The sequence below is a fragment of the Buteo buteo genome, chromosome 17 (genome assembly GCF_964188355.1).
Source record: "Buteo buteo chromosome 17, bButBut1.hap1.1, whole genome shotgun sequence".
Classification (NCBI taxonomy): domain Eukaryota; kingdom Metazoa; phylum Chordata; class Aves; order Accipitriformes; family Accipitridae; genus Buteo; species Buteo buteo.
In genome coordinates, this window is record NC_134187.1 from 5,272,988 (window position 1) to 5,333,935 (window position 60,948).

The 60,948-nt window shown below is 39.5% G+C and overlaps 2 protein-coding genes and 1 long non-coding RNA gene across 7 annotated transcripts; 2 read left to right on the plus strand and 1 right to left on the minus strand.

Moving 5' to 3' along the window:
• The first annotated feature begins 4,342 nt into the window (after positions 1–4,342).
• Positions 4,343–10,554, plus strand: LOC142040758 (cysteine-rich venom protein piscivorin-like). Its single transcript, XM_075048963.1, has 8 exons — positions 4,343–4,402; positions 4,775–4,825; positions 5,708–5,827; positions 6,312–6,399; positions 7,498–7,643; positions 8,395–8,489; positions 9,154–9,242; positions 10,198–10,554. Exons 1-8 carry the CDS (start codon positions 4,343–4,345, stop codon positions 10,209–10,211), a joined length of 663 nt encoding a protein of 220 aa, XP_074905064.1. The 3' UTR covers positions 10,212–10,554.
• Positions 10,555–24,179: 13,625 nt separating this feature from the next.
• Positions 24,180–53,417, minus strand: LOC142040759 (uncharacterized). 5 transcript variants are annotated; one of them, XR_012653296.1, is made up of 4 exons: positions 53,055–53,417; positions 35,762–35,851; positions 28,507–28,670; positions 24,180–28,375 (listed from the first exon to the last, which is right to left on the minus strand). It is a non-coding gene; the product is annotated as an uncharacterized LOC142040759 (long non-coding RNA). The 5 variants fall into 5 exon arrangements; XR_012653298.1 differs by having other exon boundaries at positions 24,180–26,750; positions 28,032–28,670; XR_012653295.1 differs by having other exon boundaries at positions 24,180–26,427; positions 26,585–28,670.
• On the plus strand, positions 35,982–51,082 carry LOC142040757 (cysteine-rich venom protein DIS2-like). Its single transcript, XM_075048962.1, has 8 exons — positions 35,982–36,056; positions 45,511–45,572; positions 47,328–47,459; positions 48,092–48,182; positions 48,672–48,817; positions 49,387–49,481; positions 50,204–50,292; positions 50,955–51,082. Exons 1-8 carry the CDS (start codon positions 36,053–36,055, stop codon positions 51,080–51,082), a joined length of 747 nt encoding a protein of 248 aa, XP_074905063.1. The 5' UTR covers positions 35,982–36,052.
• Positions 53,418–60,948: the final 7,531 nt, after the last annotated feature.

The window sequence follows — 60,948 nt, forward strand, 5'->3', positions numbered from 1 at the left end:
CTTTGCTAGGCTTACTCCAGTTTGTTAATGTCTTTCCTGTACTGGGGACTCGAAAACTGGACACAGTAGCCCAGGCACAGTTTCAGAAGTTCTGAAAAAGTGAGTATAATCACTATTCTCAGTACTTGCGCTATGTAGTGGCTAATGCAGTGCAGTACATGGTTAGCTCTCAGTGTTGCAAGGGAGTGCTGTTGACTGATATGCAACTTGTTGTCTACTCTTAAGGGGTTTTTTTGTTAGAGCTGCTCCCTAGACAATTGCTTTCTCCCAGATCTTTTCTGTCAAATCAATTCTTCAGCTTTTTGAAATTCATCTGAACGGCAGCCTTATTATCCAGCATATTGACTGCTCCCTGCAATTTGGTGTCAACCCCAAACTTGCTGACAGTGTGTTCCTTTCCATATAATTATAAACCAACAAATCGCACCACTACTGTTTTGTCTGGTAGAGCCAATATACTAGTTTCCCAGGTCATGAAAAGCAGAAGATTGTTCTGAAGGCATACTTCACAAGGGACTAGGGTAGGAGTTGAGTGACTATGAGGAAAGAAGACCTGCATTTAAATACAAAAATAACAACATTTTATATAAAAGCAGACAATGACAGCTGCTCTGGTCAGCAATTACTTGACACTTAATGTGGACAGAAGCAGTCGATGTGCACACAAATACCCTTCTGATCTGGCAGTATTTCCACCCATTCTCATTTTACCCTAGGTACCCAGAAACGCTGAAAAAATACATGCTTTAATGCTAGTGCACACAATAATCTTTTAATCTTTACCCAATACTGGGTAAAAGTTTCAATTACAGAAGTATCCTTTTCTCCTCCTTTGACTTTTACACTATAGGATTGATGTAAAGAAGCCGTAGCATGAACAGGAACTTGGCCCAAGACTTTTTTTACCCCCACGGAAAAATCAATAAGCAAGAATCCATCTTGGTTACAACAATGTCAATCTGGAGACACCTCAGTAGCCAGCTGAGTTTATTTGTGTTGCTGGAGATTAAGATCAAGTCTTACTACAACTGGATGCGTCAATCATTAGCAGAGAGCCTCTGTACCTGGCGTTCACATTGACTAAAGATTTCACATATAAGGAGCAATACATGCAAAACTCATTTCAGGGTACTTCATCTCTTCCAGTACAAGAAGTAAGAGGAAATAAAAATGGAACACAAGCAAACAACCTCCTCCTTGGAAGAATGTGCACTTGACAGGTATGCTGTTTTATCTGGTCACTATTTGAATTTTATAATACCTGTGACGTTGAGTCACCTTGTCCTATCAGGAAATAGAAGAGCTATAAATCACCCTCCAGTGAAGAACCCCGGACACTTCCACAACCACCTGAAGAAGGACAGAAGAAACTTCTGATCTTTCTGGAAACAAAAGGTAGGCTTTACAGTGATTTGTTTGCTTCAAGTATTGCAATTTGTTTCATGTGTTAAAATGCAACCTATTTTAGAAGACTTCTTGAACAATTTAGGACAGTCACAGAAAGAGGATTTTATTCAGTGAAAAATAAGGATTACATAGGCAACAGTGTAACACAAGCTGAAAAAAAAAAGGGAGAGAAAATTGATGAACAATCAAAAACAGATGAAAAGCTGCCTGTATGCAAGAAAGCAGTACCTTGGCAGATTATATGTACATAGAGAAAGAGACAGAGACAGACCGAACATATTGAATAGGATATATATTCACTTCAGTATATTCATTGCTATATGTAGCTATCGCCACTTATCTTCAGAGTAGGGAAATTACCACCTTGTACAACTTAACGCGCTTATGCAAAGTGGCTTCTAAGTAGGACTTTGTGCAACAATGCTGTACAGGTGAAATGACAGCTTATATTATTGCATTTCAGGTCTTTTTCAAGGATAATAAAAACAATGGGGATGTTCTTTTGTAATAGATACTCAATTGTACGAATAATTTAGGATACACCTTTTTTTTTTTAGGAGGAGAGATGGGAAAAACATATTCACACAAGTTTGCTAAACTCATACAAACTAGGGATGCTAAAGCACCATCTTTCAGTGGCAGATCCCTGTACACAGATGGAGTTGCAGGAAAGTCAGTAAGACTTGGCACATGTCCTGATTTATGTTTGATTGAGGGGGAACAGGGGAGGGGGACAGAGAGACTGATTTTAGGACCAGTGCCTAGAAATTAATGCAGAGCAATTAAATTTACATCTCATAAACCATAAGCATTTGGTTGAAATCGGTGGGATTGCCAAAAGTATGTTAATATCTTGGAGCAGGAAACCCACGGGGTCTTAAAAAGCATTCCAATGGCATTTTGAAACTTGTATCATGTATTAAATTACCAATTACATTTAATTGTAAGTTAATTCATAGAAAATATTACAGTGAATGAATACTTTGCCCATGTCTTTAAGTTAGCTTCTGCAGTTTGGTTTGCAAAATAGAAAGTTTCACAATTTCAGTGAAGCGTTATTTTTCCTTTGAAACAGAGAATTTGTTTTTACATGTTTTAGGTGCAAAAAGGGTTGTTTTCTATTTGCATATCATCACATTTTGCACTCAAAAGACATATTTTTACTTGTAACTTGAGTACAGCTAAAAATAACCCCCACCTCTATTTATTTTCTAGTTAGAAATTAAGTGAAGAGAATAATTGTTCATGTTATTGGGAGTATAATCTTTTATTGCTAAACACCTAGGTCATATACACTGCAAAGCTTTGTAATGGCTCTGAGAAATAAGTGGTAGAAAAGTTAGTAAGAAAAAACTGTGATCCTAAAGCACTTCAAGGAAGCATAGGTGATGTTAAACATTAAACATAAATGACATATGGCAATAACAAGAACAGGAAATTGATGACTTATACTGCTAATTACCAGTATGTTTTTGCCCCGGATCAACTAGGTCTTTCCTCAACTACAAGTGCTTGGAATAAGCCACCCTATTTTGAAGGCTGTGAGAGTTTAATTGTACAGATGTGGCCAGTCTGTTCAGTTTTTTGGCCTCTGAGCTACAGCTGCCCATAGTCACAGTCCACCTCAACAGGATTTGCTCTTTAGCAGAACTGGAGCAGCATCCCTGCCTACAGACTGGGAACTGTGGGTTGCCTCCAGTGCAACGTAAGCAAGCTGGTGAGGAAAATGGGCCTTGCTGTACCATTTGGAAAAGGGTAGTTTTTCTTACCCACATGTTCTCAACAAGCCACAGCACCTCGTGTTTTATATAAACTGGTTGCCTCGAGGTAAAGGAGCTTTGCTGAATATGAAAAGATCAGCAAACCCTATTGGCCTTTCCCCAAGAATAAATTAAAAGTAAAACCAGCAGCCCCTCAAAACCAAATAAGAAGTGAAGCTAATAATATATCTCTGCAGTAACATGCCCATAAATTCCCTTGGAGTGGGAGGCTGGGAAAAACGCCAAAATAAGTAAATTCCATTCTAGTCACCTGCTTGCCTGCCCAAGGTAGCTAAGCAGAAACAAGCTGAATATAAGTCCTATGACTGATTGCAGTGAGAAACCTGAACTTTGAAGTGACCTACATTACCTCCCGGATCACTGTAGCGGGGTGGTATGGTGCTTTGAGTCCCCTAAACGAGCGGAGTCTTGGAGTCCAGGGTTTGGTGGTTGCTTCTTCGGTTAGAGAAGGCTCTCCTTTCTGTTGCCATTCCACACTAACTGTAATATAATCAAGAGTTGTCTTCAAAAAAAATAAAAACAAAAAAGCTTTCTGAAACAAGTCTTTCCCAGAAAGCCAGTGCTGGTCCATTTCTGGTCCAGCCAGTTCTGCCTCAGGTTGTGTGCAAGGCTTCGCTGTGCTGGTCGCCCAAAAATAAGGGTTTTGAATCCTGACTCAGACACCTAAGTGTAGAGGTCTGCACTTGGGCTGAGTGCCTAATTCCCCTTTCAACCAGTGCGGTCCAGACAAAGCAGGCAATGGGAAGTAGGGGAAGTTTCAGACTAACACGGACACAGAAACAAGCTAACAGCAGCATCCCACCCCAGCTGCTCCACACTGTGGCAAGGAGCAGAAGGCTTCCTACAGCAAGGGAAGTACAAATGTCCTCCTGTACTGTGAATTCAGGTGAAGGTATTCGGCCAGGATTACAGCAGAAAGTATGAGATGTACAAAGCAGTTGATTCATAGAAATTTGGAAACGCAGAGGGGGAATGAATTTTATTTTTTAACTTTTAAATATGGGAGGAGGAGGGACAGAGGAAAGAAAGCAAACATTACTTTGCTATTTGAGAAAAAGCCAGGAAATACACAGGCAAAAGATGAATTAGGTATTCAGAGAAATGAAAGCTCTGCAAAAAAAATAAATTAAATCCTCATTCTCCTCTTTTCAGAGATGATTCTGCCAGTGGTGTTCCTGTGTCTCACAGCTGTGCTGCCTCCATCCACTGGAGAGGTAGGATCCACACTTTCTACTCGGAAAATCTGGATGGGACCCAAGGCACTTGTGGTCTGACTGAATATGGCTTTTCCTATGCTCACCGATCATGTGCAGAAAGAGTCTGATTAGATATTTAGGATCTGGAAATCATTTATCCTTGAAGTCTGTTTAATTTCAAAGCAGTGGACTGGTTCCACACTTGCACACTAAGCCATCTATAGACTCAGTGTTACTTGTGATTTGGGTCAGAGAGAACTATATATTTCAGAAGCTCCCGTATGCAGGTCCAGTAATCTGGATCTCTCAAAGATCCAGCCCTCTTCCTCTTAATTCCTTACGGTTTTACAGGCAGCAGTTACCTAACTCTCTCCCTTTCTTGTCCTACAGGTCCTGAGCTATGTGTCTCTCCCTTTGCTCAGAGTACCATCCTCTCAACAAGTATCACTGATTTCCCTCAAACAGCTAAACCAACTAACATACTCAATGCACACTTAGAGTGGTTCCTCCCAAGCCATACTTAGTCTGAACTTTGAAGTTTGCTACTTCTGCTTCAGAAACACTAATGTGACTGAAGGCTTGACTACATTTCCCCTTAATTCTTCAATTTCTGCTCTCCATGCTGCAGTCTAGAAGACTAGTGAGAATGGTTGTAAAGAGGGAACTGAGTTCTTCACATGGTTATATTTTAATTAGAAAACACAGGAAAAGTTTGAGAAGTGCTATCAGTTATAGCAGGAGTGGAAGAAAATCTATGGCATGAAAAACAGAGGCACAATTTTTTGTTCAGTGGCATGTCCTGATGAAGTACCACAAGAGGACTGTGACGATCCTGTGATTAAACAGGTTCCTTCAATAAAAAAACATGGATAGGCATGTTTAAAATATTAGAGAAGGGGAACATATCATAAGCACATTCATGTCTTCAGCTGATTTTTAGATCCTGTTTCCTCAAACCTCATGAAGGAAATTATAATAATAGTAAAATAAGTCTTATTCAGTTGCCTAAATTTAAGAGTCTACCGGCACATGAGGCATTTCAGGATATCTCAGCCATCCACAGAGGGCTGGCAGATATGACGCAGGAACCGGTGTAATTACTGCTAAGCTCTACACTGTGGAACCACTGAAAGTGTTACTCCACATCGAAGCACCCCTAGAGATACTTAGGAGACAAAGCTTATCACAGTACCTCCTCCATCGCAAGGATCATCTTCTCCATGGCTGATATTAGTATTTTCATATTTTAATATTTCCTAGACAGGATACAGGATCTAGTTACATTCAAGTGAAAAAGAAATATAACATGTTCTTTCAATTTAGGAACCTGAAGGTTTCGATGCTCTGTCAACTAGCAAAGCAAGTCAGCAAAAGCTGATTGTTGACAGACATAATACCCTCAGGAGAGGAGTGAAACCAACTGCCAGCAACATGTTGAAGATGGTAAGTTGTGTGATGTAAATCTATTTTTAAAGAGTAATGGACTCTATGAGAGATACAGGACTGTATGGAAAGTCACATTATTTTATTTACCCACAAATTCACTCTCCAGACCATTCCTAAGGATTGAGCATGGCCAACACCAAGAGAAACATAAAGCTGGGTGGGTGGAAAAAAAGTCTGGAAAATGTTGTGGTGTATGAACACTAATGTCTCTTAATTTTGGAGGAAAAAAAAAAAAGGAAAAGCAGGAGCCATGGCATTGTTCATTTCTTTCTGATGTATTCTTCATCAGTCTTCACAGTTTCTATTCTCCTGGGTGCACAGTAACTTTATTCCTACTCCCCTTACCCCCCAAAAAAGGGGAAGAAAAGGATTTTGTATATGATTTTCTCTGATTTGAAGTGTAATTTCCAAATGTTGTTCCTTCATGAGGGGTTATGAATTGTACGTGTCTGAATGACTAATATTTTCTTCTTTCATTAAGGAATGGTGTCCTCCAGCTGCAAAGAATGCCCAAGCATGGGCCAATCAATGTACTCTGAGTCACAGTCCTGGTAACATGCGGAGAACCAGTAAGTGACAGATGAGTGCTAACTGAATAATGTCATACATGTTAACATGTTATTGATGTCAACAGCTTGGGTTTTTTTTGTTTGGTTGGGTTTTTAATGCCATTCATATTCAATGTGATTTTGTTGGTGCATGGGACAAAGGCAAAATTCTAGATATAAATCTGTCCAGTAAGTGAGAAAAGTTCAATCCTATTCTCATCCCAATTGCATCAGTTTTACATAGGTATATCCTACTTTCTTCAGTAAATGAAAAAAAATCATAATGAGAAAGCATATTATCCCAAAATACCCATCAGAAAGAAGAGAATCTAGACCAGTTAACTAGAAATCACCTTGCATGTGGTGGATGAAACTGGGAAGGAAGGGGTAAAGGATGAAGGTCTAAAACTGGCTGGTAGTGCTAAGCATACTTTCCCAGACAAGCCTCTGGCAACTTGCAACTTATATCTTGGAGGCTCATATAAACACTTCAGTCATTGGATATTGAAGTTACAGCTATACTAGGTCTACAATAGCCATGATCAGTGCCCAGCGTGATGTTGACTGACTTCTGTCAATACTGTATGTAAGTTGTGAACTATCCTTCAGTCCCCACACTTTTTGCCTAAAAACCTAATCCTCTGGTTCTTGCTAAAGTGAATCCCAGATGACAACTAATGTTTATGCAGTAGGGTTGGACCTGAATAAAAAGAGTGGATGAAGACAGTGTAGACACCTTCTTGTGTACCAGAAGTAAGCTTTGAATTGTCGGGATTTTCCCAAGATTACTGAGCTGTGACCTGAATAATGACTAGGTTGCTAACTTTCAAATAGCAAAATTACAGTCATGAATCTGTGGTGCAGATATACACGTGTATCTACAGACATGCAGAAGGTCTGTCAACAACCAAACTACCAGCCAAACAGGCTGGCCACGCTGCAAACTGGTCAAGTGACAACCTCAGTATTGACAAAGGGTGATGTCACTGAACTGGAAAAAAAACTAACACTGCTTTCCCATCTGGGATGAGAACTTCCATGGAAATCATATCACCTTTATGCTGTCTTTTTCTCACACTTGTATCTTTTATGAATTTCTCAATACTTTTCTGTTTTCAGCTGTACAATGTGGTGAAAATCTCTTCATGGCATCTGCCCCTTTCCCATGGTCAGATGTTATTGATGCCTGGTACAATGAGAAGGAAGATTTCAAATATGGAACTGGAGCAAAAACACAAGGTGCTGTGATTGGCCATTACACTCAGGTAGATGCAACTCTTTTATATCTTAGGCTGAATAAATAAATATCTGTATGTTAGCTAAGCAGCTTTTATCCTCTCATTATCTTTAAAGGGAATAAGTACAATGGAGACATGAGAGTTATTCTGACAAAACAAGATGAAAACTTTCAAAGTAAGAGAATGAAAATTAAAATAATAGGCTAAGTGTCTTTATGGAGTAAAGATACTGGTATTTCAAAACTTCAGGAAGAAAGAAAGGGAAGAAACTCATTTGTTTATTTAACATCTGAAAATTGCTCAGACACTGGAAGAATAAGGTTATTAAAGTACCAGGAAGGAAATATAAATAGGTTTGTTACAGTCTACAGAGCTCCATTGACTCAGAGAGTTTCCAGTTGGACAAGGGCTTATGACAACCTCTGTTCACCTGCACGAAACACAGGATATAAAATTTTACATCATGATTCCTACATCTTCTTCAACAGTTTTAATTTAATGAAAACAAGTATAATTAAGACAGTTTAACTCAAATGTTTTATGTATATATATGTGTGATAAATTATTATCATTATATCCTAAATGTTCTTTGGTTCAGGGGTGAAAGCAGGGGAAAAAATGGTTTTTTTTCAGCAAGGTGGGGACTTATATTTTACTATAAAGGGTAAATAAAGTGACTTAACTCGGTTGCAAATGTTTCTGTAAAGCATATTGTACTTAAATGATTTTCAAATGTATATTTTTCATTCTCCCATGATTTTTGTTCTCATACCTACAGATGGTTTGGTACAATTCTTATCAAATTGGATGCGCTGTCGCTTTCTGTCCCAACAGTAAATACGAATACTTTTATGTCTGCCAGTACTGCCCCATGTACGTATTGATTCTGATTCTGGAATTTCTTATTACGTTATCAAAATTGGTCAGGAGATAGTGAAATTTCTAATAGGGCACATCGCCCATAGCTGAGGAACAGGTTTGAAGAGTATATTAGGAATATGAAAAGACAGAAACATACTCATCAAAAGAATTGTCAAACAAACAAAAGCATAAAACACATAAAAAGTGACACTGATTTTCAGATTAAATTTCATTTGCCTAAAACTCCTAGTTTTCATAATAGTAAATCATAAATAAATATTTTCCACATTCTACTTGAAATCTTGGTTCAGAAAGATATATTAACGTGTACAGTACAGTGAAGACTATAATTAATACCAAAAACTTTAGTGGGAATTTTAAGGCAGAGTCACTGATTCGCTCAACTTTGGGCAGCAGCGGGTCCAACCCGGAGGTAGCTGGCACTAGCTCTGGCTGAAATAGGGACAGCTTCTGGTAAAGCCACCCCTGCAAATTCCACCCCACGCCCCCTACCCTACTGAAACCTTTCCAGATAAACCCAACACATGCATAAAAATTGTTTAACATATAACCAAACACTGTAAATTAATATATGTATGCATCTGTGTAATTAAGTTTTATTCTCAGATATGTTATAGTGACTTTATAGCTTGTGTTGGTAATGTTGATGTTTCAGGGGGAATCTACTAAGTTCAATTCCGACACCCTACAAAGAAGGAGAGCCCTGTGGTGATTGCCCTAATGCTTGTGACAACGGATTATGCAGTAAGCTTTAAGCATTTTAATTGTGACTTGGGTAAAGTTGATGCTTTAAAAAAATACAATTAATTTATGGAAATGGAAGGGGGTTGAAATTATTTGTTCAAATACCAGGCCAAAAGCACTATTACAGAGCCACGCTTCACCATGCTAGGTTCTTTACCTAGGTGGGACAACTTGTGGAGTGAAACAAAAGGAGTCTATGATAAGGATGGGAAAATGTTGGACAGTCAGTCTACCTTGGGATGCAGATACCCTCCACTTTATGGATCAAGGTATTCAGATGGCCTAGATATCTTCATTAAAGATGACAATGTCTGGGTCTCCATAGGGAAACTCTCATGAATACCTCCTAGCTTAAGAAGATGCATTGACTGCAAGTGAGATCAAAGATATGTTTACACCAGTGGTAGCACAGAAATCTGAGTTCCAGATTTCCAGCTGCAGTTTATATGCTTTTCCATAACCAGGAGAGGCAATTCTTATCCTTGAATCTAGGAAATGTCAGGTAATGAGGGGACTTCTTTATCTTTTTTCTTCTTCCTCCTTTGAACAATGGTGTCTGATCCAGTAGCAGTAGCAACACACTTGATAAGAGCAAGCAGCAAATCTGAGTTTTGAGAATTCTAACAGAAAATAAAAACATATGGGCCAAGTCTCATAATGCAAGACTTAATTTCAATCTTCTGTTATGGAATTAACCTAGTTCTCATCATGGGCTGTAGTATAAAGGAAGAAAGCTTCAAAACACCTTGCAAGTTCAGTGAGAAATCTTGAAAGAGCTAAGAATTTTGTATGTGTGGTCAAAGGTTTTGGATGCTGCTGTGGAGTAAATGGCAAGAAAGAGGAAAAAATTACAGAGAAAAGAAATATTGATGACATATTATTCTGAAAGGCAACGCTGCATGTTTTCATTTCCCATTTATGGTTAATTTTGTTTTTCAATTCATTTTTTCCCAAGCCTTAAAAGTTTGAATATGTTTATTCCAACTACCTTGGCAAAGTCTCCTGGATGTACCCATAGCTTCGTCAAGTTCACTGCTCTGCTTCCTGCAAAAGTGAAATAAAATAACAGGCTCAACTTTTCCCTCCTGGACATCCATCTCCTTAGTGACTTCTTTCACAAAACCAGATTCCATCCTGCCTCTCCACATTTGCAGAAGGACTAACTTCAGTCCAGTGACACACAAGAAAAATCTGTAGGAGGATGTATATATTCTATTCATATAATGGTTTAGAATATAGTGGAGATCTTAATTGAAATTTGGCATTTCAGTACCAGATATATTTAATGATTAGCTTCTCACATCTTTTTTTTTTTCCCCAAAAATGTTTAAAGCATTGTTTAAAGTTCTGTGGTTCTATATGTTTCATATGTTCTCAGCATAGATGAATAGTCCTTGGTCATGCAACTAGTCTTAACTCGATCAACCTTTTAAACTACTGTACTGTTAACAAGACCAGAAGATAAACAGGATTGCTTGAAATATGTAGTTCTCAAAAGGAATTAGGAGAGCAGAGCAGTTTCCACTAGAACTGTTCCTGTTTAGAATCTTTGTCTTTTGCTCACATACATTCTACTGTAAAACACTCAGTCATAATAAAAAAAAAAGTGGAGTTCATTTAATTAATGATCCTGTTTATAGTATAAGATTACACTTACCATAAATACAGGTAACTAAATCTGCCTTCTAATGAAGAAGAACTGTCTGAGAAAAGGGCTTAATTCACAATAATAGATAGCGAAGGGGGAAGGTCCCTGCATTTGGAAACTTTGCTTTTAATAATAAGCAGAGGTGTTTTTCAAAATTATTTGTTTTAATATCTGCTTTTGCTGCATCAATCATTAAATTACTCATTCTTCTTTGACCAATTCATTGTAATTTTCATTCTTTCTTATTACCATGAGATGCAGTTCACTAAACTTCCACGAATTTTGTGACTTTATTAGCATTAGGCCTTGAAGGGAGCTTGATTCCCTGATTTGGGAAGCAGGTGTTCTTCTGTGCAGTCAACAGAGTGGGACTAAACATTATTTTAGTCTGACCTTACAATGGTTTCACATTCCAGTCCTCTTTTAGTAAGGAAGCTGCTGTCATGATTAAGATTCCACGTCCCAGAGTCTTTGGCAGGGAATAATTTCAACACACATTTCTGACTCATTCATTTCGGTGACATTTCTCTTAGTATGAAAGACAAGCATTAAGTTAAAAGCATGGTTTCACAATTCAAAGTGCTTATTGTTTGGGTTGTTTTTTTTCTCGTGCTTCTCCACAACTTTTTCACTCCGTGTTATACTGCGCTCTCATTTGGGTACATATGTAGTAGTAAATTAAGCAATGCCAGGACACAGGTGTGAGTGCTGGAACATGACTTACTGCACTCTTAAATAATTAGCACAGGTTCAAGTAAGAATGATGGTAATGCAATAACTAATCCAGTGTTGTTATCATTAAGGAAATGGGTAGACCTGTTACCCCAGTCCTAAAAAAGTCCATTTACTATGAATAATGGGTCTAGAAATCTATTCCCTTCCATCATAACCCATACTATAAGAACTGATTTCTCAGTCACTCACAAGAAGAAAGAAGTAGTGTAACAAGTTAAAAATCAGCCCTCATACATTTCACCTGTCAGGACCCAGGGAACTAAAGGTCAATAAGCCTAATTTAGATATCCAGGAAGGAAATTGAGCAAATTGTTTACCTGTCATTTTATAATCAGTAGAGTATAAAATACCACCATGGAGTCATCATGAACTGCTCTTGCCAAACCAAACTTTCTTCAGTGTGTAACTCAGATGAGTGGAGGTTGTTTTGGCTTTGGTAGCACATTTGACAAAGCCACAAAAGACATTTGCGGTTCAGATGAAACGTAATAAGACATGGCACATACATGCTGTTGAACACACACCTCCGTGATGCTCCTGTGCAGGGGGCAGAGACGGAGACCTCTAGCAATGCGGTTAGGTGTCTGCACAGACGGACAGTACCCGCACCCACAGCTAATTGCACAGTTCTCGCATGTGATGTCTATGACCTTCCCCAGCCACAAGTCACAATCATGGTTGAAGACAACTTTTGCCAATGTACAGATGCTTTTCTTGGGTAAAAGAGGGTCAGATCCACATTCTCATTTGCCACAAGCACTTTTAGGACATTTTCTTGGATAAAAACATGTTCTAGCTTCCCAGATTACTTCCAATGAACATTAAGAGGCAATTCTGTTCTAAGAAATGTGCCAAAATTTTAATCCATTACAGTTCAGTGTAAAATGAATAACTGGTACTTAGGAGAGACAAGATCTGGAGAGGTAATAACAATCAATAGATTGATGATGGTTTGAACAACCCATGAAGCAGGAAACCTAAGATGTCCTGTGCTGTGCTACAGAGACATTAATCAGTTCCTCTTTGCTTCAAGGAATCTTATATTCTTTTCTCTCCAAAGGGACATACCTTTGATGGGTGGAGCACAGAATGACTTCCTCACCTATCCCAAATAGCATTTAACTTAGTGCTTACAGTACCTGCTTCATAAATGTTGGCTGTACTGCAGATTGGCATTGTATCAAGCCTCCTATCCCCTGACACATTCTCTCACTACAAAGAAAACTGGTAAAAGTAGACCTCCACCAACACTTTTTCTTCATTTAAGCATATTTTGGAAGGACGGTGGCTGTGACCACTGCTTTATGTGAGGTTCGGCTACTGGTATTTCTAGGGCATGAAAAAGGTTTAGTGACTGACTTTGGTACCAAATGGTCATGTTGCAACCAGGCAGTGCTGGTAAAAGACTTAAAAGCCATTATAATATGTAGAACCATAGAATGGTTTGGGTTGGAAGGGACCTTAAAGATCATCTAGTTCCGACCCCCCCTGCCATGGGCAGGGACACCTTCCACTAGACCAGGTTGCCCAAAGCCCCATCCAACCTGGCCTTGAACACTGCCAGGGATGGGGCAGCCACAACTTCTCTCGGCAACCTGTTCCAGTCTCTCACCACCCTCATAGTAAAGAATTTCTTCCTTACATCTACTCTAAATCTACCCCCTTTCAGTTTGAAGCCATTACCCCTTGTCTGCTGCAACAGGTCCATGTCCTTCTCATGTTGGGGGTCCCAGAGCTGAACACAGAACTCCAGGTGGGGTCTCACAAGAGTGGAGCAGAGAGGGAGAATCACCTCCCTCGACCTGTTGGCCACCCTTCTTTTGATGCAGCCCAGGATACGGTTGGCTTTCTGGGCTGCATATACCTCATAATGTATTGCAAGGCAGTGTGCCTTGTCCCTGATAGCTCTCTCCCTGTGGTCCCCACATCAGACCATGCATTCCTTCTAGCGCACCCTGGTCCTGGGTTATTTCTCCTTTCAATGTGAAACCCTTGAAACCCTTCCTACCTTTACCAAGGATCCAGAGTGGACAAGTTGCTGCCATGGGTGGGCCCATGGAAAGGCGTCATTTCCCATTTCTCCTTCTCACCTACTTCTGCCAGAGCTCCCTGCAGATAGCTGGCTGCTCTAGGACAGTGCCTGAATTATGTCCCACATCATGGGCCCTTGGTTCACTGTGGAAAAGTACACAGTTGAGAAGAGAAGAGAAGAGAAGAGAAGAGAAGAGAAGAGAAGAGAAGAGAAGAGAATAAATTCAGTTGGAAGGGACCTACCTAGTCCAACTGCCTGACCACAAATTTGTTTAGAACTAGTTCCTCTCTAAACTGCAAGAATTCTCTCACATATGCAATGATGTAACAGGAATAGTGAAACTTGATATGCACAGTTCAGCTAAGGCAGTATCCTGTCTCTCGCCATTACAAAAATGTCCTTTAATGGCAGGTAGAAAAATCCTGTGGTAGGCAGAACTGAGTTTGCTCTTTCCCCAGATTTGATATCCAACAGTCATGACATCCTTTTAGTGCTGAAACAGAAAGGAATGTCATTTTGAAAATATATCATCATTAGTTATGAAACTTCTGGATACTGCTAGAACCTATGCAGCCTTCTGAAAGCTGTAAGACGGGTGTATTTTACACCTCTCTCATGCTGTAAGCCTTGATTCACTTATTTTTCAGAATTTGAAGAAATGTTCTTGAAACCTGCAAAGCAAAAACACGCAGTACACTTTTAAATATGTGCCTAGAGCCTTGATTGATTTGACACTTTAAAGTGTTACAACAATGTTTCAATAGTGAGGATGGAAAAATGGTGAAGTCTTGTTATATGTGGTGGCTTGAAAAATCCCTCCTGAAACTGTGGATTGCCTCTCACTTAGAGTCTTTCCTGGCTGCACAATGCAACACCTTTTTCCCAAAATTCAAGAAAAAGATATTGCGCGTGCTTTAAAGTAACATTTGCTGTCTGTGAAAGGGAGTTGAAAGAAACAGTGTATGTCCATCTGAACAATATGACTGCAAGAAGCATTTCTAATTTTTAAATAACACCCTCATCACAGAGCTAACTTCCCTTAAACCAGCGAATGTTTTGCATTTGTTGGCATCGAAGAGGGAGATCTATTTTTTTAATTAGCCTGACAGCTTTCAGCAAAGCTCTGCCTGGCCTGTATCATAGAGGCAAAAATATACTTACTGCAAGAGACATCATCATTAGACAGTACAGTTTACAAATATTAATGTTTTAAAATATACTAATTATGAAATACTTACATTAATAATGAAATTTAACATCCTGTGTGTAATATCCTTTTTAATGTATCTATCAACTTTTTTTTTTCCTTTTTCACACTAAACATAAGTTATCAACATTTGATGAAGCCAAGAAATGTAGGCTCTGCAATCACTACCAACATCCTGCTTTGAAAGCACACATGAATGCATTGATCAAAATATGGAAAATTCCATAGTATTCAAATACAGTCTTGAAGAAAGTCCTAAGCATTGAAGGGAAGGACAGCCTGACTTTTTGAAATGTATGTCACAAGTAGCTGAAATTGCATGGTAGATAAAACTTTCCATTCCTTAGCTAAACCTAATTGGATGATGACTAAAAAGACAGAGGCTACAGTGAGCGTACAGAGATTGGGAGTATAGTACCATAATGAAGTTGCACTTACACTTTTCACACTTCTGATTTTGATGCATATGTTAGCCAAATACATTGATTTTTAGTATAATTTTTTCCTGCATTTTTGCAGGAGCATGTACATTTGGCTTTTAATCTTCTCTCACATAATTCTGTAAACCCAGAGAGAAATTAATTGGAATTCTAAGTTTACACAAGACCAAGAAATATTTGGGGATTTTTTCCCATCCAGTTAATTCCTGCCAGTGCTGGTTCATCCTTCCATACTGTTTGCCTAACTTTTAACCTATCGTATGTAACACTGGTTTTGTCAAACAGATTTCCTCTGAGGCTGAGTCATCATCCGCTACATCCTATGCTATATCTAGTACCAGACAGTCCACAGTCTGCGTTAGCCAAGTTTTTATTCTGTTCTGCAAGAATAAAGACATCATAAAAAATACAATGGACATTAAAAAGGCCTTAAAAAAATTGGGACTCTTACTTCAAATATTAATCATCTGAGCAGAAAGGTGCCTTTTCTTCTTTTATGAAGATAATCCTCATTAATTTTCTCTGTAACAGTTAGCCACAGAAAAGCTTTTTAGATAAGTTATACAACAAAGTAATGAACATTATTCTCACTCTTTCTATGCCATTTTCAGATGGATTTCCTGACTTTACATGTGTGTCCACCTGCTCCGCTGCATCAGCTTGCTGGACAGGTAAAAAAGACAAGACAAACTTTAAAGAAAACAGAAATAACCTACAGATAGTTTTACATATTTGTAGATTATCATGATTTTGCAGCTATAAAAGAAAACAACAAGTATATACTCAGGAAATTCATGTTCACATCCTGTGAGGGACAGAGATCATCTGTGCCCTCAGTTGGCCCAAGAGATGCTCCAGAACCTGATGTTTTATACCCTGAAATCCAGCCGTGGCACCCACAATCCCCCATTTGGCACCCAGGCTACCCGCACAGTGCCTTACGCAAGAGGTAAGTGTCTCCAAATTAGATGCAAATTGCAACAAAAGGCTGAGCAAGGAGTGGCCTGGTTCAATTTAATAGGAAACAAGGTTTTAATCCTCCCACTCCCTCTGTGCTGTGGCATGCATAAGGGTTACACATTTTCCTTGGCATGGCAGAGCTATCGGAGGCAGTTAGGACCACACATTTGGATTTAAGCAGCTGTATTTCTCCCAGAGCTGCCTATAGGGATCCTTTAATCTGGGTCTCAGCCTGTCCACAAACCAGCACTCGCTGTAATATGTTCAGAATAAACCTCTTTTTCAGCTTTAAGTGGCAGGGACTGTCCATTGCTGTAAGTATATTTATTACTCTGCCTATATGCTTTGTCCATAGTTTGCTAAGTTTATCATTTAGTATCAGTGCTGTATCAAACAATTTCTGACAAATTTTCCATAATTTTTGCTGTTAATCCTGTTCTGGCTGTTTTGCAGGGAGTTGTTTTACAGGGAGCTGGTCTACAACAAAAAATAACTTATCAAACTCAGTTATTTTTAGTCTGGGTAAGCTCCTCAGCAAAATTCACCATAAGGTCCAACATCAAGTCCTTTTGTTACAACTGGGGCTGTAAAAAGGTGGAAATGAGCTTTGTGGGAGGAGAAATGTTAAACTATGCTATTACTTCATGCATACCTCATGGGTGGGATTTCAGACATAATCTGTTAAAGTGCAGAGAGTGAGTTTGTAGGGGTGGAATTGAGGGATGGGGAAGCAGCAAAAAATTACTAGAACAAATCGTCTGTCTCATGGAAGTGAAGTTACCTGGGGTGGCTTACACAGGTTCCCACCATCGGAAGAGGACCATCATCCCCGATGCCACCACTACATTTCCTCCTTGCTAAGTTGATTCCATTTTGTAACCTGGCAGAAAACTATCCAAAGTCTGGCGGGTACTGAGACATGCAGACACAGAAAGGAATAGAATCTCCCCCAGCAACAGCGGGAAATTATTAGATGGCTCCAAATCAGCTGCAACCCAGGAGTGTATTAGGAAGAGGTGGCTGAGCTCCTTTTTCTATCCTTTTATCCGTTTCCCCACTTCAGCCACCAGCACAGTCCCCCTCACCAGCAGTGAGTCGACGTACTTGCAGTACTTATCAAGTAGATGTGCTGTAAAGGGAAAGAATTAAAAGGGAAGGATAAGGAAGGCAGGGCTGGGGGTGAGAAGTGGTCCAACAGGCTCACGTCCACTGCAAGAGCTGCTTTGGGTGGAGATCCCCCCAGCTGGGTGGGAGGTGACCTTGGAGCTCATGGCAGCTTTCTGCATGAGCAGAAACAACACCTTGTCCCAGCACTTTCTTTGAAAATGCTGAGGTCTTCAAGTCTGAACATCTAACTGCGAAGAAAGAGGAAACTCACCTGACTGATGTAACCAAAACACCTGATGACATATCCCCAGTACGAGGAAGAGAAGAGAGTGCCTCAACAGCTGAGCTCTGTCCACCTGGGGCTGGGCTATGGTACAGACCAGACGTCATCACTGGGTAGGAAGATTTTCCTATCTATTCCTCTGTGACCTTTCTGGCTGTTAGACATGCGGAGCACAGTGGGGCTTTGTCACTCAAACCTTGATCAGTAAAGATCACTCAGCAAAAACACAATCTTTTACTGCACATCAAACAACTTTTTCCTTATCCTTCATATACCACCTCTCACCTAAGCAAAGAGGAAGCCGTTTAGCACCTAAATTTTCTGGAAATGTAATTTAGCTCTCCCTGCAGCCATAAAGAGGGATTAAAAACCTCCCACAGGACAATGGGATTACTGGGGATGTCAGTGCCTCTGTCTCCAACATGGAAGATGCACAAAATGTGATGGCAGCATGAGTCCTTCAGCTTCCCCAGGGCTGGGGCATCTTCGCTGACAGCTCTGCAGGGTCTAGCTCATCTGCTGTTAATTCAGCCCGTAATGCAGCTCACAGAGAGGGACACATCCAGCATTTCTTCTTTCTTTAAGGAATGCAGTCCTGCTGCTGCAAGAAATCCCCAGCACAGTACGAATCAGTGCATTTAATGTCACAGTCCTCAGCAGTAAAGGAAAATGAATGAAAGAGTTGGGATGGCCCATCTATATGTAGTCACAGTGCAGCATTGAAATAATTCACTGGCTTTTCCAGGACTGCTTGTGCTCCTCCATTTACATCCACCTTTGTTCCACACTTAATTCTGGGGACTCTTACCAACACCCACACCCCTATGCACGAGACTCTTTCTTCCACCTGAAATCAGGCTCAGTTCAGAGAGGAAATTTTCTTCTTTGAATAAATGCTATTTATTACCTGCAGAGTGGTTAAATGTTTCACATAAGGATGTGAAAATTAGGTGCTTAATCCCATTCTGCCTCAGTCAACTGTTCTAATAAATTTTGCAATTAATTTATCTCTGTATCTTGTATGTAGAATATATATTCTTTGTTTGGTTGTGTTGTTTCCTCCACCTAGTTAAGGCATAATGATTCTCTGGACGGGAGTTTGTGCAGCACCCTTTGGGTCAAGCTCTAAACTAGATTACCATTGCCTCAATGCACCCTTTCCTATGAGGTTCAGTAGATCTGGCCTTCATTTTCTGTTTGTCTCATACTCTAAATACCAGTTTCATCATCTACAGCAAATCAGACCCTTTAAAAAGAAGTTTAAAGCAATCTGATGGAAAACGAATATCTTCTAAAGACTTAAATGTAAATAAATATAAATGCTTAGATGTGTCAATTCGGGAAGCTGGTTGAAAATACTTCATGGAAATGATCTCATTCCCTAGTCAGTCTTTGCTCTTTGACAGCCATTTCTCATGACATTTAATACTCACGAATAAAAGTACTTCTGGGTATGAATCAAGACCTGAGTAAATAAAGGTAAGGGAAACCTATTGCAACAGACTTGAGACATTAAGTATTCTGTAATAATTGCCCATGGACATGCTCTTATCCTGTAACAAACACAAGGTAACGAAACCCATGATGAAAAAGAGACATACTACCTCCTATTTTTCACTGTGTGTGTGGAGAAAGAGCAGACACTTGAGGAGTCATAGTGGGTAGCTATTCATCGCCAGCTCTAGCTTATGATGGGGTGATTGGACTTAGATGCCTGCACACTCAGGATCTAGACTTTTTTGTGTTATTTTGGGGGGACTTTGTCCTTTTGACTTTTATATAGCTATGGCTTGTGGTGAAGACCTTTTCATGTCAGCCATGGTTCATTCTGGCTGGTGACCATTATTCCCACTGATGAGACCTTCTATGACTTCTTACAAGGCCGAAACTCACCAGCCATAGTTCATAAACCTACAGGTTTACTTTAAAATCATGACTTTGAAAAAGTAATAAACTCAAGGATTTTTTTTCTCTCTGTCTAGTCTGGTCTTTGTCAAGGTCTTTCAGGATTTCATCAGAACTGCACAGGCTAGAAGCAAAATAAAAGTTATGGTGCCTTCTTAACCAAGGGACTACGTGGGCTGCAGATCAGGAAAAGATACTAAGTGCCTCTTAGCCATGTATTAAAGAGCACAAAGGTGTAAGTGCAAGAGCTACAAAAGAGTAATCCCCCACTCTCTGCTATTGAAATCAGGTAGACATGCACTTTGAAATGTTTCATTTTTAATAGAAGGGGAAAAGCTTCAGAGAGGCTTTTGTCCAAAAAAATGTATGAAATATAGGCTTTTTTGTTAGCCCCTTCCCAGGAGGCTGACTTTGGGAAACATTTCTTGTGAGACTGACTGGCAGAGATTTGAACCCCTTGCCTGGCTTAGACTGGTGAGGTGTATGGTGTGACCAAATGTCCTACCCTTCTGACTTGGAAAATTACAGAAAAGGGATCGTACATGAAGAAAATTGCATCTTACTCACTTCCACTTCATTAAATCAGTCTAATTCCCTTTTGAAATCAGCTAGGATGAGGACATGCAGCAGAATGGACTTGCAGTGACTGGCAATCTGTAATATTAAGTATGGCTTGAAAGCCAGTTAATCTATCACGTTTTCTTTCAAATTTTCCATTCTTTATAGTCCAGCAAACCCTTGCAAATGTGCAGACAAGTATTAAAAATGTCCTGATTTAAAGAGGAGGTGAGCTTATTACAGCAATTTAGTGTAGCATCATTATCAGTCTTCTTATGCACCACTGAAATAAAATAAACAGAGCCATATTCTCATGATGGTACACCAACGAAAACACTGTTTGTGTCCTTGTACCATGATCTTTAACTGAACTAGTCACCCATCCAGCTTTAGGAGTGGGACACAGACCACCAGGCAAGGTGTGGGGAATCCCATGCTCTCACCTGCAGTGACACCGTGGCTCGTTTACTGCTGCTCTCTCTGCTTTCCCTTTGCCTCACAGTGTTCCCTTTCCATGACATGTTCTCTGGGCAGAAGATATCTTCACGGCGTATCCATGCTGTTGTTAATCTAATAACTGAACTCCATGTAGCTCTGAGTGGGTTTTTGGAACTGATTTTAACCTGGCCATAGGTCAGGTAACACTAGCAGCCTTCATGGCTCCACGGAGTGCAGCTGCCCTGCTACTTACCCACTGACCTGCGCAGATTTTGTAGCCTGTGCAAGAGCTCTAGTTTGTCCCCAGGATCAGGCACAGCCTGAGGGCGAAGGAGAGACTGACTGTTTGGTCACACAACAGGCTCACGCAGTTACAGTTACAGGACGGTGCTAACAATTTCCCTAATCCACCCCTTCTTTTCCCTCCTCACCATATCCACATCTGGTTGCCGTAAGAAGTAATCAAGCTAGTTTTAGCTGTCTTCAACAAAAGTGTCCTGGTGCTTGATTAACCCTTGCTAAGATAAACCAGAACACTAACCCAGCAGAAAATTATTCCTTTCATTAGTTTTCTTTTAGAGAGGATCACTCCTCTAATCACAGCATCAAAGCCAATACTAAACAGGACCTAAAGCAATTGAAGATGTTTGACTTGCCTGCATCCTGTACCTGTCCTGAGCTGCTAGCATTAAACACCCACATTCGCACAAAGACAGAAAACTTCCTGAGGCATGGGGAACGGCTAAACAAGAATTTGTTTCTAGTTTAAATGTGCCTTAAGATCTGCAGCTGCAACACTCTGACAAAACAGAAAACAGGTCAAAAGCAGCACTCGTTAGATGAAACCCCTCTACAGTGTTACTGCTAAGATTTTAGTGCCGGGGGAATACATTGCAGAGTCTGTCATGTATTTATCTCTCAGCTTATCAGAGGATTGTGTCAAAGAAAATGATAAGTAAAAGATAAGTTAGTTTGAGACTGACAAGACCATGTTGTCTAGGTTGCTTGAACAGTAACACAGCAACACGTTAACCAGCATCGTTAGCAAAATCGCGAATAGGAATTGCATGCCTGATGGCACTTGTAAGGAGCACAAGGAGCCACCATCTAATGAGTGCCACGGATCTTTGGTTAGTGCCATGTACTGCCAGCTACATCTGTGAAACAAGGTGAAGATAAAAGATAAGGGATAATAAAGTAGGATGTCATTAATCAGCTTCTACAAAAGTAGCATATCAGTAGATAGCATTTAATAATACATCGCCCCAAGCAGCTCGATGTCTGAGCCTAATCTCATCTTCTGCATAAAGCACCTCCCTTGAGCCCAAGCTGCCTTTGTTCACTTTATGAACTGCAGCATCGGACCCGCTTTGCCGTTAGTGGGTGGTAGCAGGAGGCTTATCCTGCCAGGAGGGGATACACAATATTTAGCTTACCTTTGTGCTGCATTTAACGAACTGACAACAAACAACAAGGCCATTCAGGTTAACCCATCACCTAATGAGCCATAACTGCCAGCCGGTCCACTCATTACCAGTTAATAAGAATCAAGATTGCACAAGTTAGGCGCTGAAGACACCTGTTAGCCAAGAGGTACCACGCAGCTCTTGGGTCAACCAAAGCAAATGAGCTTACCCATTAAAACATCAGGAATATCAGTACAGGGGTGGGATCCATCTTGAATTATTTTACCCAACTACAGCCAGTTTAGTCATAGTGACAGTCTTTAATGGGGAGAAGGGAGAGAAATCGGTAATTTTGTGGAACAAATCATAGGAAACTCAATTTTTTTCTCAGAGGCGTTATGTGATGCTTGGGATTGGCAAAGATCTACACATAGGGTTGGTGGGTACTCTACAGGTTCTACAGAAAAATGAGGGGATAGTTTAAGACTGCTAAAAGAAATTGCTATGGGTCTTTGTGTTTGCAATCAGTGATGTTGTTTGCCATTATATTGGTTTTGGCTGGAATAGAGTTAGTTTTCTTCATGGTAGCTCGTATGGTACTATGTTTTGGATTTGTGACCAAAACAGTGTTGATAACACACTGGTGTTTTAGCTGTAGACCCCTAGCTTCTACAGCTGGGTGAGATGAATCCCACTCCAGCAGTCTAAATCATATTCTTGCAAGGACAGGCCTTCATTATCACCTGCAAACTCAAGAGATTTGTGTGGAGGCTGGCTATAGTGCGGCTAACTTTAATGACACCAGGCTTGGCTGGGGTCGGGCTGGGAAGTGGACGATCTGCAGAGCATAAAGATTCTGGCTGAAAAGCAAGAGACTGAATAGTGGAGATACTGGCAGGCAGTTAAACACTGAGGTTTTCTGCAGTGGGTCAAAAGAAGAAGTTTAAGAAGCATATTTAAGCAAATGGTCACAAAACACTCCAGAGAAGTGAAGTGACTGGTCCCATTAGATGAACTAGCTAGAGATTCCCCATATTTGAATCCCAAAAGCAGAGAGGTCATCTGTCTCATCCTGAAGTGCAACATCACAGGTTCATAGGAGACCCCATATTCCTGATCTCCCTTTGATTACATTACGGATGATGATTTTGGCCCAGAACAGACAGTGGCTGACACATTAGCTGGAGCGCAGGAGATAGCAAGGTGGACATGTGTCACCACAGAAAAATGCAGTCAAAGAAGTCACCTTATTACAAAGTACTTCTGTAATTAAAGCTGCCCAGCTTTTCTCTGGGATTTTCTCTGCTTCTGACAAGACCGGCAGGTCACAGCCATGTGACATCTGTAGGTCCAATGAAAACCAGTGATTTTGTAAGCACCTCTTGAAGAGCTATAACCAGCTGGGAAAAAACTGTGACAGAAAAAAACATGCCAAAGGTGTGAACAGGAAAAACACAACTGAGAAAAGGATTGTAAAATAAAATGCATGCTTACACCTGTGTTAGCTCAGCCTGGCTCTCCCTTGTTGTCTCAGCTGGGTTCAGGTTAACATAGATGCCTCCTTGGCGTAGACCTGTGTGACGGTCTGATTTCAGATTGATCCTTCTCACTGGCTTTAGAGGAAGCAAAAAGTATGTACCTGGTCAGTTTAAGAGTTTCTGTGAGAATCTGTCACTTTTGACATGGTGCCAGAACGTATAAACTGTTTGGTGTGTCGTACTTCCAATGTCTGCTGGCTCTGTTCATATATATTTTGGTCAAATTACCAGAAGAGTTTATTTCCTCCTTAAAGTGCATTTGCCAACTATTTCAGTAACTAAGGAATGAGACTAACTTTCATAAATCCTTAGGAGGTAATTTAGCCTTGACAGAGCCTGTTAAGAAATGTGGTTTAGTCTTGTATGGCTAGATAAAACAAACTTCTCATTTTCTTTGGCATTTTTCTTCAAAAAGCTTTGACTTCCTCATGTGGATGCCCTAAAAACTATGCTTTCTCTTCTGTCATCAAAACCCAAACTACCTAGATTTTCTTCATCCAAATATATTACCTTAACTACCGTAACATGGTTCTCAAAACAAGTAAAAAAGCTAAAAAGGCTCAAAAAGCTCTATAATATATAACTCCTGATAGGGACAGAGTCCAGCTAAACTAACAGATTCTTTGGTCTCCACATATTTGACTGCAGATATTTGGTTTTTATTGTATATTGATATAAATTCTCGACCATCAAAGCTGCAAAAACAACTCTCAAAGTGGTTTAATTTTTATAACAATGTGTATTTCCACAAACTAAGATAAAATCACTGGATGGGTATGGAATATTCCATAGAAAATGCCGAAATCTGGTACCAACCTCGGTGACACAGGTGACCTCATTCCTCCCTAGGAGGAAGACACAGATCCCTTCGATCCCAAGTTAAACCGGGCCATATCCTGACCACATCAGACACCGTGTGTATGAACTGATGATTTATTTTAACGTGCGTAAGCCTGACACATCTGGCACGCTGAAGACTTGCTGTGCGCGACGGGTTGGCAGTGGATGGTGCCAGATGATGCAGAGGGTTGACAGATGTGCGACGAGGTGAATCCGATCCTGCATTTTTCTGCTCGCTGTGTGGCAGCTAGAATTGTACCGTAGACGCCAAGCTATGCGAACCCGCCCAGCGCTGGGCAGAACCTTGCCTTCATTAAAAATATAACAGTGCCCTCTCGTGGGAAACTGAACATGTGAAGCTGAAGTTTCAGTGTCATTGAAAATTACCTTTTTCCTCAACTGCAAATACGTACAATTTGTTGCTGGTAAGCCAAAAGAAACTGCGGGGCCCAGATAAGTTCTTAGTTACATCACTGGATATTTTCACCTAACTGTTGCCCCTGGTTAGGCAACCTGGAGATTTTTTTTTTATTCTTAAAAAAAGTTGGTTTAGATTTCATCTTCTTTCCTACTTTGATAAAAGCATTGGGACACAGCTTGTCTTGGTGTATTAGGGACTGATGTTTCATCTCCTGAAACTTAAAAATACTATCTGCTTAACAGTTACCAAGCGTAATACATTTTATGTTGAATATATAATTGTGGTGGGGTTGTAGTGTATAGAGCTCTGTTTTAGATGACTAAACTTTCTCTATAGGTATGGGAGAGTTAGGCACTGCCAAAAGGACGTCCTTTATTGTCAATATGCCACAAAAACTACTCTTGCAGGTAGGGAGAGCTCTTCTGCTGCTCTCCATGTTTTTTGGACTTTGGTGAACATCCTGTGCAAGTAAGTCTATAATCATAAAGGAGGTCTAGGCCTAAATATACAGTTTTTAGACCTCCATGTCAGAGTAGAAGGATCTCCCCTGTTGGTGACAGGGAAACGTCTGTGTCTGTTTAATGGTTGTAAATTCCTCACACTGATGGGAGAGCACAGTAAGAACAGAAAAACAACCTCCGCTCACCCCAACACTAGACTACTGGCAGCTTAGCTTTGTGATAGAGAAATGGTTTCCACCTAGCAGAATCGCTCTGTGTTAAAATTATTTATTTAAAGCTAACAGTCACACATGCAGAGTTTGAGTCTCCAAGATGCTCAGTCTTTTGGTTTGAATATAAAAACTCCTGTGCTCAAACTTACATGTATACTTACAAGTATTTGTCTGGGCCCAACGCTATCAACTATTTCCTCTGCCAGAGTTGTACTCAGAAACTTGTTCAGATATGCTGAAGAATTTTGCACAGTTATGGTCCTTCCCTCAGTCATCATTACCACAGCAGAGCAAAGTACTCAAATACGTGGTATCATAGAGTACAACATAGTTAATGAATATACTGCTAGTTCATTCTGGGGTGATTCCAGAAAAGAAATAACACCCCTGTTTGAATACCTCATAAGTATATGCAACAGGGCTTCATGCATCCTAAGATAAATTTATATATACATATATGTGTGTATATATATGTATATATAAAATTTATGTTAGGATGTTTGGAAAAATGCAGCACAAAGTAGAGTCAATCAGGAACTCCATTCCAATTTGTCAAGTTTATGAAAATAGAGTTATTTTTGTGCTAATTTCTACTGAAAAGGAAAGGGGAGGGGGTTTGTCCATGCAAAATCACAATGACTGGTTTAAAAAGCAAGAAGTTTGTAAAATCTGATTTTCATGTTCATTAAGGGCTAGGTACCTGCCTTTCTGTAGCTGCTAATGACACCTGCAGCACTATTTTAACAATAGCTCACCTTGTCTTACTGTCATATGGAATTTTCTTCTTAAAACACATTGCATTATCTTTTTGAAAAATTTTGTGGTTTTGAAAGGTATTAGGCCAACTCATGGAAGGAAAATCCGTCAAAGGTATTAAATACAAATACACCATCTCTAATTCAAGGAATCCGGCAGAGGTTGGGAGGCAGTCTGGAAAACATCGTATCTTTATCCTGCCCTCCAATTCTTCCTAGGAGTTTGCTTTTGGCCTTTCCTGCAGAAAAAAAGTGTGGTTAGGCTGACTTTTGGTGTGACCCACCGGTGCCATTTTCATATTCTTATTCATGTATCTATTTGAGCTTGGACTCAGTAGGACTGTGCTACAACACTGCAAGACCAGCTGAAAGAGCTACATGCAAAAGTAATGTCACCTTTGCCTTGTAGAACAAAATTATCCTTTGCCTTTAGCCTCAGGACTCTGAAGACTTCCTCGCAGATTGACAAAGCTCAAGACCAGTTTGAGGTTATGGCAGAGCTTTCCCTGTGGCCGGGATGCTGAGGGAGACAATCGGTTTGGGGAAATTTCAGACCCTTCACCTTCAAAGAGCAGGACAGGAAAGCAGATGCCATTTAATCCTAACTCTCAGAGAGGGTCTATATGTTTTATCATATAATAAATAGCTTTCACATTATAAATAGCAGACAAGTATAAGCAACAAATGCAGGCAGCACATATTAAATGCGGCTTTTATAATATTTATGCAGAATAATATAACAAGAAATCAGAGAGAAGAAAATTCAGAAGGAACAAATGAGTCAAGGTTTTTCATGAGAAATACAACCCAGCTACAAACCTATCACTGTATAGAATAAGAGAACTGTGTATCATCGACAAACAACATGTAGTACTAAAGATATCCAAACAACTTCTACAGAGGAAGAAAATTTTTAACTAGTGATAAAACAATAAAACAAGTATTTTGTGATAGGACTCTTTTTACTGGCACTGAGCCTGTCTTCAGGCAGAGATTTCCATTCCCTTGTACACAACAAATTTTTAAAATTTGGTTTCTGAAGGAACATAATTTTAAATGTCTTTTCTTTCCTATTTATTTCAGGTTACACGGATAATGAATGAGAAAGAAAATATCATACATTTCATCATACTGTAATGCATGAATGACTGGAACTGCATTGTTTTTTATTTAATACCGTGTTTAGTACCGTGTTTAAAGTTTAATTTGATGTTATTTTACTATTTACTCTGAGACCAGTCTCTTGGGAGAGGGTAGGGAGTGCAGTTGGCTCCCAGACCCAATTCAGCAGAGAATAAATTCAACAGAGGCAAAGCCAATTTAGGCAAACAGTTGTCTGGAATGCTTTAAGTCTGTGGATTCTGCAACTGGGCTTTTCAAAGTTCTTCCAACTCTATTTTTCATTTAAGCAAGTACCTTCAAATTGAAGTGTAAGTTACTTTTCATTGCTTACCATTTGTTTATAAGCCTTAAAAGAAAAATGAAAAGCATCTTCTATAAGGAAAAAACACCAGGCAGGGTACTTTAAATTAAAATTACAATTCTCCGGGGGCTCCTAGAGATACTGTCATCACCCCATGAAAAATTAAAGCAGCACAAGACAAGACTGTAATTTCAGTTGCACTGACATGAAACCGTCCTATAGTGATACAGTTGTCCCTACTGGGAGCATGTGAGTATTAATATAATAAATCTGTGTCAGTATAAATCCTTTCTGTCTGCATGTCAATGTATGTAGATTTGAAACTGCAATCAGATATCACACCCTGAGCAAATCTACTGAACTCATATAAAAACTTGCAGGATTGGGCTTGCAATACAGTCGTATCCCCAGATTAGCCACCTTAATTAGCGCAACTTGCTGTGTGTGCAGAGTGTCCGTAGCCATCCCGCTCTGCCCGGGAAGGGGAGGGATGGCTGCTGTCCATCAAAGGGCAACAGGACACCACGTTCACGGGTAAATTACTGTCTGGAGCTGCCTGTTAGTAGAAATACTCAACAGTGCATTCAGTGGTCTCCACTTTCTCCATGCTAGAAGGCTGGGCTTAGGTTTTACCCTGCGTGCGTGGTCATTCCTGCAGGCTGGAGGGGAAGCTGTGCGTGTGTCGGGGTTTAACGCCAGCCGGCAACTCAGCACCACGCAGCCGCTCACTCACTTCACCCCACCCAGTGGGATGGGGGAGAGAACTGGAAGGAAAAAGGAAAAACTCGTTGGTTGAGATAAGAACAGTTTAATAGAACAGAGAGGAAGAAACTAATAATGATAGTAATAGCAATAATACCATGACAAGAATAATAATAAAAGGATTGGAACATACCAAACAAGTGATGCACAATGCAATTGCTCACCACTCGCCGACCGATGCCCAGTTTGTTCCTGAGCAGCGATCCCAGCCCTGAGCTCCCTCCAGATGTGTGCCAGAGTCCGGCTGCCTGTGTTCCCGATATCCGTGGCCCAAGTGCGTACCCTTGGCTCCTACTGCTGGGAAAGAGCAGAGGGAATGTTTGTAGAAAGACAGCAAAGTAAAAATGGGAAGAGAGGAAGTACTGTTGAGATAGGGTTGTTAGTAGCTCAATGATTCAAAAAGGAAAATATCAACATGGAAATGTATAAAGTCCTAGAAGAAAAAAGCTAGGGAAGCAGGTGAGGAGCTAATTGGGAATCACCAGGCTTTTGGGTGAGTCATCAGAGACACCAGTGTCCACAGACCTGGTGGAATTTGGTAGCTCAGCACCACTGGGGCTGCAATCCACGGAGCTGGGGAGGCCAACCCATCCCCTGGGTGCCTGCCCTGCCAGCAAAGGTTCTGCACAGCCGTGAGCCTATTCACCTCAAAGCTCGTCAGACCATAGCCACCTTTCCATACGATAAAAATCATATAAAGCAATATATAATTGCCTTACATTTTGTCTCTCTTGCTTGAACAGTTTGTTCCTGACTAGATATGCCAGAGCAAACAGACCCGAGAGAGGTTGTAACACGAGAGGTGACCAAACAAAGAACTGGGAAGCTGGAGGCATCCAGTGAACCTCCCTCCAAACGACATGACCGTCGCCCTGGTCCACACATTTGACCAATATTGTTGTCACTATGCATAGTTTTCTCTGTGTTTACTCAGGCCTTTCACATAGGAGTAAGGGACAAAGAAAGAAAAAAGATTTAGGAAGGAAAATCAAGGAAAGGAGTTGTAATTTGCTCTTAAACTCAGGCTTTCGGATGATGGTGTTCTTTTAAGGTAAATATACATTAACTTGTTGATTTGATAAGCTGAACAGAGTTTGTGATTTGTTGCTTGGCAGAGAAGTATTCTTGGAGCAGATGAAAAAAATGCCCTAGTTGTATAACATGGAATATTAAAGAAAAATTACTTTGGCAAACAGAAAGTTTTCCTGGTAAACACACTCTGCCCCTGTGGGAGTGGTACTTCACTGACTCAAAATGTTTGCTTTCCACAGAGCAAAGGACAAGCAAGACAAAAGTCCGTGAGACTGTAATCTGCAGACCTGTCATATAAGAATGTCACGATGTAAAATCTTTTTTCTATTTCTCTCCTAAAGCTACACAGATATGGGGATGACCCAAGTAGTGAAATTAAATACCTAGTCATACTCAGTGGAAATGCAATAAATCTCCATGTAAATTGTCTTCACTACAACAGAAGACAGGACAAATCCAACTGCAAGATTAAAGAAAGCAGGGAGATGGCAGAGGTGTAGTCAAGTCTGATGAAATTCACCACCTCCGATATTTAAGGAAGTAATTGAATAAATCTTTGAACCATGAACAACCGAGTTCATGAAGGCAATCACCTCATGGAAGAAGTGATTTAGACCTTTGGGAAGATGAATATGGAACTTTTGCCTAAAAAGGGAACTAAAGGAGCGTTTGAATCCTTGGCCTGGTTTGATCCAGGGAAAAATTCTGGATGAGATTATTGAAAAAGCAATGCATAAATCCATAAGAGCTTTTTTGATAACAAAACACAGGCAATATTTCAAATTTCCATCAGGCAGGCCTAGGAGATGAAGAGGCCTTAGGGTAGCTAAGTCCTTAAAAGGGAACTTTTACATTATCTTTTACATATGCAAAGCAGAAATGTGAAACAAGTTACTCTGCTGCTCTGGTATGCAAACTACTGGCACATAAGATAAGAACCTGTTTGTGTTCAACTGGAGCTAGGTAGAAGAATTGAGGCTAAAGTAGAATAATTGTGTCAAGTGACTGGATATGGTAAAGTAAATACAACCAGTATGAACTGGAAAATGACAGGGGTGTTTTGGGTTGCAATGGCACTCACATGTATCGTATCAGTAATATCATATAAGGGCAAAACTGCGTAGGGAATGCTATCAGAAATATGAGGTTTTGGGTATTCTAGAAGCAAAACTAGGATCAAAGTGGAATATGTAATTAGGAAAGGACCACTTATTTGAGAGTAATTTGAGAAGAGAAAATGGGGTGCAAGGGCAATGAAAAGCTGAGCTCAAACTCAGAAAATTGGAAAATAAAATCAAAGAGCGGTAGTAAGTGAATCTTCTGGAAGCAAGAACGTGGATACCTACAGACACCAATGATGTCACCCTGTGGACCTGAGTCCACCAGGACAGTTGAGGGTCTCCCATTGGACAACCTGTTGTACTTTGTATCAGGTCAACATCTGGCAGGGCGGGGGACGGAATAGCAGTGGGTCATAATATTTACAGAATTGTAATTCAATAGTGGATCTAGATTGTAAATTAGATTTAAGAGCTACAATGAATAGTTTCATAGCTGCACATAAATGCCTGCATAGTTATAGAACAGTCAATTAATATTAGTAGATCGTTTTTTTGTTAATTGGATTATGGATTCTTTTGGTTCCTTAAATTACTGATTGAGTTTACTGGCTGCTTTGCTTATTACCTCAAAGTGTGTTCACTAATCAATAAATGCCTTGATCAGTTTGCATAAGTTGCATCTCAAGTGTCCAATCCAAAGGGGGAGTATCAACCCTCAGCTGTAACAGATGGATGACTGGCAAAATGAGTAAACTGAAAGCAATGGACAAGATATACTTTGAATTTAATAAGACTTCTGATATTGACTTATATGTCATTATATATAAAGAAAGAAAATGAGGTTTAGATTACATCTCCATGAAGGAAACACACACTTGAAACTCGGAAAAGTTTCAATTCACATCTCACTTTGACATGAAGGATTGATGTCAGGTAAGGGCCCTGAGGGCTCCTGTGCTGTGAGCCAATGACTATTTTCATTGTTTATTTGTGCAGTCGAACAGGGAGTTCAATTCTGAAAAATGTTTTATAACTGAACTTGGTTGAGGTTCCACATTATGTAGGGGATGGGACTGGAATTCAAAAAAGAGCCTAATAAATTGGAGATGTTATTTGGGGTAATAAAAGATGAGACAACAGAATAACAAAGTATATAAATGTGAATTGGAGGATAGCAAGCTTTAAAATGGATGAGACATCAAAAAAGGCATATTTTGTTGTGGGATGTATTAACCACATTCTTGTTAGTAAGACCTGTAAGTTAATTATTTCACTCTGTTCACCATCAGTAAGTCCTAAGTTGATGTATTAATATTCCAAAGAAATTTATAATATAATCATTATGTAAATATTAGTACAGAGATGACTCAGTACATAACAACTATACTGCACTTTCTGGAAATTCCTAACACAGTTTTTAGAACAGGGATGTGTGAGTTCAACTTTATGCTGGGCTAAGTAATTTGCATGATAACTTAAAATATTACATGGCTGCAGTAAGCAAGAAAATGGCTTCTTTCTTGCAGATATTTGAAATTTTCAGGGTTTTTTCCTACTAGAAATTTACAGCTGTAATAATCCCAGTAGCATCATTTCTCCATCTAGAGCAACACTTTACCTCAGGATATGGGAATGTTAGTGAGGATACATTTGGCCCACACAATATACCAAGACCTTCCTCAGTTTCTCAAGGTGATTGTGAGACTGATAATGTTCAGCAAAGAGATAGAAGGAAGCAGCCTGAGTAACTAAAACTAAGGGATTTATTTATTCTTCCTTTCTGAGGAGGAAGGAGTAGCCAGACCAACATGAATAGATGGTCAGAATAAAACACAACATGCAATATAATAATAATCAAAGACAGAGTTCTGGGTGGCTCGTACACTGCAGTGCATATTTCCAAAGAGAGATGATGCATAAATTAGTATTTCTCCTTCATAAAGTAACAATCCTTAAAAAATGACAGGACAAATTAAAAAAAAAAAGGATAAAAAAATCAACAAGCATCTGTAGCAGAAAGCTACAGCCAAAGCTTTAAGATTTCACCAAAATGCTTTAAATGGCAGTGTTAGAATTTTAACTGCACTTGAAACAAGAAGCCTGAAGAAAGTCACCACCCTGGGGCTCCCATAGCTGCTCTTAAGTGCTCCCAGAAAAGTCATATACATTCTTAATATTTTGCGTCCAGTGCATTTTTTCCCCAAGATTATGGGATGGTTCTTTGACAAAGGGTTTAAAATAATTGGCTGGAAGATATTTTTGAGATCTGGATAGAGACTGTTCCTTTCTCCTACCAGACCTTTACAAAAGCTTACATCAATCCTATTCCCAAACCTCTCTCACCACAGATGAATTCAAAGCTGATCAGGGTTGTACCCTCTCCTACTTCTACAGCTGAACATTCTGGGCCAGAACCAGTAAAAATTCTTCACGGTTGTGGAACCGCTGGAGTCTTCCCACCCTGAGAAACTGGTTTGTAGCTATGTCCTCAGCCAAACCACAGTTCTGCTCTCTCTGACTGTAAAGTCATCTTGTCCGTTTTCAGAAATTGTTTTCTTGCCATTTTTCACAGGACTAAAAACTCACAGATTCAAAGCAATCCAGTCACATACCAGAGCAGTAACTTCTTTAGGTTAGACCGTCCAGATAAGGTATTCCTTTTCCCCAGAAGAGGCTAGTATGTAGTTCATGAGTCGTCTAGGTTGAAGGACAGCTTGTTATGGTTTGCAAAGGCGACAGATTAAATGTGCATCATGTCAACACCCTTATCTACTCTTTCTCTGTAGAGTCCGTTCGCCTAAGGACCAGTGAATGTCAGCCTAGCTGGCTTCACAACCTAAGCTGACATTAAAAAGTGACATACTCTCGATATCTCTTCTTCATCTGCGTTGTCAGAGGTAGGATGTGAAAGATCTGCTGCTTACACCATCAGAGATTTTTTTTCAGCTCTAGGTTGACTCCCAGCTGGTGTGTTCTCCCCCTCTAGGCCACAGTTTTGCTATTTGTCTGGCAAGCATATTTGAGTGCTTAGTTTGAGCTGGATGGATAGGAAATCAAACCTGGAAGAGCTTCAACCTGCAACAAATGGCCCTAGGCTATCGCTGCACTGTTCGCGTAGTGCTGATCATAGACTTCTGCCCTTATGCTTTGGGTTTTATGAGCCATTAGCCCTATGTTTCTTATCCTACCCATTTCCTCTCTGTACACAGCTGCAGCCTCTGCAAATCCACGGCCACAGCTGTTACCATAAAACTGATCTCTCCTGGTGCTCTGCAGCTGTACTGATGCAGCGAGGGACAGGATTCCCATCCCCAAAATCCTAAATGTAAGCAAGACACTAGCCAAAGGTATTAAGCTGTTAAGAGAGAGAGGAAAAGAGAGGTAGTACTTGTTTCTTTTTGCACCTGCAGGTTGTATATCCAGGAACTTTTTGTGGTGACTTCTCATTGCCAGCAGTGGACGTGAGAAGAAAAGCGTATGTGCTGTTCTAAGGAGCTGATTGCCAAATTGCTTGTTTAGCTGCTGATTGTGTGGTCAGTGGATACAATAGAGCAGGATTTAGCTCTGTCCACCTGAGCAGCTCCCTGTCAGGCTCTCTCCACAAAGCATAACTGCAGGTGGGTATGAATTCAACAGTCGTGGTGCCCTTCCATGGCCTCATTTTGTAGCTGACCTTGCTTTGAGTATGCCTGCGTTTTACTTTTGCATGGTTCTCTTTTTGCATCCTATTTCTTTCCCCTCCTCCTCCTCACTAATTCCTACTTACTATATATTGTATTAAGGTTCTACCATGTCCCGACATGTGCCAGGCAAACTGAATAGAAAGGTAGTCTTTGTTCCAGTTTTGATACCAATAAAATACAGCAGAATGTTAGAACGCAGGACAAAGATGGCAACTTAAACCAGACACGGTCAGTAAATGCATGTGAATTTGGACCAATAGGTGAAACAAAGCCATCAGACCCACATCTCTGAACACAATTGTTCTGAGCAAGGTGAATTTATTAGGATAGACATAACTTATGAGACATCAGTCACACAAAGAAAACAGAAGACTGGGAATATTTATTTACTAAGTTTCTAAAACAATTTCTGGCTGTTGCAAGTTCAGTTTTGCATGATTTCTTTCTCTCTACAGATTCATTTTGGGATACCTGGTCCAAACTAAACTTCCTCATAGCTAACAGGTACTTCCAGTTTGTTACACGCCATTGCTGAAGAGTAGGAGGTTAGCTTCAGTTCTCCTGGACTGAAATATCTAAAATGCTCCAAATTACTTTTATTGTTAGCTGAGGAAAACACATGTTTTTAATCCCAGATTTCTGTGGTCTGTTTTAGAGTGAGGCATTCAGAGCAATGCACATCACATCTCAGAAGCGACTGTTTTTCTTCAATGGCTATAAAGGGAACTAAATTAGGAAGAAGGCAACTGTACTATAGATATATACAGATTGAATATCAATTGAATTCTACCCTAGTTATTAAAAGACTATGATGGCTACACAGAATCATAATGGCAATATTGCAAGTCATGAAATAAAAGGTTCAGGAGTACACACTTATAAAACAGGGATGCTTTGAGTGCCACTGATCTCATTTGCCTTTCACCTGGAGATTCACCTGATTCTACAAGGTTAGCTTTTCCAAAAAACATATTCTGCGTTCCTCTCCTTTGTGGAGCTAGATCAATGAAGACAATAGAGCTTGATACATGATAAACTTGCTGAAATGTAGACATCTTAGCACGAGAGAAGTCTCTCCCAAGACACCCCTCATTGTCTCATCTAAGCATTTAATTCAGCTGGGAGTCCACAACCTCCTGAGATGCCCCAGAGTATGCTGCCAGGGCTTCAGCTACAATTTGGAAGGGCGCAGGTCTTCCATATGTCCTTTGTAACATCTTTAGCACTGCAAGAGTGTCTTGGATATCTTGTTTTATATTAAATGGTACCAAGTGCCTCCATATAGGCTGCTGCATTTAGACTTAGGTCTCCACTTACCTAGAAGATCTCATTCCCTCTGTTGGGATAACTAGCTCAGATGTAGAAACCTACTTTTAGATACTCTCTTTTAGTTAGACACAACTATCTTTTATGACTTCTTTCAAAAGAATCTGTTCATTGATTTATGAAGAAATGTATTTGCTTTTCCCCGCCTTGATCATAGAAAAGCACTGAAGTAAGCACATGTGCTTAGATATCATTCATACTAGTGTGAATAACTGGATACTTTCCAATAGCAGAAACTTGTAAAAGACGTGTATCAGTTTCAGCCAGGCAATATTTTTTTTCTTACCAATTATTTTTCTGCAGTTCATTACAGAATAGAGTGTTCCGGGTTCTGCTTCCTGGACTGTGTGTACATCTTCTATCAGATCATGTCTCTCTAGAAGGGAAAAACATTACAAGATGCAGAAACCAGAAATCTATGCCTCCCTTTACAGTGTTTGTTTTCACTCAAGGCCTTTTGCATGCAATTAAATACTTCCTCTTGCCTTTTTTTTCCATCTAGCCCTATGGTTCCTGCACATCAGACTGGAATGGCTCAGCTTCAGTGAGGTGTGTGGAAAGCCAAGTTATGCTGTGAATGGGTATGTAATACGCCCTCTGGTTATGTAGGTTAGATTCATCTTTTATCAAGTAGTTTCCCATTTCAGGGTGTTATAACCTCTATGCTATTGCAAAAAAAGGTGAGAAGCTGCTCAAAAACAAGCTTGGCTGTGGCCAAATGCAGATAGTTCAATAGTTATTATAAGTGAAACCACAATTAATCAGCAATATCATTTCCAAATGACTCTTCATGCTGGGATACTGTGATTTTAAATGGAGATTATCTTAATACTTCTTTTCAGTCTTCCAAATGTTTCTCATTTGCTTACTGCAACCAGTCCAATAGAATAGTCCATGCAGGACTCACTGACTTTCAGATAAGATTTTCCTGCTTTCTTCTACATTTTAATGTGCTTTTCAGCCTCAGCAAGTTCAAGGTATTTGTTATCAACTGGACAGTGTTACAAGAAGACCAACCTTCTTTCTGTGCCACCTACAGTACCTCTGGTATACTCTTACGTCAAGTGCAGGAGAAGGCAAAAATGCTTATATATGGAACACATTTAGGGCTGACAAGTTTTTAAAGAATTCATGGCAAAAGTCCCCACTTTGTCATCCCTATTGTTAGATTAGAGAAACACCTTTTCCCAGCAAATACATGTAGCAAACAAAAAGGCATTCATGAAAAACTACAGTTTTATAGCCTGTTTTACACAGAGATAGTTATGGCTGAAGTCATTGACCATGTAAACTGAAGATGAGCCCTTAAAACCATTTTTATCCATGAGTAAGAAAAAAATATCTCCAGATCATCATTACATTTGAGGTATCTGTGATAGTTTGGAGTCTGCTTTGTGTCTTCCACTATTAGAAGGAAAGGGATGTATTTTCACTTTCCTTTTATTTTATATACATCACTCAAGAAATCACCTATATCAAAAGGCCATTTGGATTCTGAAAAATGTTGTTGTTGTTTGCTTGCTTTGTTTCCTGTTGGCCAGATTTATTTCAAATAGCAGATTTGTCCTAAAACAGCAGCTGGGCATAACTATGTTTTGTCTGGTTACATCAGACTCTCACAGAGAAAGATGTATCTGAAAAAAGAAGTGTTGTTCCACATGAGTTTTCCATACAGAAGTCTTCTATTCTCACTTCCTTTGTGTTCTTCCATACTGTTGTCAACATTCACTTACAAAGGGCATTGATTTATTTGTTTTATGGGAGAAATGTGACTGAAAGGATGTAGCTTATCTGTCTCATTGACCAGTAGCTGACATTTTCTTTTATTCTAATCTAACATTTTAAATGCATTAGATATGTTGCTACAGAAAGGTGACTTGAAAAGTGGTTCTTAGCCATTTACAAGAAAGGGAGAAGAAAAAGACTAGCTCGAATGCAAGTGCTTTCACTATTGAGTTGTCCCAGGAGTTGGAATGAATTTTACCCCAGATTTCTTCTCTGGAGTCAGATCCTTGATGTCCCATAGTATAGATTTAGAAAATGTTTCTAAGGAATTACTAGATCTAAACTGTAGCTGAAATACCAATCTGTGTACAGTTAAAAAAGAACAATGCTACCTTTTTACATTGCTCAACTTTGCCACATTTCAACAGAGAAGATTGAAAAGAGCATGAACACATGCACATCTTGAGCTTTGATATCAAAAGTCTAAGATTTTAGTAATTGAATCATTTGCTAATCCATTTTGGACTTCATGCAAATGACTTCCACCCTCCAAAAAAAATTTCCTTCTGCAATTTCCTAAGTTAGACTTTAAGGGCAGTTCTTGAATGGTAAGACTAGAAAGGAATAAAGTTTATTACCCAAGGAACCCATGAATTCTCCTCACTGCAAACTTTTGTGGAAAAACACCTGTCAGGCACAGCCTATTTATAACAGATCCTGCTCTGGGGGCAGAAGGGGGGGAATAGGCCTCTCAAAGTTTCTAGCTGACAATTTTTTTAATTATCCATTATACTGTGCTTATGCACAGTTACTGTTGGTTCATTTATTTGGGTTTTTTTTTCCTTGGCTATGAATAGTTACATAGGGAGTGGTTTCAAGTTTCACACTGTCATGAAAGGAGACTCACTGCAATCACTAGGGAAATCACCGTATCACCTGGGCACTGCAAAAAGTTGAATTCCTTCAATGGGGGAAATCCCTTGTGGAGTATCTAGACCCATAGTTTTTGCTTCAGGATGAATACTTTCGTGACTTAGCTGCGGTCCAAAGGATGGCTACTAGCAGTGGGTTAGCAGCAATGACTACAATTTCTGCGTTGCAGTCAGTGCTGTCTCCATTTGCTTGAGAAATCCGGGGCTTTGCAGAAGGAGGAGAGATTAGAAAAAATACTCTCCCTGTGCTCAAAACACCTAGAAGTATCTTGTCCCCTCCCACAAAGGGGAAACCTGTAAAAAGCTCCTACCTCATATGCTCTTAATTCAGCCTGCCTCGTCCACTGACTACTAAGAGTTTAGACAAGGAGTTTGGAGTAGATGCTTAACTTCTTGACAGCCAAGGGAAGGGAAGTGAATCCTGCTTCAAATCCGGTAGTCAAACATTTATTCAATAAAACTAGCAAATTAACACATACTCAGTGGGAAATTCCTAATGCGGTCATTATAAGAAGTGATGAATTAGCCAAAGAAGATAGACTCGTATTTGACCATAAAAAAACCCCTTTTGTCTTTTATTAACAATATTTTTTCTCAAGTAACAATATGCTAGGGTTGTTATAAGTTTCTGAATTCAGTTATGAAGCCATCATTCTTTTAAAAAATATTATTTCTAACTACAAATCAGATTAGTACTTTAGAACAAATGTTTTGTCAAACAAATGAAAACTGTATGGGAAAGTAAAGGATTTAACCTTGCAGATAGTGGGAGTGGCTAACATGATTATGCTGATGGTTTTATCTCTTATTTTATTAATTGCCAAGATGACCTCTATCCTTGGAAAAAAAAAAAAAAAGGAAAAAATACTACTCTCTATGTTTTCCTCTCTTGTGCTGTTTCTAGGGTGCTGATTTCTCTAAGGAAGAATGTAAGAATAATGAACTCTTGTTTACAAGCCACAAAATGTTAAAAATCTCCCTTTTCATTTCAAAGCAAGAGATCAGGAAATTCAGAAATACTTCCTTCCTATTTTGTAGGCTATATACAAATATATTTAACTATTAAACCCATTTATGAGATGATTTGTCTGCGGCAGACATGAGTAGTTATTGAAATAACACTGCCTCAGGTAACCACAGTCAGACACAGTTATGCGTGTGCTTAGTCTACAGCCTCACTTGTGGAGAATTTCCTTGCTACAGGCCAGAGAGCAAATAACCTGAACAATACTTATTCACAGTAGTTTTGGACTTACAAGTCAGTCATGTTGTATTATGTATATAAGCAGAAGGACAAGACCAAAACAACCTCAGGATTGAGCAGAAGTCTCCAAACCTAGCTCGTGGGTGATAGTTTGGGTCTTTCTCAGCTGCTCTCCGACGACCGAGGGCAGACATCGAATGGTGTGTTTGTCCGAGGAGGGTGGATTTGCTCTACCTGCTCTCCGCATGCGCTGAACACACGCTTCCTCCAGTCCAAAAACAACGGTGCGGTATTATAATGGTGCTGGAGTCAGAATTTCCAATTTGCAAGTTATCTACACCCAGCACCTCAACCGTGGTAGTCCAGTAGCCTTCAACGAGACTCACAGCTTCTGCGTTTATGTGCCCTGACTGTGCCTGGGCTAGTTTTTTTTGGCATCTACCCCAATCTGACAGTAACTGAATTACTACCCTGTTGGTTATTTCCCTAATACTAATCTGGAGTGGAAGGTGGGTTGGGTTGCGTGGAAGAAATTAATAATGTTCCTTCTTGCAAAACAAAGTTAGCTAAAAGGATCAGGTCTGCAAGGTGTTTTGTACGGCTAAGGAAAAGATCTATGTAAAGCCTGAACCACACAGAACAGCATGAATTTTAATCAAAGGCACTAGTTAAGCTGTCATTAACTTCAGTGGAACTGAAGAATTGAAGTAGGTCAATTTTGCCTTCATTGCTTGAGCTCAAATCAGATTCTTGTCATTCAGGTTTATATAAGGGCTGAAAGAAGAACTTCCATAGTCAAATCTCTCAAGCGGATTATTTTTTTTTTTAAGAACTTTCCATAGATTTATCTTTTAAAAAAATACATACATTTGCAGAACCCTGTAGAATTAATTTTTGAATTTTTTTTAAATTAAATTACTCCACCCCTTCAGCTAATCCACATGAGGAAGTGGGAATTGATATGCTAAATTGCTCTTTGTACCATGATCCCGGATGTCAGTTTTATTAATCTTCGTTTTTTTCCCAATTATTTTACCCATAGACTGTGAATTGTGGCATATCTGACAGACTTTCTTTAGAGAACAAATGGAATACAAATAAAGAACAAAGGCAGCTGTGTCAGAAAGGAATTATAATCTGGTATTAAAATGCTGACAACAGCATATAGCTGCAGAAATACTGCAGAAAACAGGAAGCAATGAAACAATATTGAGTTGTACTATGGACAGCAACCTCAACCCAGCATGACAAAAATGGTGCTCAGTGTGCAAGGCATCGCAGCAAAGGCAAGGTTGAGAAAGGGAATTGCAGGAAAAAGAATGAGGAGATGTGCAGATGTTTTATGCCTTCTGAAAGCCAACAGGCAGAACGGAAGGAAGCAAGAGAGGTTGTCTGTAAATAGAGCAGAGTTGAGCACTGAGGACCTGTCAAAGCTGACTTTGTAATATTACCTTGTAAATGAGTGGAAGCAAAGATTCTGCAAGAAGGAAAGGTGAGCTGAGCGATGCTGCACTGGAGCAAAAAAGCAAACACATGCCACATATCTCTTCAGACTAAAGGGGAAGATGTAGACATCTGTAGACATTCTGCAAGTAGGTTACCCTTGAGCAACACATGGAGTGAATTGTGTGTAAAATAATGCCTAGTGCCACAGCCTTTTGGCCTCAGTGAGCTAATGCAATATAAATTTTATTTAGCAAACGGAAGTTCAGGAACTGCTAGGAAGAAAATATCACTGCGTTGCCCAGTGTGCAGGTCATTCTGTGCATGGCTCACATGAAATGAGTTGCTGACTTATGTCTCTGCCTCATAATATTTATTCCACTCTTTTACCAGAGCCAGAAAAGACAATTGCAAAGCAACCATCCCTAAACCTGAGCTTTCATTTTTGTGAACACAATATCAGCACTGCAGCTTGCTGATCAGACTACAAGTATTTTGGCAAAGTCAAAGTGCTGCAAAAGGACAGGCCTTTTATCTTCTCTCTTTCCTTGCCCTGGAGACAAGCAAAAAAACCAGAACAATGCAGTTGGATTGGTTCATTTTCAGTCACCTGTTCCTTAAGAAAAGTTCTTTCTTCTAAAATGTACAGCCCCAAAGCTGATGTCATTTATCAGCAATAAATATTGACAAGAAGGGAACCCATATATATATATAACTCTAGAGTGAGGAGAGCCTCTCACTCTTGCCACTCTTCGTAAAGATACAGAAGGATTCTGGCTGGACGAAGGTAATGTATGCAAAATTTAATTTCCTTATTACAGATTTTATCCATACAGTCACTTGGTCATTATTGATTGGCCACTCTGCTACAACAGGTAATGTAGTTAATATCTATGTTGTTCCAGTTGTGATAATTAGAAGAAAATATCTGCTTATAATAATCCTAGAGGAAGAATTTAAAAATAAATTATATCTTCTGCTTAGAAAGCACTCCTTCCACCTGTGTGGGTGAAAAATGGCTTCAATGAAGTCTAATTCCCATATTTCTTTAGATCAAAAGGTAACACTGACTCACTTGCTTCATTCTTCAAATGTGAACATAAATTAATCCATTTTGCAGAGGGTGCTCAATCATGGGAAATGCTTTTCTGATGTCACTTGAATTATTTTTATGTTGAATTTATTTCATTTGAGTATTGGGATATATCAGTACATCTGAACTCAGAATTTTGCCATCTAGAAAAGTTAATTATCTGTCCAAGCTTTCAGGTATATATGCTATTAAAATGTTTATTATATCTTACAGTATGCAGTAAGCTGATTGCATTTTCTTAATGCAGAGTGAAAACTTTTTTACAAAATGAAAGTTGAATATGTAAAGTAAGAAAAGGTAGAAAAAACTTATATCAAAGTAACTGTAAAGACAAATATTCCCACTCTTACAAACTTTCAAGCCTGCTACGCCCTGAAAGATTTATCAGCTGGCAGGAAAAAGGCTTTGCTGAGGAGTGAAGCACCAGGACTAAACATGAAAAGCCTGGACTGCATTTTTCAAATAAAGCTTTGTTTTTAGCTTTTTTAGCTATAGATTTTATTTTTCTATGTTCCATCCAATTTGCATGAAATTCCAGTTTGCAAGCAGAGCTACCTAAAAGTGCATTGCTAGCATTTGTCTTTTCAGAAGCATAGAAGTGATTTAGTGGAGTGAATGCTATTGACATGGATGGATAATTGTATCTGGGAACTGTCGTCTTTTGACTTTGAACGTAATGCCAAATACGTTTACTCCAAGGGACAGATTTGATTGTACAGTCTGACAGTCAAAGATGTGCTGTAGCATTTTAATCAAGTTTAGTTCTGGAGCTAGAAATGTTTTATGTTTCTAGTTGTAACACTTTTCTGGGGAGTCCCAGAAAGATCTTGTTTCTGCATGTAAGGACAAGATAACTCCTCAGTGGCCAAAGATATCCCTTCAGTTTAAGAATTTATTCTTCATTAATATGAGTGAGATCCCTGCCTCTTCTTCATGCAAGTGATTTCCTTATGCAAGCAATGGGGAAACAAGTTAAAGAGTGAATATCTGGATGACATGACGTCTTTCGTGTGATAGGATATGTCTTGTTGATTTATGTCATGCAATGGAATGCAGTACTGAAATAAATAATCAATCTAGCTGCAACCTATCTAGTACCAGGAGCATTATAGTCACCAGATGACATTCTCCTGGTGTTTTCATAGGCTGAGTAGTCCTCCTAAGACTTAAGATTTCTTAGCCCAGGCACAATGCTACCATAATGTAACTATGAAGCCCATTGGATTCAAACTCATATCTCTGCATGGCAATGCTGTACTACCATTTTTGTTACTATCAGTTTGAGAATCCATACATCAAGGCCATTACCTTGTGAGCTCATGAAAGAATACAGCACATTGCATAGAATAACCCAACAGCCTTTGGTCTGAATTCAGACAACTTAGTCTTGCATTGCTACCATGCAAGTGAAAAAAGAATTCACTTTTTTTCTTTAGTTTGATGTCCCTAGATGTAGGTTGAAACTCTGCATAGCTGGGCATCTAAAAAATAAAGAACTTATCTTATTCCAACAGTGGCTTGATTGCCACCTTCTGATACATGGACTCATGCCTGATATTTGTTCATGAACACTTTGCTGTGGATATTAGCCCTAAGATATTTTAGCTGAGTGTAAAAGTCACATGGTACATTTATGTTCTCTGCTTGATTGAGCTCCAACCTTACTTGAAAGTCTTTCCTGTGTTGTAAAAATGATTAATGTTTCTAGCTATACTTATACTTACCAGCAGCTAAATTCGGAGGAAGTCACTCCCAACCTCAAAGGTAAATGCTGGCAAGAGCATTGCTACATCAAGTCCTTTACCATGACATTATCAGCTGTGACTTGTGTTGGAATACTCCTACTGCAAACTAGTGTCTCACACACAAAGATGTTTGATAAACACATTTTCCAGTGTTCTGGCAGGTGTTTCCCAGGTCCTCTGCGCAGGGCTGAATTTTAGTCAGAAATTTAGCCCCAAATGAGGGTTATAAGTGGACCTGCTTGTGCCCAGTTGCAGACCACAATGTATAGAACTTGCTCCTCATCTAAGCTGAAAGTATCGGAGCTGCTGCACTGTTTATAAATGAAAGAGTCACACCAAAGCATCTGTGAAGAAAACTAACACTTTTTCTGGACACCCATCATTACTTCTTTTTATTGTTATCATTATTTTCCCTATAATAAGCACCAATTTCTGACACCACGGATGTAGGCTGACTCACTCACACAGGACTAGATAGCAAGTAAATCCAGTGACATCAGTAACATAAACCCAACGTAAATAAAAGGGAGATCAGATAAAAAATCTAGAGGCAATTGCAGGTGTCAAATAATGAACAGGATATGAATGATGCTATAAATGTCATCTCTTCCAAGTCATCATTCTAGGAACAAGAAATATTCGTCCTATTCAGTGAAAGAAGAATGAAATGCAAGCTGTTTGTCCAGAACCCTGGTAACTTGCTGTTAGTCCTTTGTGATGTTAATCCGTCCTTCAGTTCCTGCCAGAAGTAAAAGCTCTTAACCCCTTTTTCTCACTTAACATCAACATGTCTATTTAATCACTTAGCAGAGATGGATTGGTGGATTGTTTATATTTTCATTGTATATTTACGGTTTTAACAGGTGTTATCCCAATAGTTTCCCTGTCAAGCAGGATCTCCTAGATCTCTACCACTGACCCGTACTGCTCAACTGCTCACGCTGTGGATTTTTTCTCAGGGGCCATCTCTAAGGTTTATTATGTTCGACATTTTTTATGATGTCTATTTTCCTTGCTTGCTTCAGTCTGTTTTAAGATAAACTGTTGAGCTTAAAGTTAGTCTTCCTTGGGATTTTGCCACAACTTTACTCTTTACCAACTAAAGGTATGATTTCCTGTATATCCTCAACAGTACAAAGATGTATAACCTTTGCTTCTTCTGACATGTAGAAAAAATATCCCATGAATATGAGTGGTTTTCAGACTGCCTGTGTGCATACTGTGGTATTTGCTTCTATAGGGCATCTTAACTGCCAGAGGACAATAGCTATTATTATTTCATGAAGGCTTTGTTTATGTCCAGGTGTAAGATGTAACTTGAGGGTGATCATTACTATTTACTGGAGCCATTATGGTGCTGATTTGATGATGAAACAGGGCACAGAAAAGGAATGGAGACAACTGTTGACGGGTTCGGTGCTCTACTCCTCAATACCAGTTCCCAATACAGATGATGCTTGTTTAAGCAGGACACTGATGTGACCCTACTGAACAAATTAATGGGCTTTTTTTTAATACGAGGAGGCAAAGATGAAGGAATTGCTGCAAATTCAAGATATCTTGAATAAAGAAGTCAAAAGGGGGTTTTGACAAAAGGGTAACATCCATCTGTTACAAGAAACACAACTTTATGCTACTTATGGTCCCAGCCTCAATGCACAGTGAGGTCTTCTCTCTGTACGAGATAGCGGTGCCCATGCACCATCATGCACTCATTTGCGCAGTTTCAGCACATTCAACTGTATTAGGTATCAACTAAAATAACCTTCTGTGTGACAGGCTTGACTTTGCAACAGTTTTGTGTCTTGTTTACATACCACATTACACCCCAAACTTTATGCAACAGAGATTAATGGATTTCGGGTTTTGGTTTCTTTTGTTTTTCCTCTGTAGAAATGGATCTACTAACTGCAATCATTTTCCTCGCTGCTTTGCTACACCAGTCTGATGGACAGGTAGGAGCATTCATCTATTCAAAAGAGCCATATCTGGGCACATTGTATAGATAGCTGACGTGGTATAGTCTGGTCTAGTGATCTCTGGAGCTTTACAATTCAGGGATGAAATTATTGTTAAGAGGTTAACATAAGACAATAAAGATGAACTCTCATTTTTCACAGATTTTTGTATTAAAATATTTCTTCTGCCTATCAAATTATTCTTCTCTTCACAAGAATAATTTTAAAAATACATTTTCCCCCAAAATATGAACTGAAGCTAATCTAGAATAGTTTATCTAAGTATCAGAAATCTAATCTTCACTTCTCCTTAGAGAGCATTAATCTTATAAAATGTAGATACTTCCAACATAGGCACTTGAATGTGAGCTATTTATCAAGATCTGCTTATTAATGAATGAAAAGAAATAAGTACTTCAGGGATGCCAGTCACCTCTTTCTTCAATAAACCTCAGGTGAACTATGTCTTAAGTTGCTTGTTTCCTTCACCTGAGTACAGCAGCAGCCTAAAATAACTGGCTGAGGTGTTATATCTACCACTGTAAATGTCTTAAGATAAACAAGATGTGCGACACCTCTTGGGGTAGGTTCAGTTGCCCAAAGAGAAGTGTCTTAGTGCAGTGTGGGACTCTTCAGCGTATCTGAGCCTTTCATGGGTGGCTGTACAGACAGCTATACCTTTCTGGAGCAGCAGTCTGAGGCTAGGTAGTGCTCCCTGGGCATTTCAAATGGCACTACGTGCTATTTTAAGCCACTGACTACAGTCTTTAAAGCCTAGAATTGAGCTCTGAAGGCAAAGGAGTGAGATTCATTCATATTACTTGGACATTTCAGAATTCAGTCTCTCTCATTTTATGCTTTTCTCATTGACCATAAAGGCAAACTGAGATGACTTTTAGATATTTATATCTATGGTATAGATATATAAAATAAAATAAGATTAATCAGTGCCTAGAAAAGAGACCATCACACCAACAGTGGAACTCATCTCACTGACTCAAGCATCAAAGTATTAGTTGTCCAGATCCCTGGCAGCCTCTCTTTACAGCGGAAGGAGAAAGATGTACCTGTAGAGAATGGTTCTTCCAGTCCTAAAAAGGCATTCAGATTTTGTGGGATGAGCTACCTCTGCCCTCTCCAGTAATGACAAGGAGAATGCAGGTGTCTAGCTTAGTCTGAGATGTCCATTTTTAGACATAAAGTGGAAAGAATCCTTTCCTGATGGATGTTTGAGTCTGAAAACTCCAATGTAAGCATTGTAACTCTTTTTCTCTGCAAGGATTCATGACCTGATGTCACTATATAAGAGACAATCTAAATCATGCATTGCTTTCTTCACCTTAGGAATTTCAGAAGATGGTCTGCAAACAGTCCTAAATTCTGATCCAGCTATACATACTTCCAAAGCTTACAAATAACAAGAGCTAGGGACTTTTTTAGTGCACACAAGAGGACAAAGCCAGCCATGAGATTTGGTTCCAGAGCTAAGCTTTCTCGGTGTTTGATGTAGAGGCATCTGAAGGTAGAATTCCTATCTACAAATTTCATTTAGGGCCACATCTCCTAATAAAAAGTGCAGTTCAAATCAAGGAAGGAAGAAAAAAAAAACACCAAACAGCAATTATAAGAATAGAAGAACCAAGAAAGGAAAGTTGGGAATAACCAAGAAGCTTTACTTTAACAAGCAGCTCATAATTTATCTTGCTTATTAAAATTCTGATAACTGGAACCTTCATTGTTATTGTTTTCCAGGATTTTCACTATGACGAAATGGGCATTTCCTCCTTTTCTCATTTTAAGTTTCAAAACCAAAAACAGATCCTTGAGCAACACAATGAAATACGGAGATCTGTGGTTCCCACAGCCAGGAACATGCTGAAGATGGTAAGCTATGCACTGCAACTAGCCTGCTTTCCACGTCATTTGCAGAAGATGGTAGCCTTCTAAACAGCCCACACTTAGCGAAGAGAGAGGGCAGGAAAGGTGCTCTGGGATTGAGATGAAGAAATCAGAATTTTCTCCCTTAGTTTCTGCAGGCTTCATGCTTAATTTTGCACACCTCAATGCTGCAAGCACTTGTAAAATCATTGCAAAGGTCTCAGGGCTGGCCACAAGCACTATTCAAAATCTCTTTTCTAACCAACATACCTTAGCTTCTCTACTTAGCAAAGCTCAGTTAAGCAACATCGGAAATGTTTCATGCCTCGGGTTATTTGCCTACAGGAGCTACAAACACAGGCTTGCCACGACCACATCTATTTATTGCTGTCAAACCTACGTTAACGTAGCCTGCACAGCGGATCACAAGTTCTTGCCTTATATCTGCTCATTGCAATAGACAGCAACTGCCAGCCTTTCCAGGGAAAGTATTTAAACCGGGGAAAAGGTTTCTGCTTTCTGTTGAGGACCATGGGAGTATTCAGTGCACAACGTCCAAATTGCTCCCATTTTTTTAATTCTCATGGACTGCACTAACATATCTGTTACCTGGATATTTCTTCCTTTGTGTTTTTCAGGTGTGGAGTGAGGAAGCTGCCAAAAATGCTCAGAAATGGGCAAATAAGTGTGGGATGAAAATCAGTCCAAGAGATCAGAGGGTCGTTAACGGTACGTGACAAATACGGAGCCTAAGCTGATGGGTTAATGACAATTTGCAGATGATCCCTGTGCATGTGAACTAGAAATAAGGATAACTTTTAATCTGTTGTAGAGTATCTTTTTAGGATTATTAAACACAAAAACATCATCTTTGGAACTTGAGAGAGAGGGATGCTGTGAACTTGCCCTATATTTGTACCTTTCTTCAAGTGTCTGCTTTTGACTCCTGCAGGAGACTGTTGGTATAAGTACAGACATTTTTGTGTAACATTTTGTGGTCATATAAATACCTGTGACTGAAAGCTCACCAAAATCTGAGTAACATTTCCTGCAGTTTTCATAAGATCAGAAGTATTGTCCACTTCTTAAAATCACAGGGCAAATAGGTTGGCATCGTAGAGATTTTTTTTAGGATGTAGCTACAACCCCTCTGTCTTGCCTCCCACCCTACAGCTTGCTTCTCTCCTAAGTAATAAACCAGACTTATTTCTATTTCAGGTGTCACCTGTGGTGAGAATGTATTACTATCGTCTTACCCAAAAACATGGACTGAAGCAATTAAAGTCTGGTACAGTCAGTCCTCCAATTTCAAGTATGAATTTGGAGCAACCACGAAAAATGCCAATATCGAGAACTATACTCAGGTATGGAGAATTGAAACAAACTGCAGTGACACACTAGAATTACGGGAGTACACTTAAGGGAGCCGGGAGATATTTAACGTCAGAAAAAAAAATTATCACTGTCATCAAACCATTATCTATCATTCACACTCTGATCCAAAGATGAATGATAAATCCAAACTTTTTCATCTAATTCTGAGGCGATGGAATGAGTATTTTGGAAGAGCTGTCCAGAAGAGAAATATCATTCTGTAGGAAAAAAAATTCAATACCTTTAATTTAGAAATAAATATTTTCTATAGGGATTGAAATACCTAATTAAGAATTATCAAAGCAAAATATCTATGATTAAAATATCTGAATTTAAACTTTCATGTCCTTCCACAAAATGTTCAAAAACATTTTGAAACTGGAGTACATGTTTAACTCATTTTTCTATTTATTTTTTTTGTCAGCTAAACTGTGAATTTAAAAGCTAAATAGACAAAATGAAAAAAAAATATCTTCTGGTTCTGTTATTTTGTGATCTCTTTGATGAGAATTCAGTAAAAAATGACTCTGAAATAATGTGTTTATTTTTTATTCTACAGCTAATCTGGTACAACAGCTACCAGATTGGATGTGCAGTTGCCTACTGTAGTAAGAACCAGTTCAACTACTTTTATGTTTGCCAATACTGTCCTGCGTACGTACTATCTTTTTAGTCATTTAAGATGCGATAATTATGGATATGTTTTCAAAACCTCCTGCAGTCTATTGGTCATGTGAAGGATAAAATGATTACAGTTTATTATTTTAACCATTTATAATTTTAAAAATGTGGATGTGAATTATGGGTTTAGCATCAGGTTAAATAGTAATATTTCTTTTCTTTCACATTGAAACAGATATGAGGCAGATTTTAGCATATGAACAAAGAAAGGCCTATCTCTGTCAGAATCAGGCATCATGCACAAATCATCCTATAACTTTGACCACAAAAAAGAAAGTTAGATGCAAAGTGAAAGCCAACGGCAAATGAATATTCACGGATGTAAATTGCATATCTGAAACAGCTGCATGTCAGAAGGCATCTGCTGAGGTTATTTCCTTATAAGCCACAATCACTTGAAAGCCATTAGAAAAGCAGAACTAGGAAGCACATAGGATTTTTTTTTTAACTGATAAAGCTATATAAATGCAAATAATCAATTAATTTTCTTTCTCTAAACCTTAGTGTCCCTCTTATTTAAAATCAAAGTTCTTGTATTCTATGAATATTTGAAACTGAAACATGAGTGGCTATGAAAATAATTTTATCCAAAAACTTCTGGATGCCTTTAAGTGTGATAAATAACATACACTCTTGTTAATGGCTCAGAGTTGCACTTTGATCTTGTTTTGTGTTGTATTTCTTTCAAATTTCAGAGGAAATAATGTAATGCAAATAGCTACACCTTACAAAAGCGGACCAAAATGTGCAGACTGTCCTGGCCACTGTGACAGAGGACTTTGCAGTAAGTGAACGTATTTTCCTCCTTACAACAACCATTGCATTACCTCAGATAATTTGCTCCTTTGTAGCATTTTATTTTTGCATAGTTACTTCTTGCTAATCTGGACAAAAGATCCTAGAACTGCCTCTTTCATCTACCCCCAGAAATAACAGTCATTAAATATCCCAGCAGAACAGGCACACCCTTGAGCGGGGCGGTTGGACCAGATGACCTCCAGTGGTCCCTTCCAACCTCAACCATCCTGCGATAGCGGATAAATTGTGTTGCTCTTGAGCAATCAGTGCGTTATCGCACCGTCAATCTTCCGCTGCCCTCTTCTGGAAAGCTCAAGACAAAATGTCTTGATGTACAGCTCTAAGGGCACGAACAGATTGTCAGGCTTCACATATCTATATGTACGTGAAGAACTGCACGGGCTCCTGGGTTCTGCAGACTTCCATGTGGAGCAAGTCAAAGCATACAAATAGATGGGAACTATAAGATACCACCTTTCTGCCTGCATTCCCTTTTCTATAATATTCACGCAATTTTAACAGCAGAGTGAAAATACAAAGGCTATACAGATGTGAACATTTGGAATTTTTGGAAAATGCAGAAATATCAGAGCAGGACTTGGTTTTCAGTTAATATTTCTTGGTTTTATTTCTATCTCTTATATTTAGCCAATCCTTGCAAGTATCAAGACGTCTTTGGAAACTGCAGAAATCTGAAAACGTTGTTTAGCTGTAACAATTCGCTTGTGAAGGAGAAGTGTCCTGCTACCTGTAGATGCACCACTAAAATCATATAATGTCCTGGCGGATGTCAATATAGCTCCTGTGAGACTTAATTATTAGGAAAGAGTAGAACTCACTGTGAAGTGTATTCACTCTCAGTGCATCAGCTCAGATAGACCTATAGGTAACATCCTTTTCTGAAATCTCACTATTACTTCAGTCCTAAATAAGTCTAGTAGCTCAAAATAACCTCTGATGTTATTTTAGACTTTGTAGAAAACATCCTTAAGCTACTAAGGTGTTACTTTGTGGTTTTCCTTGCAGTGGATCTTCCACTGATTTATTTCTTTTTAATGGGAAACACACTTTTAAAATGCTTCTTTTTTTTTTTTTTACAAAATATGTTAAATGCCACTTAACTTTCTTCTGTTACCTTTTGTTTGATTATCAATGGAATGTATTCCTGCTAAATAAATACATGATTTACCACCAGTTCACAAACAGAGCTTTTTATTGAAGTTACTTATAATTGAATTTTTTCATTTGGAAAATTCCTTATGGATATTTCAAGGCTCTCTGATACTGCATGTGAGTGGGGATGAGACAGGAAAAGAAAGACAAAGCAAAAAGTGATGCATTTTTTTGTATGGCCAAAATAAGAGGCACACGTTGAATCTGCCAATTTTACTCTGTGGCCTAAAGACAAAGCTTCTGATACATCTGTGTATGCTGGTGATAAATGATAATTTTTGTCATATGGCACCAACGGTTGAGAAATACAAAGCTTTTTAAAAGCATTCATACAAAGGAAGAGATATATATCCCTTCCCATCCTCTCTATGAGTAATTCCCACACTTGCTTGGAATTCATATTGCAACATGTAGAAAAAAAATGCTGCTACAAAAAAAAAAATATCCTGGTGCCATGCAGAATGCAGTAGCATGTCCCACCGGACCCCCAGGTGCTCTTCAAGGTGGGTGCTGGTCTCCCATAGGTCTTGAGTCACATATACCAGCCCTGAGCAGGACTGAAGCCACTTACTACCTTCCCTTCCTATTTTAGACCAGTAAAAATAATTTTCTCCATAGGACTGCAATTCTGGTTAAAAACACAAGAGGGTGAACCATACCCAGACATTCAGCTGCATCGGTTTTTCGTTTTGCTACCTGTATAAAGGGCTTCTCCTTTTACTGGAAATTAAAATTCTGGGCCTACCCTGGCCTGATTTTAACACTTTCTTGCACAGCATCTAGCTAACACTGGGTGAATAAATAAACACTACACAGAGAAACAGCTTGGTAGAGGTTTCTTCCCCTCCATTGTTTCATCCTGTCTCTGTTAGCCAAATTACTATCATATTAGAGCAATTTATACCATCAAATTAAGGCAATTTGTGGTTTCCAGGATATCAATGTCTAATTCGGGTAGCCTTGATTTTCTACCTGCCTGAAGCTCAGTTTCAACATCATGACTGTGCCACCATTCAAGGCTCCTACAACCACAGTGATATTTGTAGAACCTGTAATTCAAACCAAAGCTGGGTGAAAATTTCCTGAGAAATCTATGTTTTCCTCGGAAAACACTATTCTATAAAACCCCAGCTCTCTTACAGGAGGATACATAATTTTGGCAAAACTCTCAGGTGTTTTCTGCAATATTTTCCAAGATTTAATTTCTGCTTACAACCAAGGAGATGGGTGTTAAAACTCCTTCCACGCACACACTTTCTCTTTCCTCCCTCTCTCTGGGCCAATGAATATTTAAGGGGGAATGACTTTACTAGCAGAGATTTCGGAGAGAGCTCCCTCCCCAAAAAGCCAGTTTTTGTGTTCTGGATATCCAGCTATGATATTTGAGCATGGCAGCAGCAGGAGCTGGAAGAGATCTTCTGCATCACGAAGCGCCACCCTGGAGCATCATGTATCCTGCTGGGCTGCTGCAGGGTATCCAGGCATTAACCTTCCTATTTTCATAGGGGGTTTCAAAAGATTCTGCTTCCCTATTGATGTGGAATAAGCGAAATAGCAGGTGAGATGAAATCCTACCTGGATGATCCTGTTTCTCAGTACAGACTTCAAGGAGAGCTTGGGTCACTCCGTTGTTCATATCCGTGGGAAGGCTGAGATGCTTCTGGATATGAGTTTCCCTTATACAGGTGAAGTAAAAGCAACATGACATTCACTGAGATCCAGCATGACAAACAACATTTTTCTCCATTCTCTGGCTGTATTTTCACAAATTTGTTTTTTTTATACTGAGAGTTATTTCCTTTGTGGTACTAGCATGTGCCTTTTCGTATGTGCTGAAGTTACATCTACAGAATTGTGCAACTTTTTAGGTGTAGTTAAGGCAAGAAGCTAGTAACACCAAGAATTTCTTTCAATTTCTATCCTGGTTCCAGACATACTCACAAGAAGCACATATGCCGAGAGATGATAAGAGCAACTACTACGGTACAAGCCTAAGTCTTATCTGTGGAGAATGATGTAAGAGCTCTTCAGCAGTTAACTTACATGCAAGGACTTTAAACACGGAGTTTTGAACAAATGTTATAAAGTAACTTTAACAGTCTTCTGAAGAAAGAACATTTTTTATATTTAAAATGCACCAACTGTGTAGTCACGTCGTCTAATTTGGCTGTCTGAGAATCAGCCTTTGGGCTAAGCAAAATGGAATGTCTTTCACTTTCAGTATCACAAAGTCCTGTTCAGAGTCGTGGGCCTAAATCTTCCCTGTTTTTCTCCATCAGCTCTTCCATAAATCTTGCCTTACTCTTCTCCTTAACATATCACACCTGCAATTGCAACAGGTTAAGCAGCTGAAGCTAAGATTTTATACTAAATAGAAAGCAAGGGTTGGAAACCTTGATATGCCATTAGAAGTTTGTGTTGTCAGAATACCCAATTAATGCCCAAGAAACAAAACTGTAGCAAGATGCTTGAGCAAGACCAAGTGGCAAAGGGCCATCAGAGCAGGGAGAGGATGAGGATGTTCCCCACCCCTGGGCCGCTCCCGGCTCTTCTAGGACAGGCTGCCAAAAATTGGATTCCTCTAAGCGTAAGGGCTACAGTTAAACTGTGAAAAACAGGAGACAGACTTTCTCATTAAGAAGCTACTTGACAGCTACTGTCTCCACTCCGAGCTGCAAGCAAGACATTTAACCTCCGTGCTTCAGTCTCACTGACTGCAGCGCAGAGATAAACTGACATAGTCGGGGCAAGCAAGATTAATTATTGAGCGCCGAGAAAGAGCCTATGAAGCCCGAAGACCTGTTAATTATAACATCACATTTGATAGCCACACCTTCTTTATAATTATATCTCAGTTGAACCACACGTCAAGGGGACAGGGGGCACCAGGAGATACCGGTGAGGAAATGGGACTCCCTCGGGCGCTGACGCGTCGGTGATGTCTGAAGGTTCACGGGCTGGTCGTGGGCTCAATCGTCGGGTTTTGGGGCTGTGCAATGCAGCCATGGGGCTGTTCCCTAGGACTAACAAAGGTATTCTGACACCCCGCATCAATAATAAGTCTTGAAGAAAGGCAATTTTTAGGAAAAGTTGAGGTAACCCGTTGGCGTGGAAATACTGTCTCACACATTAAGGAAATGGCCTGTCTTGACTAATCATTCTGTTACTGATGGGCAACCCAATGCTCAACACATGTAACTGAAAATGACTCTTTAAAATGCTTATCGTCAGATTTTTGGTTTTTTTCACAGTAACGGAAATGATCATTTAAAATCAAATGACATTTTTATCTTTCTGTTTTGCATCATTAACACTCCTCTGCTTTCTTCTCTTCTCCCACTTCTGCATAAAGTGATGGAAGTAAAGGAGGCAAACCCAAGCTGCCAAATTAAAATAACATTAAGGCTTTTATTTGTTTTGTTGACAAATTTTGAATGAAACACAAGATTTTTTATTTTATTCATTGACTTTAAAACAGCAATTTTTATTTTAGGGCATGCATAACCATTGATCTATCTTTTCCAAAAAGTCCTTCCCAATGCAAACATATTCCAGAAACCTATACTGAAGAAAACAAAGGAAGTATATGTTAAACCATGTTATTTTTATTTACTGATACACAGCATTCTTTGTGCAGGCACATATGATAACTCCAGTTTCCCATAAAGTTATGCGTGCAGGGTCAAATGCTGTTTATTTTGGCAAAAGTTGAAATGTAGCCCTTGTGATTTTTGCGCACAACTGAAACACTGAGGAGTAAGGTGGAGTTTCTAACCACTACTGCTTCTGAAGCACAGAAATTACACAAACCCAGTAATTTTAAAGCAAGAATGGATTCACCTCTTCTGCAGATGTGGCTGTGCAACTCTGGCCGTATGATGGAGGAGACTTTCCTCCCTCACCCAACAATGTATCAGAAAACATAAAAATGTCTTTTTTTTTTTTTTTTTAAGTAGACTCCTAAGTTAGTGCTTTGGTTTTAGGAGTGGTTCCTGTGCAGGTGTCACTATTTCTTATGTCAGGAGATGTTTCTCAACATATTGGTTACCACAAGTGACTGCTTTTTTCCTTCCTATTTTATTGTACAGAGGGTAATGCATTAGTAATGCAAAACTGTGTTTGATTAAAAGGAATAAATCTGAAAGAAAACTGAGCTGTTGCATGAACTTTTAATATCCTGCAAATCTATCACATGGAACAGTTTAATCATTCAGTTTAACCACAAGTTGTAGATGTCCTTTGCAGCATTCATCCCCAATTTGTGGCTTACAGGCAAGCCCCTTGACATTTTTTTCACTCCTATGCTTGATTCCATACATATTTCCTCAGCCTGATGAGGAGTACGAAATACGACACTGTTCAAGCACAGTCCGAATGTGAGAATGATTTATGGGAATATTTTTGTTAGCTCAGAGGTGTGAAGAATTGTCACCTTCCAGCATTTCTGTGCTGGCAGAAGTTCCACTGCACAGAAGCTTACAGCAGCAAAACATGTCTGTCATGGTTTAACCCCAGTCAGCAACAAGGCACCACGCAGCCACTCACTCACTTCACCCCACCCAGTGGGATGGGGGAGAGAATCGGAAGGAAAAAGGTAAAACTCGTGGGTTGAGATAAAAACAGTTTAACAGAACAGAAAGGAAGAAACTAATAATGATAGTAATAACAATAATACCATGACAGTAATACTGATAAAAGGATTGGAATATACAAAACACGTGATGCACAATGCAATTGCTCACCACTCACCGACCGATGCCAAGCTAGTTCCCGAGCAGTGATCCCTCCCAGCTTCACTCCCCCCAGTTTATATACTGGGCATGACGTCCCATGGTATGGAATACCCCGTTGGCCAGTTTGGGTCAGGTGCCCTGGCTGTGTCCTCTCCCAACTTCTTGTGCCCCTCCAGCCTTCTCACTGGCGTGGCATGAGAAGCTGAAAAATCCTTGACTTAGTCTAAAAACTACTTAGCAACAACTGAAAAAATCAGTGTGTTATCAACATTCTTCTCATACTGAACCCAAAACACAGCACTATGCCAGCTACTAGAAAGAAAATTCACTCTATCCCAGCTGAAACCAGGACAATGTCCTTCATCAGAGATTCTTTTTTAACATTGGAAATGCTTTTTTGCTACTAAAAGCTGTGTATCCAGCTAGGAAGGTGTTGGCAGAATGCTCTGCTGGTATATAAATACAGACTTCTCATCTACAGGTAGACTAACTCAAAGTCAAGTTCTGTTTTCACCACCTTGAACCATAAGGCAATGAAGCTCTAATGATGCAAGACTTTAGCCACAAATACTTCCAGTATGTAGAAGAGCCTACTAATTGGTTGTAACATCAGCATCTGTCAGAGGGAGTCAGCTAACATCTGGCAAGATTCAGATGAAAATCTGGGAGCACCTAGTTTGCACATGCTCTAACTCCTCTGGAAGTGTAAGGACAGCATCCTTCTCTTGGTTCAAGGCAAAATCTGGGTATTTGAGACAATGGCAGGAAATGAGGCAAACACCTCATGTCTGACAGTTTGGTAAATCTGGACACGTTTTACTTGCAAGCCTTTCCAAATCAAAATCAGATTTTGAGACTCCTCCCTGCTATTTTTTCCAAAGCAGGCACTATTGTTGTGACTTGGTGGCTATCTGGCAGGCTTTCCTGGAATTCTGTGGTTTTGTGACTGTCTGGAGAACTACTGTTGCAGGTTGAAGAGTTTTATTTACCATTTTGTGTACCCAGAGGACTCTTTACCCTCTCTCCTTCCTCAGGTATATATACTGAGTGGATTGTTTCCATTCAGAAGCGGTGCTATCTAGTACACTGTTGTCTCAGCTAGCCCTGTTTCTAAGAGAAATTAAAGCAGCCCTTGTTTAAGATACCTATTTATTTTTATTACATATTTGCCTTTAGTTATAAAGAGCAGGCACAGGATTGTGTGATTTTCTTCAGGATGTGCTAGGAGTAGCCATGCCTAAAAACCTTTATCCAAAGCCCATTGGAGACAATGGAATGAGTGGGTCTGGTGACTGACACCTTTCAGTGACCCAAAAGTAGGACATGTTTCATTTGCCAAAACATACACCCAAACTTCTCGCTGCCATTCACAGTGAATTTTCTGATAAGTGTGCTTACTATTTTAAGAATGATACCTGACATTGAAAACATAAGAGTAACCTGACCAGGTGTCCTGCAGTCCCAAAGAAGACTTCTCAAAAGACAGATGGATGCTTTGGCATCTCTTCGTATCACCCTCATCTCACCCAGGCAATGTTTGCAGTTAAGGCACTGGTGCTGGACCACAACAGACACGAGTTCTGGTCCCAAATTTCTTCAGTCTCCCCTGGAAAGGATCCTGGAGTAAGTCAGGGCCTGATCCTCAGACTGCAGAGGATGCTTTGCTTCAATTCCTCATTCCTGAAACAGAAATTATATTTCCTCAAATTAATAATCTGCTATACGGCTAAACTAGTTAAAGTCTATAAGAGTTTCAGGTACGATTCATCTCACCTAACTTTAAAGGCCTGAGGAGTTAGTCCTTTTGATATTTGAGAGAGAGGCAGAGAGAGAATGAAAGAGTGAGAGAGAAGCAAGTAATTTTTACCTACTTTGGTTATCTGTATTAGGATATGTTTAAACACACTCCTTAAGTATCTATTTCCCTTATCTCTAATAAAGTAAGCACCAGTTCACTCAGATAAATGTAGACATCTACAATGTAGACGTTCATTTCTGCAGATGCCACATGGAATTAAAAGCTGGTAACTCCCCTTTTTCCCTTTTAGTAATACAAGAAATGTATCATCACAGAAACCTTAAAGACATTTGGAGTGAGTTATTACATGTTGTCTGAGTCTTCTCTTGTTCTAAATAAAAAGAAAACTTCCAATTGTTCCATTATTCTTTCTGAGTCGTTGGGTAGGAGGCAGATATGGGTGGGTAATGTACCTTCTTTAGATGACGATAAGTTATTTGTCCAGTTCTAAGCAGCGCAGTCTGGATCTTTTTTGTTGTCAATGGGGAGCAGGAGAAAATAGTCCAAAACTAGTAGGATGAAGCATAGGCCTGGAAAAGCCTCAGGCCATAAAGGGAGTCAGGATGATTAGTTTAGACCAGATGCTTAACATCTACTCAGTTTTCTGTGATAATGTGGGAGGCAGTCAACATGAACCAACTCTACAAGGGAAAACCCAGATATATTAATTGCAGGATGACTGTTAACAATAAAAGTGAAGTTGTAATCAAATATGAGCCTTAGGATGTAGCACACATTTCCAGAAAGAGCTAATGCTATTTTACATGATGTTGATGAGAATTTATTAGAAATTCTGTTTACAGCTCTAGTTATTTGTCCTTAAGCGAGTTGAAATTAAGGCCCAAAAGAAGAGATATTAACATATTCAAGAAAACAGACAGTCTGCAATATCAGAGAAAACCAGAGAGCCCACTTGATTAGAAAAAGCAAAAGCTGAAAGGGAATATGATTGCACTCTACAAACATCAGAAGGGTTAAAAAAATGTAAGAGCTGCTTAAGCTACCAGATATTTTTATCACAAGAAAAAGATATATACACTGTATTAATAAATTTAGTGAAGAAATCAGTTTCTAAGCTTTAAAAGTAGAAAAGTCAGCAGCAGCCTTCCAACTGCATGAAGAAGGCCATAAAAACCTTACAAATAGAGGGCAAAACATTTATGGAAGGGATTATGTGATAACCTAACTACAGTTCCAGGAAAAGTTGTCAATGACCTAAAAATTCCATGTATTCCTAAACAGACAAATGCTGGGTGACTTGAAGAGGTAAAAAATGTCGGTCATGATAAATAACATGTTGGAAGCAGCCATCGTGTTTCTTCCACAAATTGTAGAAGCTAAGTGTTCATGAGGAAATCAGTTTATAGATGGGAAAGGAGAGAGGAGACAATGGAAAAAGAAGAAATGTATAAAGGACCAGGAGGGAAAAGTGAAATAAAAGGAAGCAATAGAATGTGAAGACAGGGACACAAACCAGGAGATAAGGGAGAGGCGATCCAAAATGTAGAAATTTTGCTGGACAGGCAAAAATCACCAGAAATATGAATGACCATCCGAGCGTAGTATTTAATAACAGGTATTGAGGAGGTTTTAGGGCAGTGAAGGCACTTATCGGCTTTAGTGGCCCTGACCAGCCTCCCCTGAACCCTCTCCTACCGCTTGCTCATGGCCCATGAGCCCCATTTTAGTACCTGTCTCTACTCTTGTTTTTTGCCCTGCCTCCTGGATGGGCCTTGGACCATCCTTTACGTAATCGATAAACATAAGGATGGGTGCTTTTGAAACACAACAACAATCCAAACCATTTTGACATAATATTGACTATAATATGTCATAAACCAAGCTTAAATCTGTGGAGCTTAGATAATTCCAGTAGCCTCACGCTAACAGTCATTGCAGATCTAGCTAGACAGATCAGATGAACAAACCAGTATAAAAGACTTTTATCCAGCCTTACTTGAGTTATTTAATGCTGGTAAGCATATGTTTTAGATGTACCTGGAAAGTATCTAAGAAGAATGTGGCATCCAATGAGCTATGGTGTGAAAACTTGTATCTTGGTATGAACACTTCAGAGACTGGACTTTTCCACTAGAAGTTTTTTTCCTTATATGCCCATATTTATTTGCTCTCAATTCATTGTAGTACCTCCTCCAGTGCTGGTTGGTCCCAGGAGAAATGTTGTATTTTAGATAGCAAGGTGGGTTGCAGTTGTTCATTGAATTTGTGTTTGGCCCACTGCAGGGAAATAATAAATTCATCTTGTCAGTTCAATAGCACAGGACTACTTCTGGGTGTTCAGTGATTTACTGCCTACTTCCTGGTAACTAAAAAACAGTCATGTAAATTAATTACTAAGGTCACAAATCATGTCTTCCATTTGGTCAGCATTCAAGCCACAAACAAAGTCCCTCCTTGCCCAAGATTCAGACAATTGAAGGAGATGTTAGCTGTACATAGGAAAAACAAACAATATGGGAGTTTCTTGTAGGAATTTTTTACATACTGGTTCTTCTACCTAAATTTGCAACTTGTGCCAAGGTTCTAGTGATTATAACTTGTGGATCAGTGTTAATGCATGTACAAAATGCACAGTTTATGTTGGGTTTTAACTTGTGGTGTCGCTCAGAGTTCACAGCATTCATTGAGTCATCGAAATCAGATATTCAGTATCTCTCTGTCTTGACAAATCCTCACGTAGGTCAGACCAATTATTTCATGCATTGCCACTAAATGGCACCTTGCTGCTGTGCCATTAAGAACATTATAGCTTGGCCTCTGAGAGGCTGATGTTTATATAAATGATGGAAGTGCCACACATAGCAGGAGGTCTTCTGTGATCAGCTCCCTGGAGCCTGTTTCTTACGGTCTCAGTCTACAGACACCCTCTCCGATCTGGCTGCTATGGATGGATTGTTGTACAAAAGTAGCACTGGGA

Coding starts and splice junctions, on each gene's coding strand:
- LOC142040758 (XM_075048963.1), top strand. CDS start 4,343: ATGATTCTGCCAGTGGTGTTCCTGTGTCTCACAGCTGTGCTGCCTCCA. Junction 6,400..7,497: donor TGGTAACATGCGGAGAACCA/GTAAGTGACAGA, acceptor TTCTGTTTTCAG/CTGTACAATGTGGTGAAAAT. Junction 7,644..8,394: donor TGATTGGCCATTACACTCAG/GTAGATGCAACT, acceptor TCATACCTACAG/ATGGTTTGGTACAATTCTTA.
- LOC142040757 (XM_075048962.1), top strand. Junction 49,482..50,203: donor GTTTGCCAATACTGTCCTGC/GTACGTACTATC, acceptor TTCAAATTTCAG/AGGAAATAATGTAATGCAAA. Junction 50,293..50,954: donor CTGTGACAGAGGACTTTGCA/GTAAGTGAACGT, acceptor TCTTATATTTAG/CCAATCCTTGCAAGTATCAA.